Source organism: Vidua chalybeata, chromosome 1 (assembly GCF_026979565.1).
Source record: "Vidua chalybeata isolate OUT-0048 chromosome 1, bVidCha1 merged haplotype, whole genome shotgun sequence".
Classification (NCBI taxonomy): Eukaryota; Metazoa; Chordata; class Aves; order Passeriformes; family Viduidae; genus Vidua; species Vidua chalybeata.
This window is the reverse complement of record NC_071530.1, coordinates 121,915,911-121,987,999: the sequence shown is the minus strand read 5'-3', so window position 1 is coordinate 121,987,999 and position 72,089 is coordinate 121,915,911. Positions and strand designations below refer to the sequence as shown.

At 38.2% G+C, this 72,089-nt stretch overlaps 1 protein-coding gene and 1 long non-coding RNA gene across 2 annotated transcripts; both read right to left on the bottom strand.

The window, feature by feature from the left end:
• Positions 1-40,592: 40,592 nt before the first annotated feature.
• PI15 (peptidase inhibitor 15) lies at positions 40,593-67,337 on the bottom strand. Its single transcript, XM_053963280.1, has 6 exons — positions 67,205-67,337; positions 66,326-66,663; positions 50,945-51,063; positions 50,586-50,718; positions 50,305-50,420; positions 40,593-46,543 (listed from the first exon to the last, which is right to left on the bottom strand). Exons 2-6 carry the CDS (start codon positions 66,596-66,598, stop codon positions 46,408-46,410), a joined length of 777 nt encoding a protein of 258 aa, XP_053819255.1. The 5' UTR covers positions 66,599-66,663; positions 67,205-67,337; the 3' UTR covers positions 40,593-46,407.
• Positions 65,046-65,747, bottom strand: LOC128799150 (uncharacterized). Its single transcript, XR_008434654.1, has 2 exons — positions 65,664-65,747; positions 65,046-65,293 (listed from the first exon to the last, which is right to left on the bottom strand). It is a non-coding gene; the product is annotated as an uncharacterized LOC128799150 (long non-coding RNA).
• Positions 67,338-72,089: the final 4,752 nt, after the last annotated feature.

Genomic DNA, 72,089 nt, shown 5'->3' with positions numbered 1-72,089 from the left:
GTGCCCTTGTGGTCAAGAAGGCCAATGGTGTCCCGGGCTGCATTAGGAGGAGTGCCAGCAGGTGGAAGAAGGTGATCCTGCCCCTCTGCTTGGCCCTGGTGCGGCACAGCTGGACTGATGAGTCCAGTTCTGGGCCCCTGCTACAAGAGAAACATAGACATACTGGAGAGAATCCAGTGAAAAGTCATTAGCATTAAGGGACGGGAACATCTCTCCTATAAGAAAATGCAGAAAGAGCTGAAACTGTTGAGCCTGGAGAAGAAAAGTCTCCAGGAGGACCTTTATTAATGTCTATAAATACCTGAAATGAGGCGGCAAAGAGGACAGATCCAGGCTCTTTTCAGTGGGGCCCATGACCAAAGAAAATGAACACAAACTGAACACAGGTGGTTCCCTCTGAACAAGAGGAAATATCTTTTCACTGTGAGTATGACTGAACACTGGCATGAGTTGTCGAGGGAGGTTGTGGAGCCTTCCTTCTTAGAGATATGCAAAAGCCTTCTGGACGTGGTCCTGGGCCACTGCGTCTAGGTGGCTTGCTTGCAGCAGCGGGGTTGTATCAAGTTCCTTCTGTCTTGAGATATTTCAGGATTTTGAGTAAAGAAAGGCATTGGAATCATGAACAAGTAGGAGGTATTCACCAAGCAGGAAATATTCTCCACCTGAGCACTTGGACAATGTGATTTGTGGCATCAAGAAGGGAGCCTTTGATAAAAAGATCTTTAAAAGAGGTAGGATACATTTGGAAGACACTTACATGAACTCACTCTTAAGTTTAGTTCACAGCTGAAGGAAGGAAGATCAGATGAATGGAGGTACTTAAAATGATAGACAGTGAGAGACAATGAAAATGTGTCCTAAAATTAATAACAAAAGCAATGCATTTACTGAGAGTATTATATTTTACACAGCTAGAAAAAAATGAAGACAAAAATCAACAACAAATACTTGAAATATTTATATAACAATGAGCTCTAGCAATAAATATTACACTCAAAATAGTCACATATCAGATGAAACTAGATACTAGATACAATAGAAATAACATAAACCTGTGTCACATACTTGCTTAAATGCCTTATCCCATGTAATCTAGAGGACTTCTCATTTATAATTTCTGCAGCTGGCTGTTGCCTTCCAGCTCTGCAGTTGCTCAGGTTGCCCTGGCTAGCATTTTCCAGAGCTTCTCTGACAGTAATTTTCCCTTGCTGTGGTTCAGTTGCACCTGCAATGTTACACCTGCAGATTTCGTAGCTATTGTTAGTGCAGGCTGCAATGGGAAGGCACCCTGCAAATGCATCTCAACATCCTTTGTGCACCAAATGGACTCTTGTGACTCTCAGGAACATAACATAACCATCATGAATGCTACCAATGACTTGCCCTCATGTGGGATTCTGCTGGACTGAGAAGCAAAGGAAACTGGTGAGAAGTCCCAGAGATCTTGTGTTTGTCTGTGAAGGTTGTGAGGATCTTGTAGGCAAGCAAAAGATTGAAAAAGAATCATGAAGTCTGAAAGGTGCATATTAAGATTAATCATATAGCAAGAGGTCAGTGAAGAGACCTCTGCCTAGAAAGCTAAGAAATACTGAGATAAATTGAGGATTTCTGAAAGTTAAACTAAGCTGTATCTTTAAAGAAAACAAAACAAACAAACAAACAAGTTAAAGCAGATAACAGATTTCCTAGACCTGTATCTGTGTGGGAAAAGAGGTAAAGAGGTCAAGGAATAAAGAATCACTATGCCATGCTGTGATGGCTAGGTACAGTTTAAAGATAACCAAAATATAGTCTCAGACTAGATTAATATTTTGCTTTCCTTCTCAGTAAGAATAATTATACTGAGCATAAGGGCAAAGACAGGATGGAAAACGGGAAATGAGAGCATGGAAACAAATAGAACTTCAACCAAAGTATAATCAAACTTAAAGACAGCCTGCTGTGTTGCAGTGTGCTTTATGAGAAACCACTATAAGGAAGAGATTAGAACAAAAGCTGAACAACCTTGAGGACCCAAGTATTACAGATGGGAAGAAATTCAAGACTGCAAAGTGTAGGGTCATGCACTTAGAGACTAATAACAGGAATCTCTGTTATAAATTTGGGAGCTAATCATTGAGAATCACAGAAGAGGAGGAAAACTTGTGTATACTGATCCATCTCAGGAAATCTGGATGATGTGGTGTGTCTGTGAAAAAGGCAAGGAAGGATCTATCCACACAGAAGGAGTGAAACAATAGTGCCTTTATATGAATCATTGGTAGGGCTCCATGTATAACAGTAGTCATCTATGTCTAGGAAAGCAGGATTTAGAATGGGACAAAGGCACAGAAAGTCTGTTAGGAAGAACACAAGAATTAAGTAGTTTTGTATAATAAGTGACTGCAACTGTATTTTTTTAACAAATCAAAGGTTGAAATAATCTGTCTAAAAATGTCTTTGGGATATTTTTTCATTCAACATCAGGAAGATAATACAGCTGTTTAAACTAAAGGACAGAGGTGAAACAAGACAAAGTCATAAATTAACTAGGACAGTTCTGAGGCTGCAAATTAAAAGAATATTTTTAACTACAAACATGAGAGATTATAGTAGATTTTTAGTGAAAGTTCTTGGGGCAAAACTTAAATATTTTTAGTCAGACTTTGTGTAATTTATGAAAGGAATTATATGAACTTGCATTATTCTTGGCTTTTGTAGTCCATCATCTTGGAGTCTCTTAGGTAAGATCCAAGTAATCTAAACAAAGGGTAAAACTATTGTTCACCCCTCATTGCCTTCTGTGAGAGATCACAGCTAATCATGGTATCAGTGAAATTCTGTCAAAAGAGATCTGTGTGTACAATTATTTTGCAAATTCTGCTGATTAGTTATCTCTCAATAAGCTGTTGTGGGGATGAGGACAGCAGCAGAATTTAAAGAGAAAGATTAAATGTAGCAAATGCCTCAAACTATAGCTATGTATCAATACCTGGACATCTATCCTTCAAAGCAGAGAGCTTTCTCTAACCTTTTAGAAAAGTGTATGTGGACAGTGCTGAACTGTGGCCTGTCAAGGAAATGTATTAGACACGGAAGTAATTCCATTAGCAAGTTGCTCAGATTTCAAATGTACTGCCATAGTTTTTTCTCCAATCCAAAGTTGTTGTAATTCCTCTATCTGTGTGTCTGTGTATCTATCAAAAGGATATTCTACCATTCTGTTTGCCACATGCCCAAGACTCTGGTAAATGCTGAGTGGCATCCTAAAGAAATTGTTCTTGACTGTGTATAGATAATAGCAGAGAGGGTATGGAGGATGAGGACTTTACACAATCACATGCATGTACATGCAACATGTGCAAACATTTACACACACCCCAGACAGTACATATATCACCTGCCTGAACAGTTTGAGTGCTTGAAACATGTACTTTGTCCTTTTTCCCCAAGAAGTAATAAGTCATATAGCTCATAGGACCAAGAAGAAAATATGAAAAAAAACCCAAAAACGTGTGTCTACTTCTTCCTTTTAACCCTAACAGAAAATTGACCTCCTCATTTATGATCCTTATGGGACCCTTCCAATTTGAAAGATTATACAATCACATGCTACTGTGATCTATGCATACCTTTATCTGAAATCTGCATACTATTTCAAAGTATTTGATTTTTATTTGTATAGAAAAATATCCTTTGTGCCTTTCATGTTGGAAAAATACAACACCCAGCCAATTCCCTTGGTAGATCTGATTTCTATGTCATTCTTTGTCCCAGCTGCCAGAATTGTGGTGGGGAAAGGATAATAAACTTTCACTCAGGCTGAGCTGACTAAAAGGCATCTTATCTAAATGAGTGCAATTGCAGCTTCATTTTAAACTCTCTTCTGATCCCATGTCCGAATGCTGTTGTATTTGGCTTGGTTATACAGACTTTTATGCAAATATTAACATTCAAAAGCTAGCTTGTCAGAGAATTTAGGCATTTTCCTAATTTTAGGAAGTGATTTTAGTGGAGCATCTCTGGTTAGACCTGTGTGTAAGTATCAGTAATCAGAGACAAAGTGTTTGTGAGTGTAGTCCTTTCCTCTTTTCTATGTCTGCCCAAACCTGTCCCGCTGAGTTCAAAGACAGATTACACATTCCTTATCTTTTGTAAATTCCTTTGGGTCACCTTTCCCTCCAACTCGATCACAAGTTCTTTTTGATTTCTAAGATAAGTTGTTGGCAAAGACATTCTTTCTGAAGAGGTGTCCCTGGACCAACCAGCAATGTGCCTTTTCAAAATGATGGCTGATTTGAATAAATAAGCTATAAAATATGCTTACAGAATCATATAATATATCCAGCTGTAAGGGATCCATTATTCAATACGTTTTGATATATTTGAAATATGAAATAAGATGCCAACTATTTAATATTAGTAAATAAATAATATAGTATGATAAAATTATCAGGAACCTGGCAACCAAGTGACAATGAAGAGCTGCAAGTAGCAATCAGCTGTCCCAGGTCACATCTCAATGATTAGATTTTTAAGATAAAAAAAACAGATTGGTGTGTAGAGTATTTCCAGAGGATAACAGGTTTCCTGAGAGAAGAGGGAATAGGAAGCAAAGACTACCCTCTCTTTTTAACACTTGCCATCTCAAAATGCACTGAGAGGGATAAGGTTACTTATCCTTTTGTGGTGCCTTTGTCCAATTTTCAGTTATTATCCTGCAGCACAAATAACACCTTTCCAAACTAATTCATTAACTGACATTATTTCCTCTGTACTCAACTTTTTTTGTTCAGTGTTCTTGACCTTTTATTCACCCATCATCATATGGTTTAGAACTCTACTTTCTAGTTTCTAATTTTGCTTCCTCTGCTTTCTGGTGTTGCTGCATCCGGAAAAAGCACAGGGAGAGGTTGTGAAGGGTGAGCACCCAGTGCTATATTTCTACTTGGCAGAAGCTACAACTCCTCCTGCCTTGGGCTGCTCTGATGGCAGAAGGCAACGGTGCATGAGGAGCATTTAGCACAGTCTTGACCCTGCTAGCAAGGCATAAATCAATTAGCTGTTGAGCTAGGAGCCTGAGGCTACAGAATGAGGGAGAAGAAAATTATGGCTATCCTGATTTGGATCTTAGGATGTTGTTTTGGTTTGATTTATTTGCAGGGGAGGTGTGCTTCTTTGTTGATTGTTTGTTTGCTTGTTGGTTTAGTTTCAGTTTGGATTGGTTTGGGTTTTGATTGTTGATATTTTATTTCCCCCACAGGGAAAACTCTCCTGGGCAGCAAGCCATCAATTTTCAGTCCTAGTTAATACTATCAATGTATCTGGTACGTAAATGTTTCCAAATGAGAGGCTAATTCTGCACAGCACCCAGTTCCTTCAGCTGCTAGCAATTAAGACGGATAGTTCAACATCTCAGAGGTCTTATTTTATGGAACTATGAGTTATCTCATCTGCACTGATTAATTAAGATCCACCAAGGGTAAAGTTCTGAACTCTCGCACTTTTCAAAGTACTCCCTTAGCTGAGTAATGACTATTTTCCTGGGTAAACTTTGCCAAGACTGGGAATATAATAAAGAATTTAGGGCTCTAAAAGGCAGCATTTACTCATATGAATTATGCCATTTTACAGCAAAAGTTTCAGACTGCTACTCACATGAGTAAGAATTGTAGTTCACCCATCATTAGGAAAGCCATCAATAAATAAATGTTAAAATACAAATACATGCTCACATCCTTGATGCTGCAAAGAGTACCATTTTAAAATGTACTAGTAATTTAGTCTGCCAATAAATGTTTTTAATTAAACCCTTCAGACTAGTGTTGGAATAATTTTGCTTGATACAAGTGGAAAAACTGTGCATATTAACCTGATGGGGGGAGTCACTTGAGGCAATGTGCTTGCATGGGTGTTTGAGAGGCTCTTCATGTAAAAGACAAATATTCAGTAATAGAAAACTACAAATATAACTTACAACATTTAAAAAAATCAAATAAGGAAATACATTTAAAAGATTTGCAATTATGATCATCTTACTGTTCTTATACATTTCTTTTGTTTGAAGAGTGCTGTTTGTTGAAGAACAGAGAGTCTGTATGTGATTAAATTTTAAATGCTTTTGTATTGAATGCCCAGGTATATTGTGAAACATATTCAAATGTAAAGCAAAATGCTTATTACTTTCCTCTTGCCCTTAAATTTTAGAATTATATTGCCTTTATTCATATGAGGGCAATTTTTCTACTCCATACAAGAATTTTGTGCAAGAAACTTGCCAAGACTAGATGGTTTTTTGTTACATTTAGCATGACCTTATAAAATGGATTGTAAAACAGAGAGTTGTCTACAGAAAACCATGAAGCCTCTGCTCCTACTAATTTCAGCTTTGCCTGCCAGGCCTCCCCTCCTTCAAGACTGCTATTGCTGCAAACCTTTCTTCAGGATATAATGGAAAATTAGTTCACAAGTTATTTTCTTCACCTGCATAAAGATTTCCTGCTTCTCTTCCTTCTGTGTTCATGCTCTTAGACACAAAGGAAACTGTGACAAGTGCCACATTTCTGAAAAAGAAGTCCAATCCTTGCCTCAGCTGTTAAATAGGATGGGTTTTGAAACTCAAACAAGGATGCTGAAATGCTGCAAGTCCATGGGTAGATTGCTCCCTCTCCTGACAGCCTTCCATATTGCAGAACAGGTTTTTTTAGCCAGCTAAAATTGAGGCCTATTTAAAGCATCTGTTTTACTATTGTTTTTTTACTTTTGATCACTTCTTATAAAAAAATCGTAAAACTTAAATATTTCATCATAAGATCTGATCTCTATTACTGGGCACAATAAAGAAAAGAGCTTTGCTAACATATCTACTAAACACATCTGATGAGATCTCTCAAGGCCAGCCTACAACTAAGCCTGCCATTTTTTTGTGGAGAAGGTTCTGAATCAGGCACACAAGACTTTTTAGCTGCTTCTACAGAGGAGAAGAAAAGAAGCTTATCTAGGGTCTACAGATACTGGAATATCATTTTACAATGACATCTATTATGTGCTCCATTTCATAATTTCAACCAATCTAAGGTCACATTTGGTTCTCAGAGTTTGCTATGCCCTAATCAAATCTGAGGCTTCCCTTTGCCTTACATATGATCTAAAACTAGTCAGAAGCCTCTAGTTCTGCAGAACTTCCATTCAGTAATGCATCAGTAGCAAAAAAAGACAAATAGTATTTTCAGTGTAGCTAAATCTTTGCCCTGCAAGCCAAAAAGCTAGGAGCAAAAGCCATCTATAGTCAATTTTAAAGTTATTATCATGTATGTGGGTTTGATTTATGAGGGTTTTGTTTGTTTTCTAAAATTTAGAACTGATATTATTATCTGAAATATTTTAATTCTGATATAGTGAGGCTAGATATTTTTTGCTAGTTTTGAAAATAATTAAAATAATCCCAAAAGTCCCAGCATAACCAAAAAATATAAAATATCATAAATAAGACTAATTTTTGCCCCTTTAGAACCACAGGACCTAGAGATGATTTTTTCTGTATGTATTAAAAGCCAACACCTTGAGGCAAATAATTAATTTTCAAGTTTCAGAGCACAAGTAAAAAAAAATTAAAAGACAATAAGCCCATGGTTTAGTGTTAGCTGAATATATAGAAGATTTCTGTGCCAGTTGAAGGCACAAACACTAGCAAAGAAGGAAAAAGGTGATCGTCTTCTCTCTGAAGAGGGGTTTCAGGCAGAGGGTACCCTCAAAAGGAGCATGTGACAAATTGTGTCTGGTGGGTGTGGCTGGAGCCACGAGTCCCCTCCTTGTGAGACAAGTGTGAACAGCGCTGCTGGGGAAAGGCAGAGTGGAGAAAATCACCTTCTACTGCCAGAACCTGATGCTGATAACTGGCTGAGCACCATGCTAACCTCAATGGTCAGGGGAAACGTCTGCTAATGTTAATGGAGCAATGTTTTTGTGAGAAAAGGATAATTAATATATTTTTCCTTACAGTTAATTGCATCCTGAGGAGACCATTTCTCTTCCTATTTCAAGTTTGGTCATCACAATTTGTGTGGCAGTTCAGTTCTCCTGGGTGTGTAAGAATGGCTCACATGTATGTGCAAACCTCTGAGTTTAGGAAAAAGGCAGGAATCTGTATTTAAAATATACAACCAAATTATATTAAGAAAAAAATTATTTGGTTGCTATTCAGAAATTTGATGAATATTTTACTCCCAAGAAAATAAAGCACCTAAATGGTGTGGAATTCATTATACTTTATGAGAGTGGGAGAAACTGAGGAAATTTTTTTCAAAAGCTCTTGAATGAATCTTCCATCCTTGATTACAGATCAGACACTTTAGCCAGTTTCATTGTAGGAGATCAGAAAGTAATTGGAGTCAGGGATTCAAAGATAAGCAAAAACCTCTTGGAAGGTGTAAATTTGGCTTTGGAGAGGGATCTGTCAGGATGCATATATCTCTCTAGACATAATGAAAGACACCATGATGGAAATAAAAAAAAAAAAAAGAGAGAGAGAAACCAGAAGGTGGTCATACCAAACAGAAAAAGAAAACTTGAACAGGAAAGGATACAGGAAAGGACTTAGAATGAACTAGAGGGAGAAAGATATTGCAAAGCACAGATTATTATGAGATAACAACACAAAGAAAACCTGATATCCAACAACTTACAATCTTAGCAACATCTGAGAAGTGCTTCTCAGAAAACGCAGATTTTGAGTGAAAGTTCCTGTTTAGTTATGATTTCTGTAAGCAAATAGAAGTTCCAATACTGGTCAATTTTCTGTCAAAAAAAGGAAAAATAGCCAAGAAGGATAAGGAATTTCACACAGCTCTCAGATAAATAGAACTACTGTAAGACTAAGTTCTATTGCAACTTGTTGAAGGTCTTTTTATGGAAACTAAACACTACAAAAAGGAATGTTCAAAATTAAACAGATTCTTGTTGTAAAACTGATTTTTTGTAATGCAACCTTTGTTTCCAGGGTATCATAGGCAACAATCCAGTAAGAAACATTGCAGAACTGAAACTTAAGTCCATACAATAGTGGCACTTTTTGCCAGGAGCTAAGAGAGCTCAAATGCCATGGGCTTCTATGGAAACTCTGAGCATCATCTCAATCAAAAAAAAAAACCAAAAACCCGAATCTTGTGCCTCAAATCCCTTTCCCCTCTGCTGGGAAAATTTTGCTCAAGGGAAAATTTTGCATTTGACATAAAATGTCAAACAAGTGCACCACTGTTAAGAACTTTTAAAAATAGATGAAATGCTAAAACCAAAAGAACTTCAGATAAACATACCTTTTTTAAAAATACCTAAATCTATTTTCTGTGAGACAGTTGGACTAAGATTGATTTTCCTTCTGTGTACTTAAGGTTTTTTCCTTTCATTTTCATGGGTCCTCCGAGTCAAAACTAAAACCAGACTTGTTGTCTTCTATAATTGCATTTAAATAGATTAAGATAAATATTTAATTTGTGCAGGTTGCTTTAAATAATTGGCATAAAAGTGATCAGAGGTAGTCTTTGAAATTCATACAACTTCAGAGGAAGTGATGAAATTTCACTCTGTGTTGTACTAAAGGTTCCCTGGGCAGACTGGCAACAGCTTAATAGCATTATAACAGTGAGCACTAGAAAGTAGGAGGATCAAGAGATATCTAAATGAAAATTTAACATCTGACAGACACATTAAAATCTCTTCTGCTAGGTTTTTAATGTAAGAATACATTTAGGACACCTTTCTTAAAAGGTTTTGAAAAAGAAACATTATTTCCTTCCTTCCTTCCTTCCTTCCTTCCTTCCTTCCTTCCTTCCTTCCTTCCTTCCTTCCTTCCTTCCTTCCTTCCTTCCTTCCTTCCTTCCTTCCTTCCTTCCTTCCTTCCTTCCTTCCTTCCTTCCTTCCTTCCTTCCTTCCTTCCTTCCTTCCTTCCTTCCTTCCTTCCTTCCTTCCTTCCTTCCTTCCTTCCTTCCTTCCTTCCTTCCTTCCTTCCTTCCTTCCTTCCTTCCTTCCTTCCTTCCTTCCTTCCTTCCTTCCTTCCTTCCTTCCTTCCTTCCTTCCTTCCTTCCTTCCTTCCTTCCTTCCTTCCTTCCTCCTTCCTTCCTTCCTTCCTTCCTTCCTTCCTTCCTTCCTTCCTTCCTTCCTTCCTTCCTTCCTTCCTTCCTTCCTTCCTTCCTTCTGCAACTTCCTTCCACGGAAAACATTGCTGCAAATATCACAGCTGTAACTAGTGCTGCATAAAAACAGTTTCCTTTTCAAGGAGCTGATTTGTTCTGTTTGCATTGACATGTAGAAAACCATATCAGCCTCCACATGAAATACAGTAGAAAAATTATCAAAATTGTCTCAAATGTTCCTTTATAGAACACCTGGACTATACATGAAAAGTTTCAAAATCTGTGAGTGTCCCACATCAAAAATAGCTACATTATTGCCTACATTATTGCTCTATTTGTTTAATGAACAATTAGCTGCTTTCATGGTTTACATAAACAACAATTTGAGCTTTGTGTGGCTTTTTTGTATTCTTGTATGATGTTGAATTTCCCATTCTTGATTTCTGGATTGTTTTTCAAAGCTTTTCCAGGCACAGTCTGTTGCAGTTCCTGATCTTCTAGTCTCAAATAGCTTCTTTTACTTCTGAGAATATATTGCATGTCACTGCAGTAAGATCCACAGCAGAGCACCTGCCTCTGCTACTGTGAATGAGCCAGATCTGTCCCATGCTGCTGTCAGTCATCCAAATCTTGGTATTGACCACTCTTGCTCCTAGTCTTCAGCACATAAGTACCATTTTTCAAGATGAAGTAGTAGTCACTGTATTAGGAAATCTTTATAGTCATGTCCCAGTTCTACTCCCTGGTGTTTTTCCACCATTCTTTTTTTTCTCCATTGCAAACTGGCTGTGCCATTTTTTCACATGCTTAAACAACTGTCCTCGTCTAACATCCAAACCAAGTGTCATTGAAATTCATTCTCACTCTTACACTTGGAGAAACTTCAGTACTTTCTTCTCAATTAAACTTTGTTACATTTCTGAGTAAGAAACCTGCAATTGCTGAAAATAAACAACGGCATTTACTCGAAATAACTCCTTATCCACAAAGGAAAAGGCTCCAGTGGATTTCTTTAATGGTAAAAAACTTGATGTAGGTCCAAAAATCTCATGGAACAGAGGTCCTAGACTTTGAAAAACAAGAAAAGTCAATTTTGCAGAGACTTATATATTCTGTGCTGGTAACTCTCCTTGCTTATTCTGTCTATTTAGTCTTACAAACAGGGCCCTGATGTAGGTGCAAACTATGTTCATTCTAGTGCTATTTTTCATATGTTCTTCCTTGAAGAGATGATCATAATATAGCCAAGCCTACCTAATTTCTGTGCGACCAAGAGTTTCTCATTGCTTATTTTATTGCTCAGCTTTACTGCATGAAATTATTCTTTGCTTTGTTTCTGTCTTAGCTTAATGTAAGTTATTATGAAGGAAGAACTATTTCCAGCAAAATATGTAGATATTTTAACAGCAGCAGTGTAGATACTGCAGTGTAGACAAATGGTAAAGAAGGTGTCTGCCCAGTAAAGAAAAATTTCATCCCTTGAGAACTCAGTTTACCTTTCTAGACTCAAACTAAAAAGTGCTTAGATTTCATTCTGATGAGCCACAGAAACTGCTATTTGTAAAGGATAGAAAAAATGTTATGGACCTGCAGTCTCTTTTTAACTTCCTTGTTAATGTGGTTGTCTATTCTTCCCTGCTCCATTAAAAGATATGACTGAAGTGTGAATGTAGCTGAATCCTGAAAAATTCCAAGAGTCATAAAAAGGATAGATATAAATCAGTTGTCGACTCTCACTTCCTGAATAAGATCTGAGGAAGGAGGAGCATTAAATGAAGCCATTCAGCTGAAGCTGCTTGTATGGAGAAATGTATGTACATTCACTTTACTGGTCTCTTAACATAGTTCTGTGTCTTCTGTGCTTCAACCTCCAGGTTATCCATGCCTGAGGTAGCTATTTAACATCATCTACATCTGTTGTAGAGTAGATAGGGCTCAAGAATTGATTTTTTTAACCATAAATCTGTTAAAAAATAGTTAGGCATATGACAAAACCAACAGAAAACACATATGTGTTAAGGGAGATGTTATGTTTCCTTATGGAGGGGTATTTATGCACATGAGCCCTCATTTTTTCATGTGGCTACTAAATTTTATTTCATAAGGGGAATATGCTGCCAACCATAGCTACTCCATCAATATGATATTCATCATGATCTAGAACATCCAGATGCAGTCTTAAATTGTTAAGGGTTTAATTCACTTTAATTCAACAAAGAAGACTAAGCATATACATGGCAGTTCTGTTCTTTCCTTCTTAAAAGACAGAGTATAAAACATCATAAAACACCTCTGAGCCATTTACTCAATCCAGAAGAAATGTTGGAGGAAGCAAAAGGAAACCTACCTTGAGAAACTGTGCTGGTCATGTTCCAGCCTCCAGCACATGTAAATAGAAATAACCTCACTGTCAGGAGAACACAGGCAGTGAGACTGTTATGTTTAATCCTTTTGAATAAGCTATTTAAAGAGGGCCAAAGCATCATAAAACAATTAGAGGCTGTTTACCCATTGGTTAGTGAAATCTTTGGATCTGTGGGTTTTGCTGCAATGGGAGAGGAGGAAGAGGCCATTTCTACTACCAAAGACTGCTAGCTTCTCTTCTGGATGTAAAGAATATTTTTTTAAAATATACTTTCCAAATATGAATATTGTCTGAGCAAAACACTTTAGAAAGTTTTCTTTGGATATTTTGAAAATGCATGATCCAAAAAAAATAGTTATTTTGGAATTATGTTTCCTGTTCAACAGCATAGATGCAACTATGAATATGATAGTTCTGGAGGTGTATGTTTCTGCTGGGAGTGAACCTGCTGGCTCCAGGCTGATGTGGGGAGATGAGGTGTTGGGTTCCCACAAACACACCATAAGAAAGAAGTTTTTAACTTTTTTTTACAGCCCAAATGTATGAGTTTATTATTCAGTGCACAGGACTCAATGCCTCTTCTTTCTGTCTAGGCTTCAAGAGCTTCAAGTTCAGTCACTGTGAGTGCTCTAGCCCAGTGAACGACTAATACACATCTCTACAAGTACCATGGTCACTGAAGATGCCAGGGCAATGGGGTGTTCTCCATCTGGTAAGAGGGTGAGCTGTCCCAAAAGCCCTTCTGGCAGGCTGTGGTAAATTATCAGACTTGCTACACAGCTGCCTTTGGTCAGTGAAGAATTGATGAGGCTTCTTGAGGACACGAGCTAAGGCAGTTGCTTATCCTGCACTAGGCTGGAGCAAGGCTTAACAACGGAATGGTACCTGGGGTGAAGGAAAAGTCTTGCAGCCAAGACCCCTATTTGCATATTAGCTTTCATACTCCTAAGAATGCAGATGAAAAGAGAACATGCCTTACATGTATGATGACAGTCACCAAACCCCACCTATAACATGCAGTTGTGCCATCCCTTTGCGAAGGGACAAAAATTATCATATAAGAAGCAAGTTTTGGGAGCAAAACAAAGAAAAGCTTAAATTATGTTATCTTTTTGACAGTCCTACTTATGCAAATACAATATAAATTGATTATCCATCTACTTGTCAACCAGTCCTATTCAGCCCTATTTATTTTTCCTTTATAAGTCTGAAAATGAAAAAGATATTTGAAAAGATATGTGAAAAAATCATATTAAATAGCTTAAACTTTTTAGGCCAGGGAAATGCTGAAAATGTACATTTAAAATTCTGAAAAATAAAAACCTCCTTGCCTTTTGCTATGTTTCTAAAACAGATGAAAGTACCTCAAAGTACCTCATAGTTTTCCTCCTTGGCCTGGGGAGTATATGACTCCTTCCATTCTTCTCAGGAATGTTTAGGCATGTACTAGATGGGTTTACTAAAAATAACGTTCAAAAATCTTCACTAAACTATTTCTTAGAAAATGTTAGGAATGCTGAATAGGATGTTGCTTTTCCCAGAAGTCTTTCCATTTAATTTCACCACATTATTTTGCTGTCTTCTACTGATGACAGTTGGATTGACCTATCTTAAAAGGCAGGTTTAATTATTGTTTAACTGCAAAGAAATGTTTTAACAAAAAAAAAAAAAAGAGAATATTTTAATGCTTATGTTGTTTTACTTTTAAGGGGTGGGGATGTGGGTGGGTGTATTCTGCTATAATATTTATAGAGTTGTCATTAGTCAGGAAATTAATTTTACTTTAATGAATGTATTGGAGTTGGGGTGAATGCTAAAATTAAATGTAACTCTTTGCTGAGCAAAATTTAGGAGGCACTCAAGCTCTATGAGTTTGAGAGTCCTGTACCAGATCTCAGTATTGTTCCCAGCTGACATTTATTGGTGAAGAATATATAAATGTAGTTTGCCTAGATAAGAAGTGATTTAGGTAGAATACTCACAAAATTAGAACTGCAAAATAGAATAAAATAAAAGGAACTTAGACATTTCTTACTGTTATATTGAGAGAAGGATGACTTCTGCAAGACTCAAGGACACCTAACTTAATGGAGGGGCAAATCTAAATACATCTGTAAATATTTTCATAATTCTATACTTCAGAAAGAAAACTTAAATGAGATGTACTGTGTCTGCTCTGAGAGAAGTCTGTGAAAAACAGAACGTTTGTGTTTGGTTTTTGGAAAACTTTTCTTTTACTCTAATCAATGCAATAAAAACCTAAATAAATTAAACCCCATTGTTTTTACTGTATTTTCTTGCTTCGATCTCATTGCAAATTGGAAAGCCCCGTGTTACTTGTCTTAACAGAAAGACAAACTATTCAAGGATGCCCCACTTTCCCATTCTTCTGGGGCTCCTTCAGCTGACCTTTTTCTTGCCTTACTTACATAACAATTTCAGATGTAAGCTTTTCCCTGCATTTCCTACAATATCATTACGATTTGGAGGGGTGGGGGGTCCGTAGTCCCACTTGTTGGAGAGTTCATCTTCTTTCATGGATGATATTGATACAGAATTAGTAATTCGAAGTTGCTTTGCTCATTAGCTTTCTTTAAAGAACACTCAATACACTTTATGCCCAATAGATGGCAGTGAAGGACTGAAAAAGGCACCAGCTTTGTTCATTATTTTCTTTTTAAATGTCTTCTACAGTGAAAATAACGAGCTAATGCATTATGGCCTAATGCTTCCACTGAAGGGCAGACAGAATTTTAAATTCCCTCTAAATTCTGACTTGATGTTTCAAAGGAATCTGAAATTTTCATATCCATCATAATATAGACTTTGCTTTCTGATTTTTTGTGACTGTTTCTGCCTCTGTTCCTCCTTTCTTAACTCTTAAAATACCTTCTTAACATACACAAAAGTCCGTGCCTCTTTTTTTTAATTAAATGTCAATCATTGTTGACAAGGTGATGATAAATTCCAGCACTTATCTCTTGGTTAAAATGGCATAGTGGCCAATTGAACCTAAGTATATAAAAAGATCTTTCTGTGTTCACACTTCTGAGAAATACAAAATGTTTTACTGTATTGCTCGAAGTTTTTGTATCAACTACATAAAAAGAGTAGGTTTTGCAGCAATCAAGAGAATGAGTTGTGGTTGGAGTTTAGAGGAGGAAAAGTTGTTTTCCACTGTATGTAATATTCCAAGTTTCATTACATAGCAATAGGATTTTTTCAGAAAGCCTTAGAGCAAAATGTCACATGTCATTGACTGATTATTCCTAAGGGCCTTGCTGTCTTTTCACCATGAGGCTTCAAGCTAAAACTGATAATTTATTTGCACTTCAGAACAATGTGAGCTGCAAAAAAAATGGCAATGTCCTATTTTATCATTGTTCTTTCAGTCTGGCAAGATCTTCAATGAAAAGTACCTGAAAAGCAATATTTGCTACTTAAAAACTAGCTGAAAGGACAGGTGTGAATTATTTACAAAAGGATGCACATGATACCTGATAGCCATAAATACTACACATCCACTTGTATAAACATGACTTATATTTCACAATGTATATCTTCCCCTCCCCTTCCATGGAACAAATGCTTCTTTAATAAAGAGCATGTATCTATAATTCCATTTACTAAAAAAGAGTTTCTTTATAGCTTCTTGCAAGATTATGGAACTTATCTAAGGTTTCAAAATTTTGTCCTCACTTTTTCAGGTGGTTGGCCAACTATATAAGATGATGTGCATATACAAAAGAGAACTTGAGAAAACCAGTATGAGACAGAGAAATAAGCAAAGGGAAGATAGTATGAAAAAATACCAACAGAAGGATCCTAAGCAATGGTTTTACCTGTCAGATGATGAAATTCTTTGCAAGAGATTTCTACCTAACTAATTTCACTGGTTGACCTCACTGGTTTTCCCTTAAAGACTAAGTTTAACATCTGCTTTGTGATATGGAATGCTTCAAAACAAACCCTGAGCAAAGATGTTGAGGTTTTGCCACTAGCAGTAGGTTTCACTGCTGCCTTTCTAGCAGTAAAAGCCCAAAATACAAGCCTGCCATTTTGTGCTCTCTGAAGTGAAGCAGCTATTCCACACAGTCCATACAAGGTGCAGTTTGCAAAAGAGATTCAAATTTTCTGCTTTGGTAGTAGAAAATTAATAAAATTATCCATGTTTTATTGTTGGTTTCTTTCTTTCTTTCTTTCTTTGGTTGGTTTTTTACCATTAGTTTCTATGCAGTAATTTTTTCCTAACTTCAATATTCATATCATTTTGGCTCACACCTCTTTCCTGTAACAACATTATAATAGCTCAGTGGTTTGGATGGAGATGATACATCTTTAAATATCATGTCAAAATCAGCCTGAATAGTTCAAAGAACTGTTTTGGCATTGGATCAAAATTCACTCAAAAAAATGTAAGCTTGTATTTATACAATAAACTGCGCTAAACAATGTAATTGTGGTTCATCATGTCAACTTGAATAAACTTGAAAGGTTTCACTATTTTTAATGCCATTGTAAAAATGTACCAAATGTGAAAAACTGAATACTATGTATTTTCTATTGAACCACATAAGAAGTCTAAGTCCAGATAATACTAAGGATCTCATTTTAAAACCACAAACTCCTGAGAATTTAGAGTTAATACTAAAAATATAGTCTTAACTTATTTTGTTGCATTTAGGTACTGAAGAGGTAGAACTACCTACACAGAACGGGGTTAGTTAAGGATCCTAAACAGAGTTTGAAAATATCCACAGACGCACCATTATATGTCGCCAGTCCCATTTACGGATACTGCTATATTAATGACACAATATTTGTTTTAGAGGCCACCAAACATCTTTGCCAGATTAAACATTTGTAATCTGGATCCAACTTTAATATACTCTTTCAAATGGGAAAGCCACAAACAGCTATAGGCAACATCAACACAGTCTCCCTCAATCTGTTAATTTGTCAGAATTACAGACAGGGTAGAGCCAATAATAATAAGCACCTTCCACGAGGACATTAATTAGAATGTTAAAATAATGAGACTCCTTGCTATAAACAAATCTGAGTTTAGTGTGTTGGAACAAAAATCCTGCACTATTTCAACAAAAGATTGGCAGTAAACAGACCAGTCCAGAGAAATGAGAGCAGACTATAAACCTCCTTCCCTCCTTTTATCCAAAGATGCTCATGATCTGCAATTTTTGAATACACCTGGACATCTTCTCATTTTATGACTCGGTCCTTGCTTACCACTTTAGGTACATCTGTAGAGTATTTCTGCTGACCTAAACATAGACTATAACTCTCTTAGAAATGTCCACTTCCCTTCCTTAGGTGGAACTAAAGGGATTGTCCTGTATTTTCTCTACAGCCACTGGATTTGCTTTTTCAATTCCATGGGCTTTCAATGACGTGGCAATAAGGCAAAGGGAGAAGAAAGTGGGAAAACTGTATGAAATGCAACATTAATCTGTACCAATTTCAGCAGTAGAGACTTTTTCTGAACAAGGGCTGTGTTCTGGACTAGTGGGCTAGATTAGTGATACAAATATGGGACACCTGTCCATGATACTGAGCTCAGTGGTAAACAGCTCTTTTTCTGTAGAACTCTTCCTTATTCCCTCCCCTCCAGTTCTGGCATTTCTACCCTCTGCTCTTAAAGATGAATTCTTCTGCAAAAACAAAACATTTTCAGTGAAAAATTGTCTTTGTACCAAAAGGTTAATTGTTGAAGGTTTGATCAATTTTAAAGTTGAAAAATGGATATGCATTTGGGATCTATGCATATTATGGCTGAACTGTCTGTGTAGAATAGCCATTCTATTTGTGTCTGGTACCGGCCTCACCAGGTATAAATGTTCAAAAGCCACTGGGACAATTTTCTAACAAAAGGCAAAGAACAAACTAACAGCAGATATTATGCTGCTGTTTTCCATAAAAATTTGCACTGAGATTGCACTGAAATAGAAGAGAAGCTCAATCTGTAAGGGGTATTTTGCTTTCAGTCTGCTTACCCAATATACTATAGCCCAAAATGGAGTCACTATACATTTTTATTACTATTTTGTCTTTTTTTTTTTTTTTTTTTTTTTTTTTAATCTCTGTGTTGCCTGATGTATTGGTTTTGCATGGCCTGGATTTTTTGTAGTTGAGGGGGGGGGGTGGTGCTGCAGGGGTGGCTTCTGTGAAAAGCTGCTAGAAGCTTCTTCCATGTCCAGCAGAGCCAATCCTTGGTGGCTCCAAAGATGGACATTCCTCTGGCCAAGGCAATGAAATAAAAAAAAAAAGTTGGTGCACAGTTTTAATTGTGGCCAGAGAATAGTGGAGTAGGAACACTGCAGACCAAGGTCAGTGCAGAAGAAGGGGCAGGAGGTTCTCCAGGCACCAGATCTTGGATTCCTCTGCAGCCCCTGGTGATGGCCACGGCGAAGCAGCTGTGCCCCTGCAGCCCATGGAGAACCATGGGGATGCAGAGATCTGCCTGCAGCCTGTGGAGGAGCCCCACACCAGAGCAGGTGGGTGCCTGAGAGAAGGCTGTGACCCCATGGGAAACGTGTGGAAGGATGGGCCCTGCTCCTATACTGGAGCAGCCTGGCCTTGAAGGACTGCACTGCATGGAAGTGTCACCCATGCTGCAGCAGTTTGGGCATGGATTGTTGTCGTGGGATGGACTCACATTGCAGCAGGTCACAGGGAGCTGTTGCTCATGAGATGGACTCACACTGGGGAAGTTCATGGAGAACTGTCTCCTATAGGAGGGACCCCACAGTGGAGCAGGGGAAGGACTCCTCTCCCTGAGCAGCAGAAGAAGTCATGGGAGATGAAATGACCGTAGCTCCCATGCCCTGTCTCCTCATGCCGCAGGGGTAAGAGGTAGCACTGAAAGGAGGGAGGGGTGGGGGGAAGTTTTTTAAGGGCTTAACTTAATTCTCATTATCTTGCTCTAATTTTATTAGTAATAAATTAATTTCATATCTGTAAGTTAAGCCTATTTTGCCCATGGTGGTATTTGATGACCCATCTCTCCCAGTCTTTATCTCAACCCATGAACCCTTTGTTCTATTCTATATCAGAGGGGAGTGAGTGAGCAGCTTTGGTGGGTGCCTGGCATCAAGCCAGCCTGAACACGCAACACCTGACAATGCAGTCATTATTATTTTTTGATAGTACATATTGACAATTAGGGGCACGGTTTCATGGTACACTTGGCAGTGTGAGGTTGACAGTTGCACTGAATGATCTTAAGGATCTTGTCCAACCGAAATGGTTCTGTGATCCTCATAATCCTGTCAGTCAGTGAAGGCCAGAGAGAACAAAGAGGTGGGAGGTTGCAATGGATTAAGATGGTTGGACGAGTGGATAAATTAGCAGAAAATGGGTTGGAGAAGGGGCTAGTGGCACTGAAAGCTAGGAAACAAAGATTGAAGTTTGATAAGTGCAGCATTTTTTAACATATTGAGAAAAAACAAGGAAGAAGACAACAAGAAGGGAGAGAATAAATCTACTTGGAGAGCACCACAAGCGAAGCATTTGTTCTGCCTTATTTAGCCCACATACAGAAATCTGTGGAAACCACATGGTATAATGTCACAAAAAATACCTGCAAACATAGTGAAGCATTTTCAGATTTGTTTGGGAAAAAACTCCAATGACCACAGTGATAGTTTGCCTGTCTCCAAATTAAGCAAAGCAATGCCTGTATCTGTAAAATCAGAGTTTTGGGCTGCTCTGATTAAGAGCTTTGTGGTTGGGGCCCATGTGTTACAGTACAGGGTGCCCCGTACTGCATGGGAGTTTTAAATCATAATTACAGTGGTTAATTTTTTTCATTATTTGATGTTAAAATAAACTTGCAGTCGACTTCCTTATCTTTTAGACAGCATATGATCCATAAATCCTCCCTTTTCTGCCTCACTCTTTAACATCTGTAAAAGGATGCCTGTGTTCCGTCAGTTCTTCAGAGGCGTTGAACATGCTCCAACACTGAACATGCTCCAAGCAGGGCAATTGAGTCCAGCAACTCAGAGCTGGCATACCAGATGTGGGGACACCCTGTGAGTGATGGCAAAATTATTTGTCTCTGTTTTCAAACTACAGCTTCCTACTGCATGATGCTGCATGATGAAGTGGAGCACCTGGAAGTGCTCAGGATAGGCAGGTGCCTGAACAATACCAATCTAAACACTAAGAAATTGGGGGTAGCAGTTAAGCACGTTTAGAAGTAAGAGTGGATTTAGCCATACCCAGATGGAGAGACACAGGGCCTGCTAATACTGAAGAGAGAATTACTTCCTTCCTTACTCTTTGAATAATGTACATTGGGTCAGATAGGAAGTGATCGGCACAATAGGCAGCAGAAAAACAACTGGGATATTTACCTGCATTCAAATATTGAAGTATGCAAATCCTAATAAGGTTCTTTTCAGTATGGGAGTCAGTGCTGCTAAAATGATGGCTCCCACCTAAAAGTCCAGCTTGTAAACAGAGGAGTTACAAACATGATTCCCTAATACAACATCTTAACATTAAAATGAGCAAAATTTCTTCAAAATTGAGTTTCTTCCATTTAAGGCAATGTTAGAGGCTTATTTGTGTTGTTTGCTAGAAAGCAGTTAAGTTTGGAAAAATCTTACATGTGGAAGCCACTTAGTAGCAAGCTCATTAAAAGTGTTCAGATTTGTCTTTTTGGAGATGAGGCATGTTCTTATTGTGTATAATAGTCTGCAAGCACACAGTCCAAAATATATTGACACTGAAGCATCTGGGGTTTTTGTTTTGCTGTTTGGTTGTTTTACTGTGGTTACTTTATTAATGGATCCATACCTTGAAAGATCATAGCTGGAGGGAGTGACGCTGAATTATAAAATTAGTTTTGCGTGCTGTTATTGATATCTCTTCCAGAGCATATGTTTAAAGGAAGATGCTCTTGAGAATCCTGGTAGATTGGGAAATAAATCAACTAGTTTATAGGTGTGCATCACATTTTTTCTACTTTTTCAGGAGCTCAGATAGCCAAGAGATTTCCAAAATCAAACTCTGTTTAAGTTCTTTGAGCTCCAACACATATATTTGCATCCAGTGGTTAAAATTGTATATTGAAAAGTATTTTTAGAAGAAGGAAAAAAGGTCCTCATATTCTGTCTTATTTCCTCATCCATTAAAGAAGCTGGTTAGTGTTCTCACATATGCCAGGCCATTTTTAACCAACATTTGTACATGTGCAGCCAGCAATTACAGAAAGTTGCAGGACATCCAGAGACACATAAGAAAGCCTCTGCCTCTTCTAGTAAAGCAGAAATGGACTCCAACAAACAAATATTTATTCAGATCTGTGAGTCACAGATGCTTTAACTTCAGGCTACAGCTTCGTCTTCAAGCCTGCAAAGTTCATCCAGTTCATATTTGCCAACTGCAGCACTGATGTGTGTGCTCTTTTAGTTTGCTCCAGAATCCAGAAGCAGAATGATTTTGATTCCAATTGATTCAATGTCTCTTTTAGGTAAAGATATATGAATCATTTATGTAGAGAATTTGATTACGTACATTAAAGAACTTAGCTAACTTTTCCAATATATGATATAAGGGAAAAGAGCAAGCTTTGGCCCATTTGTTATTTTTGTGCCTGATCTGAATTTGACATATTCTTTTACTCAGGGATTGATCCAAGACCCACTGAAGTTAGTGGAAGGATTGTGTTCTTTTTTCCATAATAGATGCTCTCAAATTAATTTGTTTGTGGTGTACTAATGTAAAATAATTTCTCTTGTGTTCATTAAAAAATAAGAAAATGATTATATTTAGAAAAAAAATTCTTAAAATGTGACAAAATTTAAAATTAATAAACCTCATTTTTTCCCAAGGTAATTAATATACACAATCTTCAAAAAATTAGTAATTTAAAATATTCAAATGATTCAGAAGACATGACTGTGTTCACAGGGTAAAATTTTTGGTGATGTGGTACGAGAGTTGCTGTCTACAGGGTGTAATGATCTGTGACCACAGACAAACTGACCCCAGGATCATCAGCCAGCCACAAACACAACACTGGGATTTAAATGTGGCTTCCAAAACCACAGACCTCCACCCAGTGAGCTAAAACAGCAATTCTACTAGATCAGCTAATAGAGGTTTGATGAGCAAACACACAAGGAGATGCATCGTGTTTTCACTGCAGCACATGTGTACTTCAGTGATCACATCATTAACAGGTACCAGGAGGTTAAGCAAAATAAAAGCTTCTCACATAGATCTATATTTGACAGCAGCCTTGGGATATGCTTGGTCTCTTTTGAAATAGATGAGCATTCTTCTTGGCTAATGGCTCCTTTGGAGTCTCTTCTCAGCCCTGCCTAATTCATAATGGTTCAGTGTTTTCTGTCTCTGTAACTAGAGGTGGAGTACTGTGATAGAGCCAAATAAACAGTAAAGTAATGGGTGTACTGTAGAAAATCGAAGATTCAAAAGGCAAAGTAGCAAGTCTGCTGAACCCATGACTCTTGTCTGATGGAAGAAGGAGAAAAAAAGAAAACTAAAGAGGGAGAAAGGGTATAATTTTCAGTATGTCATACAACGTTATCAGCTCCAACAAAGAACTCCTCCCCTGACAGGTTTCCATAAGAGCATATTAAAACTGGATAAAGCAAAATGCTTCATCTGGGTAGCCTTCATCAAGAGCCTTTGTCATTCTTCTCAATTCACTCATGGAACTATTACAATAAAGTTACCCAAAGAAAATATTTACAAATATTCAGCATCAGGATTAAATATAAAGTGAGAAGGAAGGTGAAAAACAAATCATATTTGGTGGAAACTCTGAAAAACTAAAAGCAAATTATGCCATATTGCAGAAATATGACTGACTGTAAATCTAAAAAAATTAAAAAGTGTACTCACCTTCTCCCTTAATGTTTACATTAAAAATTTAATCCCAAAGGATTTGGAATGAGTTTGTTCATCTTGTTCAATTAGCTTTGTGCTGAGTTTTGTTAAGAGACATCTGTGTTCCTTAGATACATTTTTTCAGAAAGCCTTCAAGTAATTTTAGTGTAAAACATATAAAATAAACAAGTAATAGCCAGATCTTCAATGGGTATAAAATCAGAACTCTATTAATCCTGTCATTCTGGATCAGGAGAAGAATTACTGTTAAAAAAATAAAAACAATTCTAGTTTTTTTTTTTCTCCATGCAGTCTTTTGACTGCCTGTTAAACTGTTATCTGACTATTAGACATTCAATGGCTTCTTAAGCATCTAAATTCAAGAAAAACTTAATTTCAAGTCAATTCTGGTAATCACAAACCTAGGACTACCAAAACTTATCTCATTTGGAGCCTGTACTTCCATTGCTAATGTTGCTCTGGAACTGAAACCCTTTTACTGGCTATGTACATATCTGCCTGAAATCTGACAGCAGTAGACTTGAGTTCCTCTCTCATAGCTCAACTCCTTCAGGACTCATAAAATGTACATTCCTCCACTTCTCCCAAAATACACTTTGATTTGGTAGATGATCATACTTATCAACACTTGCCCATTCCCCCCTTCCCACACATTCCCAAGCTAGCTGAAAGAGTAACTCCTGTTTTATTCAACAGGCCAGTCATTAAAGTTCTGGGTGATTTTAGCATTTTTCATCCCTCCTTCACCAGGAGTTTCTTCCCACTCTATAAACAGCCAGGCTGTGGTATATTTCAGGGCTATGCGTGTGTCACTATGGCAGAGCCTCGCACTAAATTCTTGCATTACCACAGTATCCTGGAGCTGAGGTTTTAATCACCATTCAGCCAAGGGCAGGGACTAGACTTTGAATTCAATCATCATGCACAAAACAAGGATACTGAGAAGTGACATAGATCTCTACTAAAACCATATCCTCATCTGCTGTTTTGGAAAGGACTGATCTGTTCACATTATCCATACAGATTAAATATCAACCAGAAAAGTCTTGAGAACTTAAAACTTTGCCTACAGTTTATATTTAGAGTCAAGTTATTTATTCCAGTAACAATAATTTTTTTCTGGCTAATGGAGTTAAAAATAGGCTATTTTTTGCTGATTTGAACCTCTATAAAAATAGTCAATGTATTAATTTATTTTGGATTTTGTTTTTGAACAAAAGTCTCTACATCAATCACTGAAAAATATGGAATAATATTTCATATACATACGGTAATATACTTAATGTGTGTATACTGTAACAAAATAGTTCTCTAAAACACTGGACACAGGAGGAGCAAAGGCAGAATTATTTTTACATAGAAACATAAGTTTTCCTACTGAAATAGTTTGGACCATACTTTGCTTCTGGGTTAGCAGGGCACATAACAACAAAAACATTCCTTTGGAAATTTTGAATACCTGAGAAGTTCCAGGAATTTGCTATCAAATAGATTCAGTACCTTCTGAAAGAAAATAATAATATAAATCTCAGATCAAAAGTCTTTCTCCCTCAGGAATGGTCACTGTCTATTCTTAAAAGATGATTAATTGTGCTAAATTCTGCTTTTCTACCTGTTAAGTCACAAAAACACGACAATAAAACTCTTCACTAATGCCTCTATAATGAGACACAGTAGTTCAATGCTATGCACAAAAACACGACAATAAAACTCTTCACTAATGCCTCTATAATGAGACACAGTAGTTCAATGCTATGAAAGGTTTGATATCACTGATGGTTTCCTGTCCCTACAAAGAGGTTTAGAGTTTTTTCGGTTGATGGAAGGTTTTTTTTCCCTTTAATGAGCATCATGTTTATGATGTCCTTCTGCCAGCTCCAGGGAATGAAGCAGCTACAGATTAATGTCATGTTCTCCAACAGAGGTGCTGGAGTAATATTAAAAGAAACTGTCTCCCATTCAGTACTATAAATGAAGTTACATGGTGGAACTGCTGGGCCTTTTCCATATCTTGCCTGCCTGGAGTTCCCTCCAGTCTTGTGGTGAGGGCACAAGGCAATTGCCAAGGAGCTAATGACCTTGGATACAAGGGGAGGGGCCAATTAAAAAAAAAAAAAAAAAAAAAAAAAAAAAAGGAAAAGGAAGTGTTCAATTAACACCTATTTAGCTTTTATAATAATTCTCAGACATAATTATACTGATATATTCTCAGATATAATTATACTGTCTGGTTATCACCAGACATATGTGTCTCGTTAACAGCATTATATATACTTATGTATGCTTTGGCAAGAGAGACTGAATCCCAGAATTTTTCATAATGACAACCTTGCAGTTGTTAACTTCACCCTACATTCTTGTGATGGCACTTCATTCCAATATTTTCATACTTCTTTTCCTACAAATAACTCGGTTGGAAATACAAGATTGTTTTGAAACCAACTGTTATTTTCTGTTGAAATAAACATCTCTTTGCGTTTCTCAGTAGGAGACTTGCTTTGAACTTACTCATGGTTTTCAAACTATTCCTTCAGAGTGCCTCAGGTCCAAGCTTTCTCTGCCTGCAGCTTGATCCTCAAAAAATCGAGCACTTTGCAAGCTACACTCTAGCTTACACTTGAAGCTCTGCAGTTTCAGATTCCTAATGCAACTGCTATGGTACAGCACATTTTCCTTGCAAATCCACACATGCTCAGATGCAATGACCTCTTCACACAGCTGAATTGATGCTAAAATGTCCCTATGATGCTCTTACAGTGATTTCCTAATTCTGTCCCCTGTGGCTTCAACAAGCCCCTCAGGTAACAACAACCATGAGAGGAAACTTTCAGGATAAATTTTAGCATACAACAGTGATGTCAAAGAAAGAAATATCCTTACTGTCATTTTTTACAAAAGTCCTATAATTAGTCAAATGTAATGTAAAAATTTCATTTACTCTGCCTTCTTAAGGAATTTGGACCCTGAGTAAGCTCTTCTGTTCCTTAATGTTCTAGGATGGGCTTCTTACCTCTTATGTTAGCATTTCTGGGGGACATGGTTTAGCAGTAACATGGTGTGTTGGGGACAACAGTTGGATTTGATGATCTTTGAGGTCTTTTCCAACCTTAGTAATTCTATGATTCTTTTGTCAATGGGCATTTCAGTTCCTCACCCAGCACAAGCTGTTTCACACTCTCAATGCACCTCCTCAACTGACTGAAATCAAGGCCTTAAGTTCTTCAGGAAGGACGTTAAAAATGCTGCAGTGCCCATACTCAATACAGCACAACTATTCCAGTGGGTCCTCAGTAAATGGGAGCACAGGGTCAAGAATCCAAGGATGTGAGGTATTCCAGCAGCAATTCCCAAATTATGTGAGAAGAGAGAAGAGAAACAACCACAAAACTCCACCCCGTGGTGGCACATTAGACGGGCCTAGTAGTAGGCAACAGCAACCAATACACTCTGTTACACCCCTCCTACTTCCTTACTGCAAACCTCAATGTGCTTCCATGCTGCAGAATGGAGTTGGAGCCAGGGTCCTGCTGCTTCAAGAAGGCCACACTGTCCTCTCTGAGAATAGCACAGCTTTGTCTTTTCACTCACACATGGCCTTTGGCAGGTGAAAGCCTGCCAGCTAGCAGTGTTACAGCTGGAGGGTAAATGGGGAAAGCAAGAGTTCCCACAGGCTAACAGAGTGTGGCTGTTTTCTCTTTTGCAGGGTAGAAGAATCTTGAGAGATTGGAGATATGGGCAGAGAAGTACTGTCACAAATTCAACAGAGACAAATGCAGGGCCCTGCCCCTGGTGAGGAATAATCCCACACACCGGTACAGGCTGGGGGCTGACGTGCTGGAAAGCAGCTCTGCAGAGCTGAGACTCCTGGTGGAAAGTAACCTGTCCATGAGCTAGCAGTGTGTCCTTGTGGCCAAGAAGAACAATGGTATCCTGGGGAGCATTAGGAAGAGCAGCACCAGCAGGTCAAAGGACATGATCCCGCCCCTCTACTTAGTCCTAGTGAGGCCACATCTGCAGTTCTGTGTCCAGATCTGGGCTCCTCAGGACAAGAGAGACATGGAACTTCTGGAGTGGGTTCAGCTAAGAGCAACAAAGATGACTGGGGGACTGGAGCATCTCTCTTATAAGGAAAAGCTGCAAGGGTTGGGCCTGTTCAGCCTTGGGAAGAGACAACTGAGAGAGGATGACATTAATGTCTGTGACTACCTGAAGGGATGGTGTCAAGTGGCTGGAGCCAGGCTCTGCTCAGTGGTGACAAACAAAAGGGAAGAGACAGTGGGCAGAAACTGATACACAGGGAGTTCCATCTGAATGTGAGGAAGAACTTCTTTACTGTGCAGGTGACTGAGCACTATAACAGATTGCCCAGAGAAATGGGAGAGTGTCCCTCACTGGAGATATTGAGGAGCCATCTGGATACAATCCTGTGCCATGTGCTCTAGGATGATCTTGCTTGAGCAGTGAGGTTTGACCAGATAGCCCACTGTGGTCCCTTTCAAACTGACTCAGTCTGTGATTTTTGGTTTCAGAGGATTGCTGTTTGACAGGATCTTTTAGAAGAATCACCTGGGCTTTCACAAAGGGCTGCCAGACAAATTGTTCAAATTGTTCAAATTGTTCCTGTAAGGTGATGACAGGGAATTTCTAATGAGACTGCTAAAACTACTCTCATAACTCTTTACTCTTCTACCATGTTAACAGAAATTCTGGTTTTATTTCATGAAAAATTGTATTGCTCCTACAGAATAAGTATCAGGGGTTTTACAGTCTGCCATTTTATAGGATTTTGCAATACTTGATTATGAGATATGTTAATAAATAATGAGAGGAAATTTAAACTAGTGAAATTTGAAAATTGCAAAACTACAATGACATAGCTGGAAGATACTCAATCATTAACACTGCAGGAGTAGCACAATGTAAAATACATTGCATAATCTCAACCTTTTGTTAGTCCAAAACAAATATCGCACAATTACACAGCAATAAAGAAACATGTAATATAAACTTTGGCTAATACAGCTTCTGAAAAGATAATTCATATATTGTCTGACTTGATGTGATGACAGCTGTAGTACTTTATTTACACATAGTTGTCCAGAACACTTTGTTTTAAGGAAGAAGGGTGGGTGGTGAAATTACCTTTGTTTAGTCATACTGATTTCCACATGATCTTCAAGATACTCACCCCTTATTAAGCTGAGAACAAGAAGGCTCATTATGTGGTGAAACCTTAGTTTAGAAACTTTGGGATTATTTTCTTCACATTTTCAACTGATATGAATGTGATAAACACTGTTCACTAAAGATGCAGCATTAAAGTGCTCACAGATGGACTTATGTTAGTAATACAGCATGAGAAACTGGTCATAATACACAAAAATAGACTGAAAAACCTTTTAAATTTAAGCTGTCTAATAAATGGCTCTTTTGTTTAAAAGTAATGTATGTATATTAAAAAAATGTATCAATGTATGCCACACAGATTTTAATGACACTTTTTTCAAATGTGTCAATGTCCACTTCTCCAACATTATGGCTCTCTCCTTCTCATTCCTATAGTTCCCCCAAAAACTTGAATCTGTCTTTTTTAATTAATATACTGAATTCAGATTACAGGGGTTCGCAGGTTCACAGGGACTAACTCTCCCTACCATAGATATAACTCCTTCTGTCTATATGAAATTGATCTTATTGGTTTCCCTTTCCTATAGATGAATGCAGACAGTGGAGGGAAGATTATATGCAGCAGACCATGTCTGGATGTCACTGTACTGTTCATGACAAAGCTGTCAGCTTCTCCCCTCTGCTTCAAACAAAGCACAGGAACATCACATGGTGAAACTGTAGGATTTTGAATTTTTCTCCTTCCCTGAAAATCTTTGGTAGGCTAAATATTTGAACATTCAAGTTTGACCTATGTTTTGTTTTCTAAAATAAGGATTCATTGATTCATTGAAATACTGCTTGACAGAATGAGTCTATCACCTCCTCAATGAAACTCCTTTGACTGCAAATTGATATAATTCATATAAAATGTTGAATAAAAGTTGGAACTTGTTTCTATCAATCATTGTCCATTTCTGAAGGTTGGCCAGAAAGTGTCTTTGTCCCACCAAGGAAATTGACAAAGCCTACTCTAGTACTGATAAAGAGGTGAGAAATATAAAATGCAAGAAGATAATAATGAAAAGTACTGGGATAAGCAAGATATCCCAGAGTAGAAAAAAAAATTGGGGCCTTGTTATTTTAAGTTATTCAGTTTTTCAAAAATGATTAAGGACAAAGAGGTATTCTCCATGCCTGTGAGGCAGGACAGACTCAGCCAGGACCAGGGGCAGGACACACGAGTACCTGAGGCAATGTTCCAGTTGTGGAAATGAATGACATCTGCTTCCTATAGCAGAGAAAATGGGTGTATGAGGCTTGACCAAGATGCTGAATATCCTCAGGCCCCAGAAATATGTGCTGACACTGAATTCTGCAGGAAAAAAAAAAAACTCAGTAAGCAGAGAGGCAGACAAAATATCTAGATCTGCTCATTTTCTTCTCCTGCAGGAGAGGAAACTGGGGACCTTTGTGCTGAAGGGAACAGAGTAATGCTTAGTGGTATAAAATGGTGTAAGAGGAGAAAAATGTGAAATGAGAATGCCAAAATTCCCCTACATTCCCTTTAACATGAGCTGGTTTTAAGGGAAGGAAGCAAGCCAACCACCTGGAAAAAAATGTGAGATTTCTTAAAGATAAAATTAAGCAGCAATACATGTTGTCCAATGTGCATATAGAAGGAAGCAGAAACCATGACATGTCCTTTGCCCTTGGGGGGAGGTGGTATACATTGCAGTTTTACTTTGTCTTCATTTTTACCCTTAGATGTTTTCTCACTCTTAGAAGAGGTATAAAGAGAGTTAGAACTCTCTCCCAGTGAAGGGAGGACCAGCCTAACATGATATAACTTTTTTCTTTTGTTCAGTTCTGTCATGTGCTTTATGCTACCAACTTGTCTTGTACCTTCACTGCATTTGGAAAAAGTGTTGTGTGTTGGAACTACTCTGCTGCACTTTTCTTCAGTACAGTTTGGCTTCTATGATCTTTTTCTTTTTGTTTAAAAAAAAAAAAAGGATAAAATAAATCTTCTCTCCCTGACTGGCTATTAGAGGGCTGAATGTTTTTCAAAAGGAAAAGATGAAATAACAGTCATAATGACAGAGTGTTATAGAATGTGGGAGAAAGTTTATTTTGGTATGAAAAAGTGGGCCATAGAAATACAAGTTACAGGGATTAAAAATGTTTTTACCAAAAATGGTTTATCTTTGCCAGCAGATAATATAAGCTAGAGGTTTCTTTTAACTGTCACTCCAGTTAAATCTAATGTGCATGTTTCTATCATCTTTGTTTTTATTCTGCCTCTTACTCGTTCTGCAATTCCTCCTTCTCTCACTTTCTCTGATTTCTGCCTTCTCTTGGCTTTCTGCTCTATGCCTGCTTCATTCTCATCCTGCTTTGCTGATCAGATCCTGCAGTCATATCCCTACTTCTTACTTCTCCTTACTTGTATTGATCTACCAGATTCATTTTTTATGCAAAATCTATCAGCAATTTCATCTATGTACAAACAACTCCCAAACCATATTTTTTTATTTCTTCCTCAAATTCTAATCCTTATGTCCAGTCAGATTTATATCTTTTATTTTGCCTTTAAAATCACCTTCTGGTTCAGGGACTAGGTGAGAGAAATCACAAAAAAAAATCAGTAGAATCTTACTTTCCCTTTTTTTAGAATATGTAGAGTCCAGGAGAACAGTTCAGATATATGCAGATCTTAAGCTTCTGAAATATAAAGGGAAGCTGAACGCTGAAGGAAGTGGCAGGCGAGTTTTTGAAACTTATCTGAGCATGCCCATGTGCAATCTCAGAATTGATACAAAAGTATGAAGAACAAGATTCTTTCTACTAAGTGAGCTAGTTTCTCTTCTCAAAAGATGCTCAACTCAAAAAGATATTTTCATCTTGATGAAGGAGCAGGAAACCAGCAGGAATTTTTTTTTACAAAAAAATCTGATCTGAAGGTTGTTTGATAGAGCTTCGTCTTTTTAATTTTCATTGGGCCATGTCAATAATGAGACCAGCCAGATGCTAGGAACAGTAATCTCTTACCTCTTTATCTATATAAGTTATTTATCAAACTGAATTTCATCAAGGCTTTTTTTCTGTTGCTTTCTTAATTAACATGCTTCTTTGCAAACTATTTCAGCAGCTAATACTGCCATAATGCCATCCATTGTACCTACAGTCAGCTTACCTCCTAATTCAAAGTGAAATGACTGATACAAAATTGATTTTTTTAAGCCAAACAAATTTACCATCCCGTGGTTATGACTAGAGGGAAGACTGAGAGCACAAGTCAGAGAATTGGGTTTGGATGCCATCTCTTCTAGCATGTCTTTGTCTCACACAGTTTAGTAGAGAGCAACTGCTTCTTTCTTCATTACCCCTAAACATAATCGTTTCCTCAAGGTATAGACTCCCTGACTTTTTGTACAATATAGTTTTCAAAAACTTTGATTCTGCCTAATGATTAACTCTGGTGGCCAGTGGTTAGTTTTGCTGTTGGAGATAAACGGGCAAATTTTTCATCTTCTTCACAATGTCAGGTGTGTTGGTTTTAATACCAGCAGGAAATTAAACTCCAAATCATCCACTCCCCTTCCCCCACCCCTTCTGATAAAGGAGGGACAAAAAGGAGTGGCTATGGGTTGAGATAAGTATTTACTTATGGGAAGAAGAGTTGGAAAAAGTGACTGCACAGTAGCAAGATTCTAGCCTTGTTCTGGATATCCTCAGATATCATTAGTGTTTCGTTAGTGAAATTTTGGCCTCCTCCATGTATGTTCTGTCTTCTTATCAGCTTTCACAGACCACAGCCATGGTGGCATGACATGACAGGAAAGGGAGAAATCTGCCGTGCTCCTCCCACCGCACACACTGTTGGGCAGAGCTGAACCAACTTCTGCTGGAGTCACTGGCAAACTTTGCTACCTGGTATAGTGCCAGATCAGATCTATGGAGCGAAGCTTAATTGAAAGCCATTTAATTTAAAGGATGGGATAGAACAAGAAAGAACACCTCTGGTTATTAAAGCATCTGCACAAACAAAAGAAAACTCAGCTGGTGCTATAAATCAAATGGCAAATAAGGAAAATTTGTGTTTTAACTGCAGGAAAACCAAAATCATCCTGTTGCAATAGTAGCAAACTGATAGCACTTGCACTTAGATTTTCTGATGGCACATTCTTTTCAATATAAACTCTCTTCATGTACCCGCACCTTGCATAAACCTAGGTGTCAAGGGTAGGAATGGAACAAGCCTCAGTGCTTTCACTGTACAGCCTATGGGTAGGTAGAGACAGACAACTATTTTCTTTGGGTTTATCAGACCATGCTTTCATTTGGCATCATTTACAGACATGGTTCCCAAAGTGTAGCTTGCAGAACACTCACTGGTGGTCCATGAAGAAGTAGCTCATCACACAGTGCACATTTTGCTGCCTTTCTTTTCCTTCCTTCTCCTTTCTAAAAAGACAGCTAAATCTGGATTCAGTGCTTTGCTAGGGCTCCTTCTCAGGGCAAGAAAGTGCTATACTACTTGTTGGAATGTTACAGGTTTCTGAATGCATTGGTTTAAAAAAGTTTATCAGTCCTTCCACTGGCATCTCCTAAAAGCTAACAGCTGGCCCTCCTCAGCTATCTGGCAAGCACCTGGTGCACAGCAATACAAAATTATAATACTTGTGTTCTTTTTTTAAAACATGACAAGGAGGCAATACAAAAACAAATCACAGTAATGTACAATTATTCCAGCCTTGGTTTGTGCACAGTCAGCATGCTGAGATATTCCAAGCCAAGAGGATTTTTTCCTTGCTTTTAAAGAAAGATTTATTCATAAGGGTGAAGAGGACAAATTTCCAACATTTCAGCCCTCAGCTGGCTTTTGTCAAGGGTTTCTTATGCATACACATGGTGAAGCTTGGCTAAGGTGCAGGGGAAAAAAGTTATGAAGTAAATTCTATGGATTAATATATACTCTTTGTAGTAATGTTAAGGTTTGCCAAACTTTTCATGGATGAGGAATGTGAAAGCTTAGGAATATATGCAGATCTGAATATATTTTTACATGCACAGATAAATAGCATAGTCTTTGTTTTTCTACCATGACTTTACTGTTGTATTATCTTACTTTGCCATTAATCCCACTACATAAAGCCAGTAACCCTTTCAACTACGCAGCTGGAATAAAAGTAGCAAAATCTGGCCTTATGTGACCCTAGTACTACAGAGCTCATATCCCTCCCTCCCCCACCCTATCTGTAGGGTAAGATCCAGGCTTATCAGATGCTCTCCTTCACTTCAAATTAAGAAAACATCCAAGAGAGCACACTCACAATTTTTAAAAATCATTTGGATTAATTTTTACTTCCTTTTTGATTTTTTTCTGCATGAAATAATGCATACTTCAGAGCTGGCTTCTACCTAGAAATTCTGGGGACTTGCTCAGCCTATGCAAAGTTTAGAGATGAAGTGATACCCCTATCCTCAGGTAAGATGTACACTATTCCATTGCAAGTGGTGGGTTCTAGCCTGTGTTCCTTGAAATGATGCATTTTGCATTCTATCTTTAAAAATAAATGCATAATGTCAGAGATTTTGCATTGCATAGTGTTAGACATTTTGCATGCCAAAATCACTGTCCACAGCCCCACAGTTCTGAGAGCAGGGGTTGAGATTTGTAACTCTTCCAGTTAGGTATCCAAACCACCATTTTTATTTTCCCTTGGGCCTCTCACATGACTCTTCTACAACTGGCTGTGCAGTTGTAGATCCTTGCCAATGATTTTTGACAATGCTCTTCTGCACTTATAGAAAGCTTTATTTGGGAGTCTACAGAAAGTGTGATAAAGGGATTGAATCCCCTCTGGACAAGGATGAAAGCAGCTCTGAGGCTCCTACTTCTCTAAGGGTTATCTAAAAAATAATAGACAGTATGTATAACACCTAAACATTTATATAAGCAGCCGTTTCTGCCAAAACCTCAGCCTCTTCTCTCCTTCCTAGACCGCAAAAGGAATAAACTCCATGCTCTGTACCTCTTCTAAGCCCTCTGTTTCTTCTTCTTCTAGGAAGAAGGCTCTTGCCCTCAAAACTTGGGATGTCAAAATTCGGTTTTCTTTTTACCATTGAAAACAGGTGAACATGCTCTGCTTCTATGCAATCTCATCTATATAAGGACATTGTCAGTAGAAAGAAAGAATTATCAACCACTTTCTTAGATGTAGATACTTATATTCTAAGTAGCTCTTTAAATAAGCAAGTTACTTTCTGGAATTTTGCTTTTTTTACCCAGCTATTGTACCACATGGTGCACAGACTATTGTTTCAGTACCTCACACTCTTAGTGAGGAAGTATGAAATTTTTATTAATATAATGGTGAGAAATTTTGAATATATATATATATATATATATATGTATATATATATATATAAACAGCACTCTGAACTACTACTTAAAACTAATTTAATACATATTGTCTGGAAAGCACATGATTTATAAGAAAATATGAAAAAGAATTTAGAGTAGAAACTATTTTCCAATGTCACTGGGTTTACAATAAATAAACAGCATTGTTTATCTTAAAAAAATAAGGGCCCTTAAAGAAGAAGCTATTTTTTTTACCCAAGTCAGATATTTTATTTATATCATCCTTCTCAGTTGAACAACTTTTATTAGTTGTTTCTTCTGTAAATGCAGCTGTAAATAAAAGTATTTACACTTAAAAGCGAGTTCTACAGTATGACATCTTCAATGTATAAAACCAGCATGTGCTAAACTAGAAATTTTCAATGACTCTGGGTTAAAATTATCTTTTCCATTTGCATAGCTTAATTCAGCTGGGATTTTACTCCTTCTGATGGATTTTCTGACTTTTTCTAACCCTGCCCTCTCTGTTATATGCTCATGCACCTTTTGGAGAAGAGGATAAAACTTTTTAAAGTTCCTTCACTTGCTGAGGGAAAGCAATACTTCTTAAAATGCTTTGTGTGCTGGTTTTGGCTGGGATAGAGTTAATTTCTTCATAGTAGCTGGTATGGGGCTATGTTTTGGATTTGTGCTGGAAACAGTGCTGATAATACATGGCTGTTTTTATTATTGATCAGCATCAAGGCTTTCTCCAGTTCTCACCCCACCACTCCAGCAAGCAGCTGGGGGTGCACAAGGAGTTGGAAGGGAGCACGGCTGGGACAGCTGACCACAACTGACCAAATGGATATTCTTTACTGTTTGGTGTCGTGCTGAGCATTTATTACTGGGAGGAGAAGGAGGAAGGGCAGATGCTGCGAGTGATGGTGTTTTGTCTTCCCAAGTCACTGTTATGCAAAATGGAGCTCTGCTTTCCTGGACGGTTGTGGAGTCTCACTCACTGGAGATATTCAAGAACCACCTGGACACAATCCTGTGCCATGTGCTCTGGGATGATTGTGCTAGAACAGGAATATCAGACCAGATGACCCAGTGTGATCCCTCCCAACCTTGCCTATCCTGTGACTCGACTTCAAAAGATTGATGTTTGAGTCCATAGCTATATATCTACAGCAGTACATGCATATAAAAAATGCATATAATAATGCCAATAAATGGCATTAGTTCAGAGGACAGTTCCTTAGAAGAACTTACATGGGCCTCTGTGAAAAAGTTATTAGCATCCATAGATACTAGGATACTAGCTTAGGAGAAGAAAAAGAGAAAAAAAATCAGATAACATGATCTCCTACAAGAAGCAGAGAGAAAATTATGCAATAATATCAGCAAGGTTCAATAAAATCAGCATCCACAGAGCATGAGTAACAAGCTGTAAAGATGACACAAAAGAGAGATTATGTTTGAGGGTGAATTGGTAACCCAGTCATGAGAGCATCTGACTCAAAAGATGTATTCGCCACCATAAACCTCTAGAAAACACCTGAGGAAGTGAGTGGCATAAAAAGAAATGAAAATACCTTTTATGGAGGAATAAAAAGCTGAAAAGAGCCAACTAAGTTGAAAATCTATGCATATATTAATGATTGCAGACCATAGTTAAAACATTTTTTTTTTGTAATGGAAAGAGAAAAAATGGTTAGAAATAGAAGGAAAGTTATTTTTTAAATTTTAGCTTCCTTTTTGCCTGAAACATTCCTCACATTTTTTTCAGAGGACCTACAAGTAATAGAAGATGAGTGGATATTCAGGTTGAGTTTATTCCCACAAAAAAGTAGAGGAATTACATGCCTGGGTGACTAAATGATGGCTACTGTAGAAATGTCAATAAAAGCTGAGTAAAGAGTGTCTTTATTTTGCTTTTGAAGTATGTCACCCTATTGGTCTTATGAAGAAAGTTTATGCTTTAGAAAGAAAAGAAGCCAAGCAGGTAAGGAATTTGACACTTTCAAGAGGGGAGGATCTTTCACTGCTGTGCATTCTCCAGTCAGGCTGTTCCAGCAATAAAACAGATGACTCTCACCTATGACTCCGGAGTTGCCATAGGAATTACATTTAGACCTCTAGCTGAAACTTTGTCTTACAAACAAGGCATGATGGTTTCATGATATGGCTTATGGAAGACAGTGAAACAGACTCTGGAGATGGAAATGTCACAATGTCATCATGTAGTCCAGCTCTGGGGCCCATGTAGACTTGTTTAGCAAGGAAATAAAAGTATTGTAGGGCTGCCAAAGACATCTTCTGCTCCTGAGCCACACTTGGAGCATTCCTTGCCCTCAGCTCACTTATCTATACTGTTCCCAGGCATTAGATTTTGGTATACAGCTCCAGGTGACTACACTGGCGTTAGAATAATGAATAAAACAGATACACTCACTTAAAACCAGTGTGCTTATTTTGCTTTTGGACATACCCAAAATAATCAAACAGATAAGTAGAAGAGGAATATTTTCCACTACCTGTGAGGGGAAAAATCCTTCAGGAGATGGCTAATGACAAACATTTTTCCATGTCTAATATATCAGCAGGATTCTGGCACTGGCCCTAGGAAAAAAACCCACATGTCTGTGCATGTTCAACACACCCATAGGAAGACACTGTTTTTTTGCAGACTGCCATCACAGTTATGTTTGGCACATATGTTTTTCATTGGAAGATAAAAAATGCTGGTGGTACACAGCACACTAAACAGTACACTTTCTACTGGGAGGAGAATGAGATGAGAATGACTACAAAGTCATGCAGATAAGGGAAAAGCTTGGAAAAATGGAAGATTTTGGGTAAAGCTAAACAAGTAAAAAATACTTCTAGGTAATGAAAATAGCAAATATGGGGAGAAGTTTACATGGCAAGATCTGCAGGTAGATCAGAGTAAGTATGAAGAATTTATCAACACATCTGATCCAAACAAGGAGGAAATACATAGACTCTTTGAAGAATGATGAAGAAAAAATGGGGAAAAATAGAATCCAACTTAAAGCAGCCAGCTAAGGGTCCTACAGTGCCTAAATAGACGTAGAGATATTAAAAGTTTACAGAACATGGAATGTTACTTAAATAAGGCAAATTATTTATTCACCTTCTACATATATATTAGCATATGCCTCTCTGTGTTCTGTTCTATGTTCTAGTACAACAGTATGATCAGGTATAGACTCAATTGCCATGACTGCTAATGAAAGTGGATTGCAATACATTCAGTTAAAGAGGAGACTTTGGATGTTACCTGGGTGAAAAAAATTCTCCCAAAGGTTCTTGTTGGCTGAAAATGCCACCACCTCAGTGTTGCCAATGTCTACAAAATGCTGTAAAACAGCACTCCAAGGTTGTAGCTGTAGATGTATGGACTGCAAATTGGCCAAAACCTCAGAGAGTTTTGGGCTCACAGACATATTTTCAAACTTTTTTGACAAAAAAGTGCAGTGGAGCAAGTCCAGTGCTAGATTTCACAGACAGAATCAAATAAACTTGTCCTGCCTCAGATGAAAAGAAGATTCAAAATACAGAGTTAGAACTTAGGATGATATCCCACAGAAAACAAAAAAACCCGTAAGAACTTCCAGGTTAAGAAAACTCACTCTCAATTGCTAATATCTGTTAAGAACTCTTTATGTTGTTTTCCATTACATGTTTTCATTACGTTTCTGTGAAGGCCTGTCATATGTGTAAGGAATGCAACTACTACAATGAAACACAAGGCAATATGTTAAAGACACGGGAAAAACTCATCTGGATGAAGAAATAATTTTCAGATTATTGTTACTAATATGAATAAAATAAAACAAAACCCAACAATAAAAAAACACAAACAGAAAAAAAAGCACTAAATTAGAATAAATTAACATCTCTGATGTCAAAGTCACTGTGGATTTGGAGAATTAAATATTAAGGCAAAACTTGTTTTAACTGGGCTCTCAGGCACTGCATGATTGCACGAGAAGGAAGTTGTCTGCCTCTCTCCAGGTTGTAAAAGGCTATGACGATACATTGACTATCTGCAGATATACAGATATATCTGCTTATTACCCTGTGGATATACACTCTGTTGGCGTGGTAGACACTTTCTCAAAAAAATAAGGAAAACACAATTTCCTAGTTTATATGAGAGATTGTCAGCCTGGCCATAACCATTGTGCAAAGGTACACCAAACCATGGCACCACAATGAAATGTGGATTTGATGCCTCCTGGCAAGAGTGATGTAATTTTTCCTGCTATAATTGCAGCTTAGAGCACCTCATTACATCTGAACTGTGGATTCCACAACTGCTTTCAAACTCCCACACTCCATCTACTCTCCATATTGGTATGTGAGCTACATACACATCAGCTTCTCCATGTTTTGATTCCTCCTGGAGAAAAATCAGGGTGTGAAGACCAGATGGAAACCATGATTAGAAAAATTGGAAGACTGAGACATGGCACTAAGTAGAAAACTTCAATTATCAGTTCTGTTTCATTCTCAGATCCAGATAAAAGGACAACACAGAGAAAATGAAAAATACTCTAGAGAATTGATGTGTCATAGCATTGTCTTTCCAAAAACTGCAGACCAATTCATAGATCATGAGAAAGGGAGAGAGACAAGATAGAAAGAGAGAAAAAGAAGCAAGTCTGTTGAGAAATAAGAAATTAGGCAAAATTGCATTCTTTATGTCATGGTCCAAACAATACTGGGCTCAGATGAGGGAGAGACTAGCAACAACACTGAATATTGTTGCTCAGATTCTGACATTTGACATAATCCCATTACAATTGCCCAGAGACTGCCAACAGCTTGTGTTGTATTTATTCAGATGTTCATAGTATTAATCCCAAATTTCTTTAAACTTCTACATCACAAACAGGTGTGATTAAAATCACAAAATATCATTACACAAAAAAATACTATACTAGGGAAAATGCATGGTGGCATTCTGAAAGAATCTGCTCTTCCTTCTATTTTTTCCTATATTCTGTAAAATTGTGTCCTCCTGGCTGAATGTCTAAATGATATATAAAATAACTTAGTGTCACACTGAATTTTAAGAAAAGTAGGGGGTTTTTTGTGCCCAGCTTGTGATGGATGAACCAAAGAGAACCAAGGATTTACACATGGAGTTTGAATAGCTTTTGTGATGCTAAGTCTAAGCATTTTAAAAATGCCTTTACTTCCTCCCTCTGCTCCCCCTTGTCCTCATGACATAGGCTCCTTTTTATTTAAAAATATCTGGGTTTTGTTTTCAAATATAGCTTTTACAGCTTGGGAGGAAGAATAATCATTCAGGAACAAAGAACTACTCTTTTTTTCTGACTGTAACATGGTTCCTTCCATGGAAAAAAAAAAAAAACTTGGCCAAGTGACCATCATTCCTCTGCAATTTTCTGTGGATATCTCCTTTGGTCACAGTTCAGATTTTTCTTCTTGGCCAGAGGCACATAAGAAAACATACCCTGAACACTAATTCTGATGAAGAATTCCATCTCAACACCAAAAGACAGGCTCCTATCCATATGGGTGGATACATCATGACAGATTTCAAGTACATAATGGAGCACCGGTGTAAAGCGTATGCACTTATATAAATATATTAAAACTGAATTAAAATTCAGTTTAGATCTGTCCTTTACTGTCTCCCTGAAAACTTGTCTTCTTCAGGGTAAAACTGGAAAAAGGAAACAACAAGAGATGTCTCAAAAGAACGTAAATTGTAAATATTGATAATTTTACTTATTTATTTAAATGCATAGATGTTACAAAACAGATCAAAATGGTGTACAGTTTCGTAGCATTAGAAGTTGAAACAGGGATACAAATTTATATCTCAGGTATAACATATATATATATAGTGTCATATGACAACACGGAAAGAAATGATACATTGGAAAGTTCACTGCAACACATGTTAGACAACAAGCTTTCTTCTCCAAGAAACCAGATACAACCCCACCCACACAATTATCAAAAAAACCTGAACAAGAAAAATGAAAATATATAATGGGGGGGGTGGGGGGAAGCATTTAACTCTATAAACACTGAACATTTTTTTCACATGGGTTCAGATAAAAAAACACAGAAATAGACTTATTTTCTAATCCCAAGCATCTTTAATCCTCAGAAAAGTCTTTCCTTGTTGCATATGGAAAAAAACATCTATAGATGGTTTGCTTCTTAAATGAACCCTGCCTTTAAGCACCATTTCAATTACATTAGAGCGCCCTACCTGAAACAAAGCTGTTTAACTCCTAAGAGTTATTGATTTCAACATTACCATTCACTCTTAAGAAAGAATTTTATTACTTTAAACATCACATCTAAGATACTTCCCGACTTACAGGATGGTCTACTGAAGCTGTAGAGTTAGCAGCATGATGAACAGCCAGTGATTTGAATGACAATTGCTGTTGTGAGCTAAACATATAACCTGCAAGATATTCCCTCTCTTTCCTGCTGGCCAACATAACCCTAATTATAATTTATATGCACTTTCAGTATGAGGGATTTTAAAGAATTTACAATCTTATTACTCAATGATAACATGCTAAACTCTTCTTCCACTCTGAGTTTTGTCTTTTGGCAGAAGAAGATAATGAATTGCAACCATTTCAGTCTGGATTTCTCACAGATCACACTCAGGGGAACTCTACAGAATGTGGATAACAATCAAAACTTTCTATCTGTTCCACTGACTTGTGTGAATTCAAAAATGCATTGCCCTGTAATTCTTTTCTAACAGAAAATAACTCTACCCTGAGGGTAAATTAGGAAATGAAAACTAAGCAGGAAGAAAGTATTGAAATCAATTTATTTTATCATTTCTGGAATTAACCAGATAGGCTGTTGAATCAATCAGATGGGTAATTGTTATTTTTTCTTAATTTTTTCAACTCTTTTCTATTGAAAGAAAGCAGATTGAGAAGGTTATTGCTATTTCAGGCTTCTATTGATAGAATTTCAACATTCTTCTTGCAAATTTAAACAAGAAAGTTTGTGCACTTTGAGACCACCAGACCAAATACGTGTCATCTGAGAACTAGAGCACTAGAGCAATTTTAAATTCTGCAGTTTTAAAAAGCACTACAAAAATTTTGTGTGCTTGGATTCCAAGATCATCTCATTCTGGAATAGGAAAGTAAGAGTCTTATCTTGAAAACTTACCAATAATGGGCAGATTGCAACAGTAATTCAGGCCTTTAAGATTTTATTAGGGATCATCATAATTTAGTATCTGAGTAATGACGCTTCCCACACCCTGGTTTTTAAGTAGTATATCTGACTTAACACTTCTAAAAATTCTTCTGACATCTGAATAACTCTGTTTTACCTCATATTCATAACACTCTGTATGTTAGGTAGTCACCAGCTAATAAAACTGTAATTGAGTTCTGTACTTACAAATCATGTAAAACTAAGAAATGGAAGAGTTGTGCACTGCACTTCTTTTCTCAAAGGAAACAGACAAAGTCATGTGTCTCTAAAATCAAGGCCGAAAACTTTAGATTTGCGTTTGTTTTCAAAAAAACCTAGAACCTCTTGGATTCCTAGGTAATGAGTAGTGGCATTCTCAACCACAAGAGGGCATCGATGCTTGCAACCCCATCCTCTGGGAGAATGTATAAATTTATTTATCTATCACCTATCATACACCTATCCACCTGCCTACAGATACAGATGTGGATATAGACACAGATATATTTCTTTCCGTGCAGTCACAATACTTTTGCTCTGGGAGGCTTCCTCTTTCAAAGCCCCACGGTATTTCCCAGTATTAATAGGGCATGGCATATGAAGTGTAATTTTACTGTTCACAAAGCTCTCATGGAATCCAATTTTTCATTCCTACAGAAGTTATATTAAAACTCCTCTGGTTTTCACTAAGACTTGATCAAACTCACCTCAAATTCAGGAAAAAAAACTGATCTCAAAGATTAGATACCAAGGATAAATGTGCAAGGTCAAGCCCGGATTTTCTGAAGTCATTTATTTTTCAGAGAGATGATCTGGAATCACTAAAACTTGCTCAGCATCAATCTGAAGTCATGACTCTCAGAGGTCTTACTCTCCCCGTAATTTGTTCCACAGGCACTCGCCTGTTGTGAGGAGGGGAGGGTACTGTTTGTTTTGGTTTTGAACTGGAATACATTTTCCTCTCTGATGCACATAAAACTCTTATTAGAGCCTGAAACAACCATAAAAAGGAACTCTGAAAGCAAATCTGACCTAGTGGCAAGTTATATGTTTAGCTGAAAAAGATCTCACAAACACTGGAGTGTATATGGTAATATTTCCATAAAAAATAATCTGTAACTTCAGCACCAGAACAGAGGTTAGCACCAAAAGGTATCAATGGCTCCCCATCACCTTAAATGTTTAAATGAGGCAAAAAGTCACAAACAGATATTATTATAAACAGCTGCACTCAATAATTAATTATATCAATTTTGTTATATCATTTTTAGTCTTATTCCTCTCATAGTATTTTGACAAAAAATAATTTTTGCCTTATTTTAGCTTGTGCATACTTTTACAATTTTATATTTAGAACAGAAGTCTGAGCTAATTTCTCTGTCTTTAAAGGCACAGCCCTCTGCTGAGAAGAAATTAGTACTTCAAGGCCATCAGAATAGCAGCTGGAGATGGTTTGCCTCAGCATGGCCTTGAACTCATCAAGCTCAGCATGTATTAAAATTGCCAAAGACATCTGAAGTCTTTTGTGTATTTCAGTGCTTTTCTTGTAGCAGCACTTCGTGTCAGGTAGTCAGTCAGGAAGCACTGGCACTGGCAATCAAAATAGAGCTTTACTGGCATTGTCATTACCTGGCCCAAGAGCAAAAAGATAATAGAAACTGGGGCAATTAAAATAGGCAATACAGAAAGACCTTCCACTTTAAAGTGGAAATTTCATGTGGCAATCAAATATCTGATGATCTATAATGCTCTCTGTTAAAAGAAAAACTATTCAGCTAATGCTTGAGTGCTTATGGCTGGTTTTATCAGGAGCTGCTCGTATGACATAGCTTATTTCCAGATCATATTTTGCTGCTGTCAATTACAGTGTGATTACAATAGTTAATCCCTAGCACCATTATGGGATGTTGTGAAAAAACCTGCATACCTATTTGTTAAAAGCAAAGTTTTCTATATTCACAGAAAACAAAATATTCCACAAAATCAAGGTATTTGTAGCAACTTAAAAAGTAACAGATACGATAACATATATACCCGTGATAATAATTTCAGCTGAATTACAGAATTATAAATTAATTTACAATGTCTAGTCCTGTTTGGAAAATGTACCATATAACATACAAGTTGCAAGTTTCAAAGTGCATAGTCATTTATTGTTAGACCTACTGTTGTAGGCTTCATGGCATAACCTGAACTTTTTCTTATGCTCTGCTTCCTATTTGTATTTCAAAAATAAAAATACTGAAAATGGCTAGATGCACTGCTTTAACTGGTCTGTCTTTACCTCTATAGAAGATTTCTTATGCAGAACAAAAATGCATTTTTCACCTGCATCTTTGGCAAAAACTGCGCTGGCTGAGAGGCTAGTCACCCACCAAATAGTTTTGTCTCATTTACTTCAGTGTGTACACAGATAATGCAAAGAGGTTGTCTTTCACTCCCAAAATAGGACTGGCTTTTACTCTGCCAAAGTATTTGACTGATTGAGTACTGTTCAAGTCCAAACTCCTTTGAAAACAAAAGGAAAAATGTTTATATTGTACCTGTTAGGATAAAAGTTAGTAGAATATTACAGTTATCCTTTCACAACATGGACACATCTAAAGGCAATATGCCTGTCTAGTTCTTGTCCTGTCAGATACAGAAGTGTCACTAACCAGAAATATCTGAAGAGCCATAGATCTGCTGCTGAAGTTCTCTGAGGGATCAGAGTGCAGACAGATAGAGAGGGGCTGCTACATTTCATACACTATACAGCCTGTTCCAGATATCTTGCTGGAGAAAAAGAATAACTAATGTGAAGAATTCAAATTCTCATATTTCTTTTTATATCACCAGAATGTTGCTTCATATTCTGGTGACAGACTATCTCAAATACCCTAAAAACACTGAATTAGTGACTTAAAGATACATACATATGTAGCTCTAGTGAAATTATCCTCTGTTGTTCCACTTACTCTACTCAGTATTGCTTTTCAAAGTTCATAAATTTCAGAGATCTAAATGTAGCAGTGCAATCAGCCTAAACACTTATATTTAAAGTGGAGTATATTCTGCCCTGTAACATAAAGCCAAAATTCAAGGTTATTTCAATGACCTAGTAACAGTGGCAGACATTTGATCTCTTAATTTTAATAATCAGTTTTTCAAGGAAAGTACCTGTATAATATTTTGGTTTTAACGTCTCTATTAGGAACCTATAAGGCATCCAGATTTTGGCAGAAAATTTTTGGCAGATTTGGTTTTTAATAATGCACACAGATATTTTCAGGAAACAGTGCAATATATTTTTAATGGCACTAGCAATGACTTTAGAAATTTTGATTTTTTGCAACAAATCTATATAATTTTTAAAGATCTCTGAAGTCTTTTATTTACAAATCTTCCTACTTGTTTTTAGGTCTGATCTCTCCTGATTCTCAACTGAATTTCAGTCAGAGGGACAACATATATACTGGTAAACCTATAGTGTAAAAAATACTATGGATGTCATGTATCGATGGATATTGCTTTGTAGCAATATATTTCTTCCTGCAAAAGAATAAATATACTCCTGCCAAGCACCATTATAGAACTATGACTGTGTTCAGAAATACAGGAAGGTAGAGTCAAGCTGTGCTGTTATATCAGTATTTTTACAGTGATGTAGCCTTCTATCTAGATAAGACTTTATGCACATGAGTTAACAGCCACTGCATCTTATCTGTGTGGTTCCTCATCCTCTTCAATATTCTTGTCTGCACACAGACATGTGATAGCAGCAGCCATGTGCTGAACTCTCGAAACACCATAAATGAATTGATGCTGTGCATGAGGTAGGTAATATCCTGCAGTTTCTCTTGCACATATGTTTTCCCCTGCTCAGTGTCCCGCTGATATTGCAGGTGGAAGCACAGGTGTAAACAGGAGGAACTATTGGGAGTGTGAGGACAATTTGTTCCTTTGCATGTCACACTCCATTTTTAAAGCACAGTATTAACCAATGACCCTTCTCTTTCTAGAGCTATTGTTTTTAAAAGGAAGTAATATTCTATCTTCTGATGTGCTTTTAATATAATCTAATGTTCAGGAAGCTATACTTGCTAAGATTAAAATGGGTTTGCTCTCCTTTAACAAAATGTTAATCTAAAAGGGATAATGTGAGTCTTAAATCCCAAAGTGTTAAAACCAAATTATACTGTACTTTGAAAGCTAATTATAGAAAAGCATACAAAAAGAAAATATCAGAGTATTATTACAATATCTCTCTATATATAATATGTGCAAAATTTAATACACAAGGTTCTTGTTACGCATCTGTGGGTTTTCTTTAAAATAATGTTAACCTTAACTTATTTAAACCAATATAAGTAGTTTGATGTTACTCCTGGGAAACAAAGATTGTCGATACAAGAACCTCCATAGCTTGGAGGACAAGCTGAACATGGGACTCCAACTTTATATGGTGCTTCTCCAATCCAATTCCCCCTGAAAATAAAAAATGAAAAAGAATGCTTAATAATTTCAGAGTGGAAGAAAAAAGTCATTAACCATACTTGTTTTGAGTGATTAATATCTCCACTGATATCCCATAAATGCTCTGTTACTAAACACATGACATTAGTTTACTTCTGCAGTTTACTGATAAACATTGACCTAGCAGTTCCCAAGAAAGAGCAGGAAAATGACCATGTGAATCCAGGCCAGTAATGTCCATTCCACATCCTTTAGCTGCAGTGGTGAAGTCCCAGTCTTCTTGCTTTTGCTACAACCAAGTGATTTTTGGTTCTCTGATCCCATGACAGAGTATTTTTTACTGGAGATCTATATTTATGAAAAATAGCAAAATGAGCAGTGGTGCAAGGTTTTCCTTGAGCACATTCTTCTCTGGCAGTTATCTTAAAAGTTAGTGCTTGGAAGATGGATAAACAAACTGAATGAAACCTTAATCTTAGGTTGCATCAGCCTAGGTTCACATTGTGAAGCTCTGAGGCTGAATTCATGATTAGGGAAAAAGGAAGATAAGAAACTATTAAAAGGAACTAGATTGGGGCATTTCCAGAGGTCTCACAGATGCAAATGAGAGGAGAAGGAGGGCTCCTGTTTGGTGAATAGAGGAGTGCAATAGACCCTAGGGGGAAAGGGGTACAAAGTCTGGAGAGTGATCATATGAAAAGAGGTAACACTGAAACATCTAGGGACATCTGAAGAACACATCCAGACATTTAGGGGTTTATTTAAACCACAGACTTTTAGAGAATCATGTAGCACTCATGATGTAGGCAGAAAGTTAAAATTAGATTTTTATTTAAATGTTATGTCTCACAGAGCAGAGAACTTTCCTTTAGTTTGCATGTGATGTGGAATAGCAGTGAGTAATGCAATTATTTATGAAACATTTTGTCACTCCCCACCTCCCAGCCAGTAACACTGGACCAAAAGCCCTGGTCTGGGTTCTGCCTTGGAAGAAAGTAGGAATCTCAAATAATCTGCTCATTCCTACTTCTCTTCCAAATGAGTACAGCAGACTAAGTGCTCAGGAAATATATTTAGTCTGATAACAGATATGGAAATTCAGAGTTTGCTGAAAACTGCTTTCTGCTTAATTTTCTTTGCAACACATAGTGGATTTGTGTGAGACCACTAGATAATCTGGGGCCTTTCTAAACTGTAATTATCCTCCTTAACTTTAGGGGGTTTTCACTCATTTCAGAAGCAGAAATATTTTTCCGTGTTACAGCATGCCATCAGTGAAAATTACTGGAGTTCTAAATCCTAAATCTTTGCCAAATTCCAATCTTAATAACTCAGACTGGGGCTGTGATATTCACTCCTTTCCTCTTTAGAGGAGTTTCTGATGTGCTGGTTACTCAGAAGGACACAGCCTTTACTGAGTGGCAAAGAGACTTCTGCATGTGTGCCCAAGACTCTAAGCCCAATGTCCTTAACTCAGTTAAATATAGAAATACAAACTTAATCTAGGGAAGACCACTCAGTATAATTTTTGTGACCCTGCAAGAAGTAAATGTGGAAATCATGATTCCACTTCCTGTGACTAGAAGGTCTGCTCAATATCTCACACAGAGAAAGAGCTTGTAACTTCAAGCTTTAGTTCGCTGTTCGAGAAACTGTGGGACTTTTAGATTCAGAAAATATAAAATGCCATTAATTCATTGCTAACTGATACACAAACACTAAATTAGTTTCCAAAAATGCCTAATGTATAAATCCTATATATGAAAATGAGATAAGTATTCCAGAAAGTTTATATTTTTTTTTTCAAATTAGGATACATTAAAAATTATCTTAGAAGCTTTGATTTCATCTTGTCCATGTTGTGGAGATGTAAGTCAGATAGAGTCTTTGCCACCTAATCTTTGCTCCCTCACATTCATTTCTTACCATCCTTTTCCAGTAAATATTAAAGACAAAAGGACAGAGAAATTTCCTTGATTTCCAAAGGTGTTTTTTTCCCCAAGTAAAATTTCTTACTAAATCCTATCTCTTTTTCAATTGCAAAACCTTTAAAAATTCTTTTTACTCATGTAACAGCTACAGTAATGACATATTCTTGCATATTCTTTACCACAAATGGACCTGTGCCACCAAGAGTTTATGGAAAACATGCTCAGTTAATTATATTCAGGTTCCTATACAGAACTATGTCTTTGCCTGATACACAGTCAGAGCAAGCAGCCACTTACACTGTCTGTGTGGCTTTTGCAACAGTGGTGCAAACCAGACCGTAAACTGAAACTCTCCCAGAGCCACACTTTACTGCCTCATTCTGCACCCAAATGCAAGCTTGGGATGATATCTAGGAAATGCTGGCAGAAAATTAATTTCTGTATTTCAACCTAACACACACCTCTGCAAGTTATGGGATATACGGACACCTATGGTTGTCTGTGAGCTGTATTTTAACAGAGCCTAATATGGAAGGCAAGATGAGATAGATTTGCACACATGGAGCTTAGGCTGATGGACTTTATATGGAAGCAATGCTACGGATTATGTAGCATGGTCATAAGCAAAGGTATGCTGTGGGCAACACGCCTCAAAGAATGAATCACAGAATGGTTTGGGTTGGAAGGAACCTTAAGGATAAACTAGTTCCAACCCCATTGCCACAGGCAGGGAACCTCTCACTAGACCAGGCTACTCAGAACCCCATCCTGTCTGGTCTTGAATACCTCCAGGGATGGGGAGTCCACAACTTCTCTGGGTAAACTGTTCCAGTGCCTCACCACCCTCACAGTAAAGGATTTCTTCCCAAAGTCTAATTGAAACCTACCCATCTTAAGCTAAGGCCATTCCCTCTTGTCCTTTCACTACATGTCCTTGTGAAAAGTCCCTCTCCAGCTTTCTTGTAAGACCCCTTTAGGTACTGGTAGGTTGATACAAGGTCTCTCTGGAGCCTTCTCCTTTCCAGGCCGAACAGCCCCAACTGTCTCAGCCTGCCTTCATAAATGAGGTATTCTAGCCCTGATCAACCTGGTGGCTCTCCTCTGGATGTCCTCTAACAGGTCCATGTCTTTCTTGTGCTAAGGACCCCAGAACTGGATGCAGCTCTCCAGATGGAGAGCCAAGAAGAGGAGGAGAATCACCTGCTGGGCACATCTCTTTTGATGCCCAGGATACGGCTGGCTTTCTGGGCTGCAAGCATGCCCTGATAAGTCATACTGAGCTTGTCATCTACAAACACCCACAAGTCCTTCTCCTCAGAGCTGTTATCAATTAATTCTCTACCCAGCCAGTACCTGTGCTTGGATTAACCTAATCCAGGTGTGTTTGGCCTTACCGAATTTCATAAGATTTGCACAGGCCCACCCATCAGTAAATCAAGAGCCTGACCTATGGTGGGATTGCTTACCTGGGGAAGTCTAGTCCACCATGCCTATCTATAAAAGAGTGAAGAAATAAGGAATTCAAAGTAAAGTGATGTCAGCACAAAGAAGGAAGAAAATAATAATAATAATAATAATAATAATAATAATAATAATAATAATAATAATAACAACAGAAAACCATTTTGTTTTGTTCCATACACATCAAGTCGATTCCTTTTCTTCCTTGTATACCGAAGTCATACATTTCTGTATGTTCAGATGGAAAGCTTGAACAAAGGAGCAGCCCACAGACAAAGCACAGAGAGGTCATGCTGCAGAAAAAGGAGTAAGCAGTCCTATGAGAGGACCAAAACATGCACAAAGTATAAAAATAAACAAAAATAAAAGAGAGCAACTCACTTTGGGGCATAGTTGCATACCAAGTAAACAGCTCGCCGCCAAACAGATCCCCAGACGTTCATATTGTGGCATGTGTGGATTGCGCAGCCTATACGATTGGAAGTGGCCCAAACCATCTGAATAAATATTTATTATTGGTGAAGTCCAAATTGAAAAGGAATATACATATACATATATTTATAGATAAACACATACATTTATTTGAGAGAGAGGGATATATATACATCATAGGAAAGTTCAGCTTTGGACATGAGATTTTGAATAGAGGAAATTTATATAACCTGTGTGTAATGGGTGCACATGGGTCCATAACATCGCATTGGGCACCTAGGGTTGCAATCTTGAGGATAAGGGAAAGCATAATCCTTCACCTCATCATACCATGGCTTTACCAGCTGGAGAATAGATCGATACCTGGAAAGAAATGAAAGAAAAAATTCATTTTAGATTTCTCCTCATATCACCAGGGTCACAGTTTTAAGCAATAATATTCTCGAGCCAAACAAACACTGACAGATATAGATATATTCTATAGATATAGATATAGAATACTGGATGACACTTGCATCTGTCCAAGATCTGGATCTCAAAGGTTGTTCAAAGGCTGACAAAATAATTGTTTTGTAGGGTATCCTCTTACCTTCCAGTTCTTACAGACAAGTTCTGGCCCAAAAATCTCAGAAGATAGGAAGGACCATGATCCCAAATGCATGTAGCAGCCCAGGCCTCAGCAGATTTGGCAAGAGTTTCATCCCAAACCTGACAAAATAAAGTATCCTTAGCAGTAGAACAGAAAAAAAGCAGATAACGATTATAGTGCTAGAATAAAAAAAGCAAGTACCTTAACTCACAAATACACTATTGTGATACATCAGATCTGGAACTAAGAAGAGAACTGTGGAGCAGCCTGTACAGAATTTGCCCTATTGCTGGAGAGAATTCCTGCCCCTATCATTAAAGGAAGCCAAGTATTCTGATCTTTCCCTTTTTTTCTGGAAAAGCCCTTCACCAAACAGGCATTCTCCTGCCATTTTCCCTTCTGTGTTGATGAGATCCACGTGTGGAAAGGAGTGAAATGTTGGCTGGGACTCAGAAAGTGAAGGAGAGGAACACAGGGAAGAACAATTTAGCATAGGTATTACATACCCCACAAAACCCCAACACATTTGAAATAGGACCTCAGGAGTATCTATAGCCAGAGACAATGTGTGTGGCAGCTCTTCATATTTGAGGTCACAAGGTCAAGAAAGGGATTCCACAAAGGCAAAGACTATGGATCACTTCCAGGTACAGTATGGATTTCACTTCTTTATTCTGCACAGGAACTGGCATTGCTCACTGCCTGATATTAAAAAGATAACAGCTCTGTAAGAACAGACAATTTTACTTCTTAAGTTCTCCAATGTTTGGTATACGACAAGGGAACTTAAACACTGTCTCCTTTATATGCTTTGCCTGCTCAATTACATGCTTGATTTGTAACTCTGCTGTTTTCTCCACAGCAAAACAGGTTTGTCTCAGAAATAACAGAGATATTGGTAACAGAACCTACTGCACCACTGGAACTCCTGATAAAGAATATCTCACTGATAGATTACAAGTGCACACAAATCCTAGTATATCTTAGTGTTTAAGGGATACCCAAGTAGGCTGTAGATTCTGGAATTATATGTATATTTGGAATAGCCTTCTTGGAGTGTTTAGGTGCAGAATAGTTGTAGTGAATTGTAAGTAGAAAGGCAGAACAGAATGAGCTAAAATTGTTTATGCAGACCATCAGTGCTTTTTAAACACAAACACAAACTCATATATCTTGAGTGGTTATGAAAGAGAGTATGTTCTCTGAGGCATGAAATAAGAGGCAAAGTCAGAAATTAACTTATCAAAGGATAAAGTGGCCCACATCACAAATATTTTCTGTACTATGAGCTAATAATGATTTCTAACACTGAATTCATTTTAATTTCACAAGCCTGAAGAGTGCAAAGACTGATCACTGATCACTGACTAGGACAATAATTCATGACCTGACTCTACTGCTTTGTGAAATTTCTCTTAGTGAGAAGGACAAAATTTAGTAAATGTTATGAAATTGCTAGACCATTGAACCAAGCTTTTGCAAATATGGAGTGGATAAGGTACCTCCTCGATTAAAGGTGAAGAAGCGCAATAGAGACTAGTAAGACTCCTTAACATAAATAATTTTCCATTCAAGTGGAATCACCTTAGGGATGGTAAAATGGATGGTGCTTAAAGAAGAGAAGGTTAATTTTACACCCATTCATAAAATTTTCCAGGACAAAGTCAAAGCAAATTGCTAGTACAAGGACAAAAGACAGAAGACTTAAGAAGAAGCATGCTACAAAGGAATACTCTTCAAGTCAACACATTTCAGCTCTGAAAAATTATGGGAGTTTCTTGGAAGAGCTAGAGATAAAAAATCCAAAAGCCAGGATATGTTCTAGGGCCCAAGGCGAAGAAAACTGTGCATAGACATTTCTTCTGCTTTGTATCTCTGCCATTAAGTTTACTAGCTGCATGTGACCAGTGTATAAAAACCCCTTTATAATCCCTGTGGTACAGCAGTGGCCCCAAAAAGAGGGCTTAAAGAGTAGGTACAAACATAAAAGAGTGGCTGGGGAGTGTGCCTGAGAGGCTGGGGCCACAGCCAGTGTTTGGAGCCTGCCCAGGCCCAGGGGAGCAGAGGAGCTCGCGGATCCAGCGCGTGGGTCCAAACACAGCTGCCTGGTGTGCATCCATAAGGGGCTGCTCTGCCAGGACTGTGACACCCCATAAACACCCTCCTGTGCTGGGATTAATCACACTTCTGGCACGAGTGCTCCCGCCAGAAGGCTGAACATGAGGTTTGCGTGCTTGCTCCCAAGTGACCTGTCTGCACTCCCACAGTAATCTAAACGTGCACTGTATTCGCACAAAGAGCGCCAACATCCTGACTTCCACCCAGCACATTTTTGTGTACTGAACAGCCTCACAAAATAGCATGTTAGGTGTTTCAAAGAAATGTGAAGAATGGACTAGGTTTTCACTATTAACACTCTCTAAACAAAGCACAGTCCCTGCCTTGGACAGCAAGGGCATTTCTAGTTCACTTTTGCTTCTCCTCAGCTTCATTTCTGGTTATCAGGAATCATCTGCAGCACTGGACTGGTAAAGTTTTGAGGTGTTGTTTCTAACCCAGTTAAAATGTTTTGAGTTTGTCAAGTATAGTACACTCTGCTTTCCATTATCTATTTACTCTTGATCCCTCTCTGGACAGATCAAATTTTTGGCAAACATAAAAAAAAATAGGAACAAAGAGAAGGAAAATTACTGACTAAGAAGTAAGCGGGAGGGGAGCATATGCAGCTTCATTAAATTTCCTCCATTCTTTCATTAGCAGACTGGTGAAAAGCCTCTATAGAGTGCCCTACTGCTACATAAATCACTTGTGCCTCTATAGAGTGCCCTACTGCTATATAAATCACTTGTATTTCATGGGAGAAGTTGATTGCCTCACCTCCGTGTGTTTTTTTTTTTTTTTTGCTTCATTTTTTCAGATGAGCTAGGACTAGCTGGTCACCAGAAGAGGAGAATACATAAAGGAGATCTTACAGAGTCTTTCAGCACCTGAAGTGAGCCTACAAAATAGCTGGAAAGAGACTTTTCACACTGGAATCAAGAGACAGGACAAGAGGGCTTAAAGCTAAAGAAGGCTAAGTTTAGATTAGATATTAGGAAGAAATTTTTTAATGTGAGGGTGGTGAGGCACTAAAACAGGTTGCGCAGAGAAGTTGTGCATGCCCCATCCCTGGAAGCATTCATGGCCAGACTGGATGGAGCTGTGAGCAAACTGGTCTAGTGGAAGGTGCCCCTGCCCATGGCAGGAGGGTTGGAACTGGATGATCTTTAAGATCCTGTCCAACCCAAATCATTCTATGATGCTATAAAAAGGAAAACAACTAATAAAGGCTGAAGGTGAAAAATATTATCTCATAATGACCCAAAATATTATAAGAGCCTGTGACATTAGTTCACCCTTTCAAAAAAAATGTCTGATCCTGAGTCCACAGTTGTACTAACTTTTATCACAGTTCAGTCCCCTGTTTTGGGCATGTAAGAGAACAGAGCAAAGACATTTGGATTTTGAAGCCATGTGGTTTCATTACATGTACATAGATAAACAACATACCAAGAAATGCAAATAGATCCTAAAAAGAGAAACAGAAGTAACTTGAAAGTGAGAGGGACAGTTTCTCTACAAGGACAGAAATTTAAAAGCTCAAGCTAATTAGCAAAGAATTTAAAAGAAACAGAGTGATAAACAAAATTACAAACTGAAATATGGGCAATCCAGTGTTCCTATTAAATACAACCGATAAAGCTCCCTGACATGAACACAAAATTGTAAAAGAGAAAAAGGAGAAAGATTTCCATACTCAGTGGGTTCTAAGATCTAAGAAGCATCCTGAAATGCTGTCCCAGTGCCAAACTATGAACATCCACTCCCTGGGGACAGCTAATCTTCATTTGCTAGGTTGCAAGTAGTTGAGGAAGAAGTCACCTTCTATCCAGTATAAAGATGCACCCCAAACTCCAGATCACTGCTTTGGTCCAGCATGGAAACCTTCCCACTTCTCAATTGGGTCTAACTGAGCCACAATAGAGTTAAAGCCTGTCACCACACTTCCACTGACAACTTGAAATGAACATCCTTTGGCCAATTTATTTTTCTTTCTTGAGCCAAAGATTATTTTCCTAGAAAGTTCTCTGACTGTGCTCTCTGTACTGCTCTCTGCAAAACAGCACTTCCAAACTACATCTCACTTGAAAATTGCCAAGAGGTCTGAACACAAGGATCAGGACAGTGTTTCTACATGGGGAGTTTCAACACCTGAAACCACTTCATGAGGCAGCTCTGGGGTGCTCTCTGCACTCACACAGCATGTGCTTGCTGAGAGTTAGCAGTAAAATCTTAGCATTAATAAAGTCAGCAGGAATTTTGCCAGTGAGCCAGAATTTCACCCTAGATTTTGTTTTTTTTCCCTTTGCAAACAAATAGTAAAATATTTAATCCCCAAAATGTGTAATAAGCAATAGAGTGTAAAAGAGAGTATCTTTCATGTTGAATGAAATTTCTTGAAGCACAAAAAGTGGGCTTCCTTCACCAAGGATAACCTTTTAATATTGTGGATCACAGTTCCCTCATACATTTCCTTTTTATAGCTGTTTCTATAGCTGTCTGTCAGTTGTTCTTAGATAATTTCCATGTAAAAAGGATGAAGTTGTCTTTTTGTGCTTGGTTGGAACAGGAGGTCCTGGTCACAACTATGCTCTTAGGTATTAAAACAATGGTGAAGCTGAGTAAACAATCTGATGATGAAAAAGAAATAACTACAATATTACAATGATCTGTTCACAACATTTGTTGAAAAATAATTGGTTATTCCCTTCCTACTTTGAAACCTATGTTTTAATTTGAGGAATTGTGTACATAACAATTTTGAACTATAACTTGAACTTAGAAACATGGTTCTGCTCATTTTCATTGCAGGCAGAACTGCAGTCCTCAATCATTTAAATGGAGCAGTTTTTTCTTGACACTGCTCAACAAATGTCTTAGGAGACAAACTTAATCACTCAAATGACAATGACCTCTCCTCACCTCTGCAAGTACTCCGAAATTACTATTAATGGCAACAGCAAGAATTTGTGATCTAAATGCAAAGGGAACAGAATACACAGCCATACATTGTATTCATTGTTTTCCCCTTCTGTGTGGATATCTGTAGGTAAACTGGATGTTTATAGATGCACTTAAATTTACAGCCCTCATTGTCAGAAAAAAAAAAAGAAAAAAATGCAATAAGTAGGAGTGCTCCTTCCCTGACAGTGCCAGCAGACAGACTGTGAGATAGAAGATGTGAGCTAATTGTGGAATCCATAAAGATATGTTTTTACCTGGTAGCCTAAGGACTGTGCTAATGATCATTGTAAAACACTCAAGCAATCCAAACCCGTGTTTTCATTCTTCTTTTGCCATCATGATCTTTAATCTTTCCCAGCTCATTTTTATTGCCAGTAACTGGCAAGCTCTCCTAACTTGCAAAAGAGCACGAGACAACCTCAGCAGAGCATTCCTCTGGATAGTAAATGCTAGCAGCAGCCCTCAGTACCTCACTGTTTGTGGTTGGTCTGTTTGTTGTGGGTTTCTTTTTAATTACATATCAGCTAAGCTAATACTATGCATATTTCCCAATGGTAAAACTTAAAGCAAAACATACACACCCTGGTCACTCACCACCTTCCTAGGAACTCCCTGAGTCAGGGCTGCTGCCCATAGTGCCAGGACAGCAGCAGTGTGACCAGACCCTCAGCTGGCTGCCATCAACTGTAGAGCTGAAGTGACAAACACTGGGTAGAGATGTGAACACAAATCCAGAGCAAACAGGTGAAGTTCACTGCCCTGACCACTCCCTTCTGCAACAACTTCTTTACATAAGTGCAATTACATGAAGAGATGGCAAATGAAATACTGGGATATCCAATTTGAAGAGAGTTGCATGGCAACACTGCTACATTTTGAAGCAATAAAAAGTGGCAATTTTTTTTCCAGTCTTGGCATCTTATTTTTCATTTATATATGTTTACTGTGGATTCATATTAGTGATATTCATATTAGTATTTCACACAAACGGATCTACGGCAATTCTTAGGCATCTCAGAAAGATGACCAGTACGACCTTCTTTTAGCAATGATCAGTTAAAAAATTAGCCTTTCCACCTCAAACATATTATTTTACTCTCCAGTAGCCCCCTGCTTCTCTTTGTTTGCCTAGTTGAAGATCAAAAGCTCTTACTTCCAGAATGGCAGCAAGCAAGAAAGAAAACCTTGACTCAAGCAATTTCTTCCTGTGATAAAAACACTGTGAAGCCAAGAGATGAAATCCAACATGTCCAGTCCATCTGTGCAGCTGCATTCCACAGCTGCTCATGCAAGTCCCAGAGTGGATTAGCAGATGTAGGCTGCTACCCTGGAACACACAGGTCCTGTCCTCACGGGTCACTCAGCCTTGCACCGCTCACACCACTTGCGCGTGCGGCGGCTGTCTCACATCCCACAGCAGCGCGCAGGGAACACAGGAATCCTTCGCTCCCCTTCTCTTTCATATAGTCAGACCTGTAGCATTTTCAAGTTTAGAAACTTTCTGCAGGACCTCCCACCACGTCCACTACCCCAAATCTGGCAGAAAGCTTAATAAAACAACCCAACAGCCCTTCTGCCTGCATGCTTTTACAGCAGAATGACTGACAGAGCCTTGTCTTTTTACTCACACTTTTTTCAATACATACTGTGTGATGAAAACATATGAGCTCATTGGAACTTACAGAGAGATGTGGCAAACTTCATATATTTATTTAGGCTCTGAGATCATTTGGACTTTAGACTCTCTCTCTCTCTAAGAATATGTTTTTTGTTTTTTTTATCTCAACAGCCACCTGTTAGAAATTTTTATATGTATATTGTAATTGGTGCCTACCACACATGCAGGTACTTTCTCACATGCATTAGGTAATAATTAGAAAGTTTACACAGAAAATTTCCAGTCTACCCTCTAGAGAAAAATATCTTGATGGGAATCACAGCTCTGTATGTCATTCTTCTGAAAATAAACAGAAGGTTAATACATCAAGCGGCTTGTCCAACAATCCACTGCAACTCAAAGTAAAGCTGTGCAATGTTTTATAGTAAATTTACTCTCATATATCCAAACCTCCAAACATCTGAGTCACACTTCTGAAGAGCTCAGTATTCGAAGGTCTGGGCTTAATGCAGGCATCACCAGACATATTCCCAAGAAACCTCACTGCCAGAAATACTTTTCTTATAAAAATTCAAGTCTGTGTTTTACAAAGAAGTTTATATTCCTGGGTGTCTATGCGGTGCAAACAAAGTGCTATCATTTGAAGCTTTACCACTGTTAGTAGTCAATTTTCTTTCTTCTAAAAGTTGTCTGCACTTCCTTTCACTTTTGGCATCAGGCTTTTAGACAACAAGAAATAAAGAAAATTGGTATGCTGTCAGATTTAATAACAATAAGCTTCCCTGATATGCTATTATTTGTTTAGTTTTTGGAAAAGTCAAATATAACAGCTATATATCTTAAAATATTCAGTGCTTTTCTAACCTACTGCAAGGCATATTTTAATTGGCAACAGCTTATCTTAGAAGTGGTAACAAAAAGGACCAAACTCTAGCTCCATGTCACAACTGGTCAGAAGTCTGAAAAGGCACGTGTCTGACCTCTATCATTTTAAATATGATCAGAACAAACTGTATTTTCTTAGAAACACAAAATGTGAATGATTTTTTTTTTTGCTTTTCTTTGTTATTAACCACTGAAGCTTTCCATCAAAAGAAAAAATGTTCTTAATTTCTTTAAAAGTTTTCAAAGAAAATACATTTTCTAAGTAGCTCTAGCTGAAAGATATGACAGCATGACATAAAAGAAAACACATAGAAGCTTCCTCTTTCTGCAGAATAAAGAATAAGAACAATAGTTCTTTATTCTCAGAAAAAGAAAGCTCAAGTTAAGATTTTTTCTCTTGATACAGATTAACAGATATCACTGACAGATAGCTGTGCAAAACCAGTTAATTCTCAGTTTCATTTAAATAGGCCTCAAACCCCATCCCAGGGTACCTGCAGATGTATTTATACATGGAGGAGCCTGAGCTGAAGACAGGAATCAGTGCACAAAAAGCCAGCAAAGGGCTATCCTGGGGCTTCCATCTTTTGCTGCCTTTAGGATACACATTTTCACAGATCTGTGATAGACTACTTATCTTTTCAGGTAGAGAAAGAGGACAAAAACGTTGAGAAGGTTTAAGGTTACTATCATCTCCATTCATGTATGAAACAAAGCACTGTGTACTTTGGATCAAGATTCTTGTGAAAAATGCCCTGTCTCTGTTTTTAGCCAAGAAGTTCAAGAGGTGCCACATTTAATAATAAAGGAATGTCTAATTCTGAGGCCTCTGGGCAGGCTGCTTTTCTATCTGAGACTTTACTAAGTTGTTTTTTGTTTGTTTAAACTCCTAGAAGGCTTTCTGCTAACACTAAATTTAAATAATGTAAATATTCTTTTCTAAAACACCATCAAGATAGATGTTTTAAAATTGTTATGCATAAAACATTGGAACAGAGCTGTAGTACCAAATCAAGTTTAACACAGTCATTTTTTTCCACAAAATTTATCAATAACAGCATTTTTGGGGAAGTTCTTCAGATTATTCAAGGAGTGCTTTCCAGGAAGGGTCTTTTCCATTCCACTCTTGAACAGGTCTTCTATCATTCACTCTGAACATAACAGATGGCTTTTGTACTTCTTATGGGTAACATTCACTTGGATTTGACCCTAGATGAACACCAATTACTGAGACTGAACAGGCTTTTCTAGCTTTCTGTCAGTGAAACTGCAGGAAAAATGGGCAACACCCTACATGTCAGTGATAGCCAAGTAGTTCAGTGCTGCATTATTGACACTGGTGCACTAGGAAATATGTAAGTGGCTAAACTCACCTGTGAGGCAAAAAAGAGCTAGGTAAGTCTATTATGCCAAAATCAGCAGAAAGTAAGTTCCATTTACTCCTGCTTTCTCTCTGTCGGTTGCCATGCTGTGCCTCCACTGCAGAAAAAGGCTGAGTTGCTGTTGTTGTGAAACAACTGCTTCCTTTCCAGGCTGTGATGCAGACAGACACCATTAACTGTAACCATGAGAGCCACATCAGTTCCCTCCATATTATTTTAATTTTCTGAGAGGATCACTATTCCAGAATTCATTTGCCCATGATCTTCAGACATTCCTGGTGCTGGGTTATGGTACCAGGCAGAAGAGACATACTTAATTGGCTAAACAGAAAATCAAGTGGTAGGAGGCAGAAACTGGAACCAGTGAACATATTCCACCATTATACCCATTCTCATTTGTTCTTACCTCATTCGTGAATTCCCAGCATAGAGAAAGTTAAAAGCCATGGCAGACTGGGACAGGAGGCCCACAGTGGAGAACCTCCAAGTATCTTGAGCTCTCATCTGCCAGAAGACTGAGGTGGACCATATTTGCATTTATTTTGCGCTCTGACGTGATGAAAAGCCTATCGACTTTGTACCCTGACTCATGATCTGGTTACTTAATTTCAAACTTTACCATGTATACAGGATTTAAGGGAACAGGGCTACTGAATGGAAAAAGTATGCTGCCAGTAATTTCTACAGTAAATTCTTCATTGCATTATGGCAGTTAGACATGCACAATTAAAATGATGGGCCTAATCTTCTTTGACATCTATGGGTCTTGTTCTCTACTTTAACTAAGGAAATGTAAATGGAGTGCAACTGTAATTTGATCCAATATGCAGAAGTATTGTAATAACATGCACATGCAAATTAAGGAAAGATAATATGTATCTTAAAGCCAAGAAAACTGTCAGTAAATATGTAAAGAATAATTTTTTGAAATGAAAAAGGATAGAAATTCTACTGGCAGTTTAAAAATGCATATAAAGATTAATTATCTGAGCTTTAGAGGGAAATACTTAGGTTAGACATTTGGAAATAATTTCTATTCCTAAGGTAAAATATTTGCCAAGAGATGTGACTGAAACAGCATCACTATATGTGTTCAAGAGTAGACAAGATGAAAACCAGATGTATGTAATGCAGAAGGAAGTCCTGCAACAGGCCAGGGACAAAGTACATGAATTAAGAGACTCTATCCAACTCATTAGACATAAATCTTGAAGGAACTAGCCCTGCAATCCTTACTCACAGAGATGTATGATTTCAGTGGGACCATGTAAATAAGCCAGAGCAAATGACTCAAGAACAAAATGTCCTTAAAGATGAATGGTCTGTATGAAACCACAATGAAAACAGTAAAAAAAAAAAAAAAAGGTAAACAGGTTTACCTGTTTATTTATCAGAAGTTTACTTATCAGAAATGTTACTGAATTGGAGAGAAAACCTAACTCACTCTTTCCATGTCTATACAAAAGGTTTTTGGTATTAAGCAGAACTTTGGAAAGCTGAAGTAGGTTTGCTGGGTTTTTTCTGACTTTGTCTTACCCATCACTTACTGCATATTCACAGAATATTTTTAAGATCACCTTGAGAGCAACAGAATTTTATCAAGACTTTCAAACTTAGAAGTGAAATAATAAGGAAGTTATTTGCATTTGTGAGCACTAACTGGGTTAGACCTTGCTCCTCTGACCTGACTTTGGAAGTTACCTGCAAATTTTCTGGGACAGGAAGTATCCAAACACATCACCTTGGCAAAGAGAGTCATTCCTGGGCCACACAGAGCGCACATATTTCCAGCATGACACACATGGACTCCTTCACAGGACTACAGGAGCTTCTTTTTGAACACAACTACTTTTCTTCTACAACAATAGGTCCTTTCCTTTGTTTAGTCTATTACGGTCTTTTATGTGGATTTACTAGAAATTAATATGCTGAAATTCTCCATTCTCTTCCAGTTCCTATGCCATCAGCTCATGAGAAACACAAAATAACTCCTGGGTAGCTAAACTAACTAATTTCAGGCCAGTCTGGAAATCTTTTACTACTTTGAGTTCTACAAAGTGAGTCAAAGTGACAAAATTCAACCAGAGGCAGACTTTGCCAAATATAAAAGTGCAGTTACTGAACAAAAAATAATTGAAACTGTGTCTGAACATCTTTAGTACATCAGCAGGTTCGAGTTTATCTAGAGCACTTTTTGCACTTAAAATCTTCAGCCAGCATTCCGCAAACATGTTTTTGAGTATGCAATCCTGCCCCCTTTATTATACTTCAAACATGCTACTGCCAGTCAACTAATAATTATGTTGATCCGTATCAGGCTCAGGACTCATCCTTGCAGACCCAGCAGAAACTACTCATGACTTGTCTTTTGCTATGGCTCTTCAACAAGTTTTTCAGACCACCTTAAAGAAAGAACTCTTAACTAAAACAGATTTCCCATTTTGCATGGGAATGCAATGGAGGATCGTGTTCAGTGCTCATCAAGGCCCACTTATATAAGTTACTGCTTCAGCATGCAAAGCTTTAAAGAGCATGTCTGTACACAAGCACCTGCTTGACCAGCTTTTGCACAAACCCAGTGATGAGGGATACAACAAAGACCATACAGACTTTGAAGAAACTGGCCTCAAGTGGGGATGACTGTAGGAAAGGTAAAAATAACTTTTGATCCTCAGAGGAACAGATATTTCATGAATGAATGTTTTAGAAGCCCAAAGATAGTACCAATGCACACTAAAAGATATTTTATAAGACTCAAATTTCAATTGGCAACATCTTGCAAATATTTACTGGCCTACTAAGTAGCTGAGATGTTCCAGAAAGGCAACACAGTACAGAATTAGCATTCAGAAAAAGGGATTTCTTTATTCACATGCTTCCACTGGATCTACAGATGTACATAATTTTCAGACTAGACAGCTGCTGGCAACTCTACATGCCACTTTTTCTGAATCGTGAATTTTATGGAATCTTTCTGCTTTCTCCACAAAAAATATGCAAAGAAAAGAAGATGATTTTCACCCTTTGTCAGGCCAAAAGTAGGGTGTCATCTTTCTTTCTGCAGGTGTGCCCTCAGCTTTTAAAGCACAAGCAAAGACTTTCTTAGGATGAGGAAGATAAAGGTCCCAATTAAAAAAAAGACTCACTAATTCTGCATAATAGGCCTGGAAGTTCTTGTTTTCTTTCATTTTCCTTCACATACACACTAACTAGATTTTTATTTGCAGAAAAACTTCCAGTTGAAGGCATCAGCAACTCCAGAACCAGAACCAAAAGGAGGACTACTTTAAAATCTAACACACTGGGTGCCAATGTCCCAACAGAAAGACTTACCAAAGTGTGACTGGCACAAGACACACCAGTTTCTTTCACTGGGGACTGATACAATGCCTCCCACCATGTTTGACTCCCCAACTGTCTGCTTTCATGGGGAGCTGCACGCCTGATGTTACAGGCTGGGCCAGCACTCAGACCCACCACTCCCAAAGAGAACCAGCTCTGCTTATCTGAACTTCCCCTGCCTAACCCATGTGCATTTAAAGCTGTTCTTCCAGATCTCTCATCCAAAGTCCTACAGTACATAAACCTTCTAGACAGAAAGGACAGAGAGAATAACGCCCAAGGAGTGTGAAGTATCTGAAACTGCACTGAACATGTGAGAAGCAGACCGGATCAGGGAGAGGAACAGAATGTGTCAAGTGGAAAAGCCCCAAAAAAGGTTGGGTGTGGAGAACTGGAATCACAAGAACGAAACCATGCAACCAAATCCTGAAGGGGTTTTATTCCCACCAGGGAGGTAGAAATAAAAGGAAATGGAACTGTACAGAAGTGAGAATGTGATATAGTAATTAATAAGAAGAACAGCTCCTAAAAGAATTAGGAAAACACAACAAAACACAATTTACTATGACAGTAAACATACAGTTTACATAGTACAGTGAACATAGTACAGTGAACATAGAAAAGATGAAAAAAATATTTTTCTAGCACCTCAACACTGCTTAGTTTTTCTCTGTTTCAACACACTTAAAAAGATTTCCACAATCTATTGCATCTGTAAGCAATTCCAGCTCTCCAACATGTGACATCCGTTTTAGTCATTGTTAGGGAAAATGGGATAGGCCATTTTCTTCACTACCCCAGAACTTTTCCATAGTATTCAGGAAAGGAACACACACTCTGTAAGGTCCTTTCAAGCACAAATGCACATTGTCTGCTGGTAATGACCATGTGTTCATTGCCTTATTTATGAAAATAGGTACTGAGAAACATAACATCTTTTTTATATAGCAGCAGCAACCTCATGTCCCTGTAAGATACAATAGATGCTGCGCCACACACTGAAATTATTCAGAGACCGAACAATGGACAAAGCCAACTCAGTTACTGATAATGGTGTTTCCAGTCTCAGTACGGCTTATAGCACCACGTCATCTTCAAGGCCTCCCTACCAAAATCCTTCTGTAGTCGGAGAGGTAAGAAGTTCCAGAGATAGTGCCACGACCACAACACAGATGGCAGAGCACACCATGTGTGATGTTGCTCACTGAGCATCACAGACTTATACAATTTTAAAAGAGAATTGGTGGCAGAGAGGTGGCTGCCACTTGGGGATTCAAGCTCAAGTTCACTCTGGATCATTACCTACATAGCTTGAGGTGCTGGTCTGAATTCTGCAGCATTAAGTCACAAAGTACTTTTAGACTGGAAAACCAAATCTAAAAGAAAGCCTTCAGTCCTTGCACTTGAGACTGCTGTTGGGGCTGATGCTGTCAGGAACACAGGTACATCCTATGGCTGGCTGCTACTGGCAAAAGCAATAGTAAGAAAGGCAATGAAAAGAAAAGCATGCTAGCTGTAAAGAGCATGACTCCAATCCTGATTTTGTATCTATGTTGCAGCAAAGCTGCAGGAAATACCCACCAATATAGATAAAATTTTGGCAGTTTACGTATATGAGTTCAATAAAATAGATTTAATCCAAGAAGCTTGCTTTCTATTTACAAGGGTTCTTTACTGAACGGGCTAAGAACACTGCACTTACAAACCCTCGGGAATAGGACAGGGTGCTGGCTTCACTTAAGCAAACTGCAGGAGCACATTTCTAATACATACAAGCCAAGGAAGGGTATGGTAGGCTGCCATTCCCTCAGACATTACAACAAAGTTTATTTATACAGAATCAAAGGAAACATCAGTGGAGAGCACAGCAATGAAAATGATGACTGAGCTTGACTTCTGACTGCTCTGGCTTTTCTGTCTCTGACCTTGCCACTTAACCAGACTTCAAATTCAGCCTATGGTCTTCATCCTGCAATATTCTGAGAGCACTACGCATTCTGAGGTGCTGCTGGGATGTGCTGAACAGATTATATGATGAAATCCAGATTTAGGTAACATCTGGGATAGAAACATGTCCACATTGGTTAGTCATTAGTTGCTACAAAGGAGGAGCTGTTATTACTGATATCCCCTTTTTATGTCAACTGATGGCGTCCTTTTTCTCAAACCTATTAATTGTCTGCTGTCATATGAGAAACTGTGTCTTTAAGCATTTATTATGGTGCTGACACAACTTGTCTGTACTTTCAAAATAGCGTGAATACCCTAATCACAACGTAAAAAAAAAATTGTTGGACAACCTATGTTTAATATTAGAGGCCCACATTATGCATGTATGCAAAGCTGGAACACAAAGTAGCAAACACTACTTTAGCCAGTACTGCTAAAGCAGTATGAGATCACAGTGAATGTGTAACTTCCACCATACCTGCAGGAACAGATATTTCCCATAAGTATTTTCAAACAATGAGAAAATGTGCCTGCCACATACTTTTTTTGAGCACATTGAAATCCTGCATATTAGAGAAACATTTAAAATCAGCATTGCATTTGATGGAAAGATAAAGGTATTAGGTGTAAACAAACAACATGCAGTAAGAAAAACACAAGAACAGGAGACAAACAGTGCATCAGATTAATTACTTTGCAAACAGTCTTACCACGTTGCTTCTATACATAATGTGTGAAATAAATTAGAAATGTTCATTGGGTGTCTTTTTGCCCACATCAGGGCAATGACTTTCAGTGTACTCCACAAAAACTATGGGGCTAATGAGCAGCACTTTAAAGACTGGTTTGCATGTGATCACATACCATTCCTCAGCTCAACAAGCAGTTAACTCACCACTTCACTTATTTCATTAGAACTACACATGGAAATGAAAATTGAACAGGGCAAGTAAGAGGTTCAGAGTTCAGTATTCAGCTTTTGCTTGGTGAAGTTAATGCAGCTTGAAAAACGTAAGGACAGAACATTTTAGTAAACAGTAATAGATTAAAAAATTATTTAGTTAACCATTACAATTTGTTTAAGAAAATCAGATCACTGATTTATAGTTTGTTTTACTCTGAAATAAACAGTTCACTTACCATATATTCCATGTTGGAAGCAGGTGGGAAGACTTTGCCTCTGACTTGATTATGATAATCAAGAATGGCAATCATGTCATTCTGAGAAATGTAGCGCTTCCGCCTGGCTTTGGGAATTTTTGCAGAGTCCAGATGAGCTGCCAAAGCTGTCTTGATGTCAGTGAAATTACTGTCTGACAGGAATAGGTCAGTGGAGTTGGGTAACACTAATGCACTTGTTTCACAAAGAAGGGAAAATAAAAGAGAACAACTGATTGCAGCAATTACTGTCATTTTGGGGCCAAAGGAGACAGGCCACAGAGGTACTCTGCTTTAAGTCAGGGCAGCAGAAAGCAAATCTGTAGAAGAAAAGATACCAAAGATGTGATTCTGTACATATGTGTAGCAAGACAAAGTGAACAAGCAGGCTGTGACCAGAAAAATCATTCTGTCAGCTCAACCATAAAAACAAACCAGGCAGAACACGTGTTGCTGAACAATTTTCAATAACTGTATTAAGTGATGATGGTCTTACTACAACACACCAAATGAAGTATCATTATGAAGTACATGGTCAGAGCTAGTATTCCTGAAATAGTGAGAGTGCTATCACACCCTATCAGTCCATAAACCACACTATAGATCTTAAATAGGGAGACTGCAAGAAACCTCACATCATGTTTTCCACTGAAATTAAAAATACATCTTAGGCTATGCCTACCCCATCGGCATGGACTGTTTTGACACAATGTGGCAGAGATAAACCAGTAGGCAAAAGAAAGCATATACAGCATGAAAGCAGGACATCTTAGAAATAGCATTCAAATCTTAAGTTCACCAAGTGTGATGAGCATTGATAAAACTGCATGCAAAGCAAACTTATGGAACTGAATGGCTTACCTCTGGATAATACCAAGAAAAAAAGAACAGAGTCTATTGTTCTCCCAGTATATACAGCACTCTCCTATGTGATGATATGAACCTTTGTGAAGAAGTGTCTCTTATTACAACCCCCCAAAGAACAAAACTGTGCTGGTTGTGAAGCTTCTGGCCAGAGGAGCTGCTGACAGCCTTTATATGTTACAGCCTGTGCGAGCCAGTCCGGGCAGCGTCCCGGCGGGTCCCGCTCAGCCGAAGCGGGCGGGAGGGGCTGTGCGGAGCACACGGCAGCCATTGGGTGGCACCCCAGAGGGTGGGTGCTGTGGGGACTCAGTCACACCCCTAGCTGATGCAGCACAAAGAGGCAGCGTGCAAGACTCTCTACTCGGCATTTCCTACCTCTTTTTTTCCCTCCGTGGCTGGTTTTTTTTTTTTTCCTCTTTTCCCGAGCATCATGCTGGCTCGGGAAGTGCTGTTTCACGCAGCTCCACGAGCCCCCACGGCGCAGCGTGGAGCACAGAGTTTGCAAACCTGAGTTTGTTGTTCCGGACACAGGAAGCGGAACCCGTGCACCGCCGTGCCCCCGGCCCGGGCCGGCCCGACCCGTCCCAGCAGCGCGGTGTCCCCGCCGGGCAGCGGGCGAGCGGCAGCCCGGGCGAGCGGCCCCGCTCCATCTATCTCCGGCACGGCAGCTGCCCGAGGGCTGGTCCCCCTCCGCTCGCCCTCTTCTCCTCCTCCCTCGCCCTCTGCCCTCCGAGGCACCGGCAGAGCTCCGGGCGGTCGTGGCTGTCCCAAAGCAGTTACCTGAACGTGTGCCAGTGGGAAGCTACGGGAGCGGCGGGACCGAAAGCTCCCGCCGCTGCCAGGGAGACATCTGTTTCCCATCAGCTAGCCTATAGCTGGAATTCTTTAAGCACAGAATGGTCCAGCCACTCACACAGCAGAGCTGAGGGCATAACACTGAGGCCATGACGAAAGCGAGCAGAGAAGCAGCAGCAGCCAGCAATTGTGTACTGGGGGCAGCGTATGGGAGCTACTCGGTGTCAGGCTGACCCCTCCACCAGGGCTGGGCGACCTGGGTCAGCCCGTGAAATGAGGCCCTTAAAAGTGCCACTGCACTGTTTTGTGACATCATAAAGGAGCTAGGAAAGGGAAACACAACAGGTTTGATATTACACCAAAACTTACGAGTGCTTGAAAGTTTCGGTAGCTCTGTTAGAGAAGCAATATGGGATTTAAGTATTAAGGAAGTGCAGTCCAGTAGTTGGAGCACAGGGCTGGAAGCCAACACTCACGCTCTCCTTTTGGCTCTGCTGCTCACTTGCTGTGTGGCCTAACCCAAACCATTTAATCTCTGTGTGCAATCTCTACAACAGTATAATAGTCTTCTACAGACATGTCATAAGGATCAAATGACTGGTGTTTGATAGTGTACTTTGTGATGAAAGGTGTTAAGTATAAAGTATCATAATTAGTTACATTACTGTATGCATGCGCAGCCTGTCCAAAACTGCTACTTAAGCTGCAGGTATTCCTTTGCATGATTATACAAGAAACTTGAAGACATAATATGTCCTTGCAAGACTAGATGTTGGATGATTCGTTTCATTCAATTTTCTTTCTTCTGAAATGAAGTTCATATTTGTTTGTGTTAATGTCAGGAACTGTCTCCCCATTGTTTGAATACAATAAGAATTCTCAGCTCCTTTGAATTGCCGCAGGTCCTTTGATTTCATCTGAGCTGCAATAAGTTATCAAAGGGAAGACACCAGCTTAACATGTCAGGAAGTTCAGAGGGTAGATTTTACTAGTTAGTTACATTTTAGAGTGCTATAATTATTTCCTCATACCTCATGGTAGTACTTGGAGGCTCTTAGGATACAGGGCACTATACAGAACAGCAAGGATATACAAGCAAATGTGAAATAGCCATAGCTTTCACATCTGTGTAACTGAGCTGTACTTCCCTACAAACAGACCAGTTTAAGAGAAAATTCTTTTATTTCTCTTACCATCTAATTAATTGTTTCCATGTCAACAAGCAGTCAGTGCAACTACTCACCTAAATGTTAAAAAAAAAATATTATGAGCAATGCTAATAAGCTTTATTGCAAAAAGTTACTGTGAATGTGAAAGGCCTTAGGGCATGAGAGTATCTCAACCCAAGTGTGTGGTACTGCTCAGTTGTCAAGAAGGAGTTGCAAATAATGAAAGCGTGAGAGCAACTCTCAGGCTTGACGAGTAAGATAGTGAAGACAATCACACGCACATGTACGTTCGGTTTTCTTCTGGAAGAGTCAATCACCAGATATGCAATGAAATTTAGTAAGCAAGACCAATGAAGCCACACTAAAATTCTCATGAAGGTCTGTGCCAAGGAGTGGAATGTCTAAAATGAAGAGGAATGAAGAAAAAAACATATCAAAGACATCTGCAAGGAGAAAAATAAGAAGTGGATGGAACTATCTGCAACACACACAAAAAGAAATATTTCCTGACTCTTCAGCCATCTCCAAAAAGACTAAGCAAACAATTAGACCTGTGATAAAAAGACCATTATGGGCCAGAGACAGAGCATTAGTGAGACTTTGAATGAATCAAAATATCTGTAAACATAATTAAAAACAGAATGTGCCATCTGAGATGGCCACAAAATGGTTACTGAGCAGTCTGGAAAAAAATAAAGGGCAATAATTCTTGTATTTAATGTCGGCAAATGTTACCAGTGAGAAAAGTTATATAATCAAGAATGAGAAATAATGTAGAAGAAACTAAGAAAAATAACTCAGTTTATCTTCTGAAAGACTCAGTTCTAGGAAATGGACTAGATTTCAAGGCTTCACTAGAAAATATTTACATTTTCACAGAACCAGTGTTCATGCATAGGGAAAAAAGGAGCAATGGCAATATAACATATTAGCATAAGATCTAGATTTTGTCTGGGCCATAAGCCTATGACAAAGACTTGAGCGTACAAATGCATGGGTCAAAAAGAACAGGATATAAAGTTATTAAATGTAGCGTCTTTACCTTCACTGCACAATAAAAGTGATGACTCACAATAGTTATGGTTCTTCTGCAGTGTATTCCTTTCATTAAGACTATAAATCCTGAATTTCTGAGTAATGGGTGATTACCCATTGCTCAACAAAGTGGGATGAACTTCATCATATTGAGTGACATTTATTTTAGTAAATGAATTAAGAATTTATAAAAGCTGAATTATTGTAATTTAAGAATAACATATTTACAGTAAAATAATTTTATGCTGATTGCTAATATTAGGCAGTTAAGCTTGAAATATTTATTACAATGTATTTTACTTCTGAATAACTTGACAATACCTGCCTGGGATTTGAGATTCTTTTGGTATTTTATCTGTAGTGGCAGACAATAATTCATACAGTTGAAGTCTAAAATGCAGATTTATTTTTTTCCTGTCCTTTATCTCCAAGCACATTAAAGTTTAAAAATCTCACACATTCATATTTCTCAAATCACATCAGACACATACCCTGGAAGGTTGCTTGAATAACTATAAACATCATTGATTGTGCTGACTATATCTTTATTAATTACACTGAAGGTTTAAGCACTCAGATTATATATATAGACAGTACTTTTAGTGGCTTGATCTTCAACTGAATCCTATCCAGTATTTCAAACTGTACCAAAGATAAAAGCTTCAAGCAAAGAAGACAGAATAAATATGATATGGACAGTCATATTTTCAACATTACATGATTTTTCCAAACAAGGTAAAATATAACTTTCACCAAACACAAACATTTTTCCTTAATATACTGTGTAGCCAATGGCACAGGATTGGGTGGCAACAATAACAAAACTGGCATGTGGAAGACTCATGAAAATATTTCACAGAATTGTTAGGGTTGGAAGGGACTCTGGAGATCATCTAGTCCACCCACCCTGACAAGGCAGGGTCACCTAGAGCAGGTGGCACAGCACCAGTCCAGATGGGCTTCAAATGTCTCCAGAGAGGGACACTTCATGACCTCCCCGGGCAGCCTGTTCCAGTGCCCTGCCACACTCAATGTAATGAAATTCTTCCTCATGCTGAGATGGAACTTCTTGTGTTTTAGTTCATGGTCGTTACTCCTTGTCCTATCACTGGGCACCACTGAAAAGAGTTTAACATTCCCCTGAGAGGGTCAGAGTGTGACCCTCTTGACACTCACCTTTGTCATATTTATATGCATTAATGGGGTCCCCTCTCAGTCTTCTTTTCTGGACTAAACAGGCCCAGCTTCCACAGTTTGTCCTCATAAGAAAGATGCTCCCAGTTTGCTCAGGTTTGTCTGTTGTTACTGGAACTATATCAATAGCCTAGAAAAGAATTAGTAGAAAATGAGGAACAATTATTTTTAATGAGAGGAAATGCTAATTACATGTATCAAGAACTCTGCTCTGCCAAAAAATTCCTGCCGAGTAGAGTGGATGCTAAAGAGCTGTTGCCAGTCATAATATAACATTTCTTAAAAATGAGGTAACTAGCACACTTTTTGGCACTGATAAAATTAGTGTTCCTCTTACTGACACATCAGCAGAAACCACTGGTCACATAGAAAGGATGCAGAAGGGTTAAGAATTGACTAGGCTAACTGTACTTGTCATTTCAAGCATATATTTTCCAGAGTTTCCTTTGGTTATTGTGTCACATTTCACTACTCTGGGCATCACTTAGGAATCTTATCATAACCAGCGTAATGAAAACAGATGAATGCATCAGTACTTAATTTTTTTGGATAGATAAATTATAAAACAAAATCTCCCTAAGCATCAGAGTAGTGTCCTCAGTACTTGTCTTGTGCGATCATCATAATCAAACATAAGCTGTTTTTTTTGTTCTTTCATAGCTCTTTGATGATGTAGTGTCTTTATATGG

What these genes read in the sequence shown, in the direction of transcription:
- PI15 (XM_053963280.1), bottom strand. Translation starts at nt 66,598, where the DNA reads ATGACAGTAATTGCTGCAATCAGTTGTTCTCTTTTATTTTCCCTTCTT. An exon ending in TTGTCTGTAAGAACTGGAAG is followed by an intron (nt 50,719 to 50,944) that starts GTAAGAGGATAC and finishes ATTTCTTTCCAG; the next exon opens with GTATCGATCTATTCTCCAGC. An exon ending in GTATGCAACTATGCCCCAAA is followed by an intron (nt 46,544 to 50,304) that starts GTGAGTTGCTCT and finishes TTTTATTTTCAG; the next exon opens with GGGGAATTGGATTGGAGAAG.